The sequence below is a fragment of the Triticum aestivum genome, chromosome 4D (assembly GCF_018294505.1).
Source record: "Triticum aestivum cultivar Chinese Spring chromosome 4D, IWGSC CS RefSeq v2.1, whole genome shotgun sequence".
Lineage (NCBI taxonomy): Eukaryota > Viridiplantae > Streptophyta > Magnoliopsida > Poales > Poaceae > Triticum > Triticum aestivum.
Genome location: NC_057805.1, coordinates 475122500 through 475194588, shown reverse-complemented (window position 1 = coordinate 475194588; position 72089 = coordinate 475122500). Strand labels below are relative to the sequence as shown.

Sequence of the window (72089 nt, the reverse complement as noted above, 5' to 3'; positions counted from 1 at the left end):
CTGGTGGGTCCCAGCAGTCAGGGGGGAATCGTTTTGTTTTTTTGCCCGGACGCACTTCCTTGCGTGCGAAGGTGTAGCTGCTGGGTCCCAGCAGTCAGGGGGCGAATCGTTTTTTTTGCCCGGACGCACTTCCTTGCGTGCGAAGGTGTAGCTGGTGGGTCGCAGCAGTTGGGGGGCGAATCGTTTTTTTTCGGACGCACTTCCTTGCGTGCGAAGATGTAGCTGGTGGGTCCAAGCAGTCAGGGGGGCAAATTGTTTTTTTTCAGACGCACTTCCTTGCGTGCGAAGATGTAGCTCGTGGGTCCGAGCAGTCAGGGGGCGAATCATTTTTTTGCGAAATACGGTGGCTCGTCCGGTGGGTCCCCGCTGTCAGGTGGAGGAATAATTATTTTGCGCGTAATAAGGAGGCACTTCCTTGCGGCTGCCGTGGACCCAGCTGTCAGCCTCTCCACGTATAGTCCACGTTCGATGGAAGTCGTTCCTTGACCACGTTGACCATGCCGCGCCGAGAGCACCAGGGCGGTGGACGACGGTGAGGCCTAGGAAGGGGACGACACGGAGCCGGGGAAGACGCGGCAGTGGATGCACACGCAGAGAGGAGTACGAGGGTTCACTGGTTCGGCTGCGCTGTCGTCGCCGCAGAATAACAGGGTGTGTGGGTGAGTGGTGGGATGGCCTGGCCAGTGGTGGGAGTAGTAGGGGGCGGTGAGGCCTCCGCGGCAGCACAGCCGGCCACGGGAGGCAGGAGCAGGCGGCACGACTGGCGCTGCTTTGGGCGGTTGGAGCAAGAAGACCAGAGGTTGAAGAAGCACGATGGCCGTTGGATGGACATCGTACGGTCACTGCAGCTAGAATCGTTTATATTGACTAAGTTGACAAAGCCCTTGGTACGTCAACTTAGTAGGCCCACAGGTCAGCTTCCGAAACGGTGCGCCCCAGATGTCACGGGGAGGAATCATTTTTTGGGCGGGTGAAGCTAGAATATCCGAGATTGAAGAAGAAGCACGGCATCCGTTGGATGGACATCCAACGGCCACTGCTGCTAGAACCGTGTGTTGACTATAAGTTGACAAAGCCTTGCATACGCGTCAACTCTGTTTCTTAGGGGACGCGTCAACTTAGTAAGGCCAGAAGTGTGTGGCAGAGAACTTATAGCCCATTTGAGATTTGTAAGAATGTGTAGCCCATTTTTGAATTTAATGGAATTTACTACAACCCATTTACAGTTTGTTAAAAGTACAGCCCATTTCAACCAACCGTTCAAAACAGAATTCAATAAAATTTCCCACATTTTGATGGGATCCGAAATATTTTTATCCCGAAATTTCTAGTCAGATTAAATACAATTTCAATATAAATTTATATTACGTAAAAATCCAACGAAACATTGCGCTCGCAACAATTAATGAAATTAAAATTTTCAATATCCAAAAATAATATTTTATAAAGTAATCACGTGTTTGGTGCATTTTTTTTATAGTTACTGCCCAGTTTTTATAATTACATCCCATTTATTATTTCTTAAAGCCCATTTTCTTGTTAAGCCTAATGCATCCCTCCTAGGAAAGATTTGCAGCCCAGCGGGGCGGAGAATAACAACTTGACCTTGCCTGGGTATTCCTAAAAAAAAGTATAGTTGGGCTAGCCATTTTCAGCTTGAAAAAAATTAATATCTGGGCTGGATATCTGGCCTGGGCTAGACGGGCCACAGCCCGCCCAGTTAATACCTGCAGCGATGTTTTCGTTGTTGTTCAGAGGAGAAAAATTAATATCTGGGCTAAACATCGAAAGACTCTGCAGTGCTCACACCTCAAAAACACAAATACTGCTCGAGCTGCTTGGTCCCAGCTGTCGGCCGCTTCTTGTGCAATTCTCTCGTTTATTGACTACTACATAGGTTGACAATGGTGTGGGACCGTGATGTCAGGAAACCAGGAGGAAGCAAAATAAATTATAGTTATATATATATATATATATATATATATATATATATATATATATATAAAATAAGGAGGCACTTGCGTACGTGAGGCTATGGACCTGGTGGGTCCCCATTGTCATCCTCTCCAAGTAAAGTCATCTCCTCGCCCGCGCGCGCTTTCCGCCCGAAACAGTCAGCGCCGCCCGCCCCGCTTCCCAGTGCAGGCGATTGCTCCGCCTTCAAACGACACAAGTGCCGTCCGTCCGTCCATCTGCCGCCCACATTAATGATACGCGGTTGCCGAGGCGGCTACTCCGGCGCCACACGTCCGTCCCTCCGCCCGCCCACCATTGCTATATAAACTGCTGCGCCGGCCATAGCCGCAGTCATCCGCATTCGTTCCCTTTCTCCTGTCCACACCACTACTGCCCACCATGGCTTCCTCGCGCTCCAGCGCTCTTCGGGACGGGCGTACGACGGACCACAAGGAGATGGCAGCCATTGCTGCCGACCGGCTGGCCGGCAGGCAGCCGGAGGACGACGACGTCCCAATGGAGAACATGGTAGTCGACGATCCGGCGCCAACCCCCTCCTCCGCGCCATCCTCGCCGGTGCATTGCACCATGACCATAGGCGAGGCCCGTGCCCAATATATGGACAGGGTGAGGCAGATGCGTGAGGAGCAGTTCCGGGAGGTGCAGGCCGACGCCACCTACAACCACCATCTCCTCCAGGAGCACCTGCAGGCGGAGGAGCAGATCGCCGCGGAGCGGGCGGAGCAGGAGGCGCTGCTCGACTCGTACCACTCCGCCTGCAAGGGCCGCCTCGAGCGCTGGCGGTACCGCATGCGGGTGGCGGAGGCTGCGGCCGCCTACAAAGAGGCTAGCAAAGAAGGCGATGAAGCGGGCGAGGCGCTGTTTGGCGAGACCGAGGACGAGGCAGAGGACAATGCCGGCTCCGACGAGTCCCCGCTCCGCTGGCGTCGACGAGGCCCTGCTCCGCCGAGGCCCCGCGACGCCAACAACGAGGCAGAGGACACCGCCGGCTCCACTGAGGCCCCGCCCCGCCAACAACGAGGCAGAGGACATCGCCGGCTCAGCCGAGGCCCCACCCTACCGGCAACGTGGGGGAGGATTTCCAGCGCTCCTCTGAGGCGCCGCCCGCCGGCAACGAGACATAGGACATCGCCGGCTCCGCCGAGGCCCCGCCCCGCTGCCAACGAGGCCGCGCCACACAGAAAACGAGGAAGTGTAGAACACGGTAGGTCGCCGCCGCTCGGGTCCAAGTAAGGCCACCGCTGCTACCCTCCGGTTGAAGCCAAGCTAGGCGGGTTGACCATTGACGGCCGGTTAGCTTCTTGGCGGCGACGTGGAGTCGGAGAGCTGCGCTCGAGAAGAACGCTGCTTCTACTTAACTGCTGGTGCAGTTGGCTGACTGACACGTGGGCCCAACAGGCCACATGTCAGTTACGCAACTGCACCTGCAGTTAAGTCACTGAAGCTTCTGCTCGGCTCAGCGGGACACAGGTGGGTAGCTTCGGTTAATTAATTATACCTCCAGCGCACCCCTTTTTAGTTGAAGAATGTATGAAATGTAATGAAATCCGGCATGTTTATATGAAATCCGACCGTGTATGAATGAATTTATTTCGATTAGTTCGAATTCCTGTATCACTGGCATTGGATGAACATGCAAAACAATACGTACTAGCATTATTCCCAGGGTGATCACCTCGTTTGCAGCAGTTTCACATGTACTCCCTCCGGTCCTTTCTAGTCGTGCATACAAGTTTTGTCTGCAGTCAAAGTATCTCTACTTTGACCAATCTTATACAAAAAAGTATGCACTTTCACAATGTGCGAAGTAAAAAGGAATAGAAGGAGTACAAAGAGTTTGAGCAGCTTTTTAGCGTTTCTGTACATTGCAATCAAACACACAGGCCTGGCAATTCATAGAGAACATTCAAAACAATCGACGATTATGCATCTCAGCGACTCACATGTCAGAGGCAATATTTACTTCACAACTAAAGAATAAAGAAAAAATTGATCGACACTGCTGACAGCAAAGGGCGTCCCATTCGAAAATATCAAACGCATGTCTTGCTAAAATCAATGAGCAAAATTTGACAAGGTTGTCCCATTCCAAAATATCAAATGCCTACGATTGTGGAATGGGCAGGGTTTTCCATCAGTTCGAACATTGACATGGCACCTCGTGTTAAATAAACCAGCTGTTCTTTTTGTGCAGTTCCACCAAAATCAACCAAATTCGCGCGTAGCTTGTATGATTTCACCCTTATATGTTGCAACGCCTTGAACTTATCAGCACCTCCTTTCTTGTGGTGGAAATGAATGATTTGATGTATTCATGAACATTTTGTGTAGTTCCCATTGAAATCAAGCTGAGCACCCCTGTTTGCACAAATACAAAAAAATTGATTAGTATAAAGCAAACTGTACTATGAATTGAGAGTTTCAACAGGCACATACATGGTCCATGTAGAGCACACTTTTAGAAAAATGGAACTCACCAGAAAGAATCCTAGAACAACATTGTACTCGCGCATCGTAGCAAAAAAATGGAGATTTGTCAGTCCTTCTGAGCTGAAGTTAGTTTGGTCTTGTGGGGAGTAATGTAACCATCCTTCAACTACTCCTTCTGATGAGAAGATAGACAGGGCTTCTTCATCCTGGCATAATTGGAAATAGTCACTTCACGTACTCCATATTCTTCTTCAGAGGAAGATGATCCTGTTGTGCAAAGACAAGAGGACTACTAAATGCTAGCATCCCTGTTTGCTCGAAAAAAGGAAAGGAAATATTTAAAACAACACAGATGAAGCACTTCTCAAGGACAATACCACTTTTTCATGACAGTATCTAAACAGTAGCACAACACCAATAAAGATGACAAAGCTCAATCATATGGATGAAATCAGTGGGCGAGTACCAACCTTTGTCAGGAGGCTTATTGTGTAGAGCATACAAATGAAGCACTTCTCCGGAACCATCTGTTGCTATCTACGGTGGTGGCCATGCTTACTATATATTCCTCGATTAGTTTAATGTTTCCAACATCTTCTTGTGCAGTTCCACTAAAATATATGGTATCTTCAAAGAAGATCCCTGTTTGCACAAGTAGATATAATTACATATTACATTAAGAGGGGCATCAAATCAGTGGCAAAACAATTGCTCGTTCCAGCCATAGCAATAAATTAAGATGCAAAACTATATCATTACTTGTGTCATCACAGTTCTAGTGCTTCATTACAGCACCAGGAGTTGATTTTTGTTTTTCTTCCGCTTGTTCTTCCCCTTCATCACTTGGTTCAATAACAGACAAGCTTCGCCTTCAATGTAAGATTTGGCATGTCAATTAGGGAGCACAAGTATAGTACTAAACTTATTTTTCTGATGAAAGTGGAAAAATACAGGCCAGCAGTTGTGAAATATCCTTATCTTACCTCAATGGGATATTACGGTGCACATACAGATCGGAAGTCTTGTCTCCATTTGTGCAGTTCACTAAAATCAAGCAACATTATCGTACAAGTAGCACAACATATGAAAGCACACTGCAGAATCATGTGAAAGAAGGCTAGTACTGACCTCTCATGATGCGGAATTCAAACAACTCACAAGAAGAAGATCTGAACCAAATTCGCCTTAACGGATAGGAAGTAAGATCTCCTCTTGTGCAGTTCCACTAAGATCAAGCAATCAAGCAACGTTGTCGGTGTGACATTTTGGTTGAACTGCACAAAACAATAAAAGTGTTTTGTGCAGTGCAACAAAAGGTCACAATGGCAACGAGGTGAAGTAGATAACCCTGTTTACACAGAGGTGCAAAGGAAACAATTAGTGGTCAATAACGGTGGATGACACAGAAGCCAACAAAAAGAAGCATCTACCTTATCTAAATGGGAAAAAAGCAAGACAGTAGCATTTCTCAAACGGTGGCATTGATTACTATTAACATAGAGATTATATTAACAATAAAATTCGTTAAACATGTAATTTGCTTTTAATTGTGGCATTGCATCAATTTTCCAGCGGCATTATTAGAGGGTGTTTGTTTACATGGACATTTTGGTGTAGGGACTAAAGTGGCAGTCCCATCTAAACCAAGCAGGAGGGACTTTTAGGGACTAAAAGTGGGCATTTGGGACTAAAGAAAGAAGACCCCGAGGGAGTCTTTTTGGGACTTTTCCCAACAGTTGCCCCTGCCACGCATCACACCTTGTCTCTATTAGTTCATTACTAGGGGTAACATGGTCTTTTAGCATATCATTTAATAACCTCTAGTCCATGTTTAGTCCCTGGAACCAAGTAGCTAGGGACTAGGGAGTTTTTAACCAAACAGGGCCTTAGATTAACAACAGCTAATGAGTTGCACGGGACAGTGGACGCACCAGCACCTTGTGCATCTACCGATGTACTGTGGTCATGCACAGTCTGTTGCAACAAAGAACAAACAACCAAGGAGCATATTTGTGTTGGTCCCAGTTTTGTTATCTTTAGACACGTTTCCCTATGTGAGCGCAGCAAATCTAGTCCTGCTCAAACTCTACAGCCTTGTCCCTTCCTTTCCTTTTTGAACTAGTACTTTCGCCCCTTCCTTTCCTCTTTGAACCACATCCTAGATTTATGCGATACAACTTTCCCCACTACTTTCCCCCATTCCTTTCCTCTTTGAACCACGTCCTAGATTCATGCTATACAACTTTCCCCCTTCATTTCCTCTTTGAACCACGTCCTAGATTCATGCTATATACAACTTTTCCCACTACTTTTCCCCACTCCTTTCCTCTTTGAACCACGTCCTAGATTCATGGTATACATGCAGCTAGAGCAATGCATGTGGAGTAAGTAAATTATACCTTAAGGTTCTTGGGGCGTGGTTCGGTGGGCGACGGGACGGCGGCGAAGAAGAAGGGGTCGGAGGCCCTCCCGCGCCGCCGCTGGGTGGAAAGTGAACAGCTGCGCCGGTAGTCCCTCGCCGACGGCGACAGCGTTAAGCCTCCTTCCCTTCCCGGCGGACGGATCCTGCCGGCTCTTTGAGCAGCAGTGAGGGGAGAGAGAGGCCAACGAAGTCTTGTTTAGATCTGGAGAGGGCGAGAGAGTGTGAAGAGAGCAACTACAAGCGCTGAGGCTCCAGCGGGAGAGGGCGAGAGAGTGTGAAGAGAGCAACTACAAGCGCTGAGGCTCCAGCGTGTATATATATACTGGAGAGAGAGTGTGAAGCGTGCAAACCCTAGAAAACATTTTGACCAGTCAAAGAATCCTCCTGGCACAAATTATGCTCAAGTGTAGTTATCGAACCCGAGACCTCAAGTTTGATGAGCGAACAGGCTAACCAGCTACACAACCCTCCCGTTATGTTCAACGAGAGGGAAATAACCTTTTATACATTCCTGCATTCGTGTGACAAGCATGCCGTGTTTTTTTGTGTGTGTGGGAGTCATTGGGATTTCAATCATAATCGTGTCATGTGGCTTTGGTGGTAAGACTATCCACAGTGGTGCAGAAATAATGCAGCCTTAGTCACCTTACCTCTCTCCACGTAGTACGTTGGGTCCCACCAGTCAGAGGGTGAAACAAACAAATTAATAAGAAAAATTAAAAGCGCCAGCGGTGTATCTTACCTCACACATCTCGCTACTGCTCGGGAACACTGTCCAATTGATCCCTCTGTTCGCTCACGTACTATTTTAAGTGAATCCTTATTATAACATGCACACAAATTTTGGGCACTTGTATTCGACTTAAGTCAGTGTGCCACCGTATCTCGTATACTTACTACTCCCTCCGTCTAGGTGTAATAAGTCACGTTAGAAGGTGCAACGGGACCAAGGTGCGTGCGTGTGCGTGTGTGTGTGTGTGTTTAACAGCATGTGTGTGTTAGAGAGAGCGACAGATCGACCTACTCCTACAGAGAGATGTTGTGTAGTGTACGATTTTAGCCGCGAGAGTCGGTGCATCCTCTCGTTTCCGGGCGTGTCCGGTAGGGACATGCGGACAGCTGCCACGCCCGCTCCTGACCAGCCTGGCCCACCCAAAGCCCCTCCATCGCCCGCGCGCGCTTCCCGCCCGAAACGGTCAGCGCCGCTCCAAAGAATCGGTGCCGCATTCATGCCCGGGCAGAGCGGACGCGACCTCTCACTGGCGCAAGAGTGATGGTTGCTTCGTCCGTCCAACTTACTGCTGGGTCTATGTGATTTGACGGCTCATTGGTCTTTATTACTGAGGTGGTAGGACTGCTGGATGTCCCACGCTTTCGGCGAAAGGAGGTACTACTACTAGATTACAATTTTCTCCATTCTTACAGCGGAGGCGTGCAAGAGCAGTGAAAACACGCAGGCTCAGTGATTACATGGCCCACCTCACACTATCACCGTGCGACACCTAACTCTTTACATAGTACTCCCTCCGTTCCTAAATATTACTAGATGAGTCCCCGCGCGTTGCCGCGGAACAGCGGTATATCTCTCTGCGCAAAATTATCGATTTCATAGAACTAAAAAAACTCTATAACCGCATGACAAATGTGGTAGCCAAACTAAATAAACTCCCATCATCATTTAGATCATCCCACGTAAGGAAAAAAGATCAGCCAACTCCTACTGCATAATGGGATTATATTTTTCTTTTTGACATGTTAATGGGACTTAAAAGCTCACTTACATGCATGCTACCGGTGCATGCTTGCATGCAGACATGTTGATGTGATTTAAAACCCACTCACATGCATGTGCCACGGTATTTCTGCATGCTTGCATGTGGCTTAGTGCGGAGCCTCTCAACGTCTAGATCAGACGGCTATTATGGACTGATTTACTTCATCTAACGGCTACATCAATTTTGATGATGTGGCTCAAGGAGAGGATAGAGAATTCCTAGTAGTGGGGGCTAGCTATTACTAGTAGATAAGTCTTTGTAGAGATTCCACTACATACGGAACAAAATGAATGAATCTACACTTAAAATGCATCTATATACATCCGCATGTGGTTCATGGTGAAATCTCTACAAAGACTTATATTTAGGAACGGAGGAAGTACTAGTATAGTACGTACTGTAATTTATCAGCGAGATAAATTTGTACAATGCTATGAAGCTTCCAGCTTCTGTTACATGTATCTTGCGTCCAAGGTTGCCCGTTGCAACATTTCATCAAATACAAAGGAGACTAACATGCATGCTATTGCATCTCAATGATTGACAGATCATAGCAAATATGTACTCCCTCCGTTCCAAAATAAGTGTCTCAACTTTGTGCAAACTTTAGTACAAAGTTGTACTACTACTAAAGTTGACACTTATTTTGGAACAGAGGCAGCTAAAGAAAAAAACGATCCATGCAGTCCCTAGCCCTTGAACCGTGAACCCTGACCAGGCTTCAATTTGCTGGCAACGTTCGAGCTTCCTAATAAATGAAGTTTGCAACCTTTTGACCATCGGATCATTTTGTGCAGTTTCACCAAAATCGAGATGAGCATCCCTGTGGCAAAGAAATTGAAGAAGCGTGATTAGAATAAGATTACTGGGACTAGTTGATGAGACATAAACTCATCACAAATACAGTACGTAGAAGCCAGTAGAGGTATGTGCGGGGCAAAGAAGTAGAGAAATATCCACAGGGAGTGATGTGGGCAGCTGGAGCAGTGGTGCAAGCCGGCTGTAAAGGGAGTTGTACCTGAGGGACGTAGCTCAACCTTGAGGAGGGCGGCGGGAGGCGGCAACTGCCCACGTCGCGGCAGTGAGCAAGGGACGAAGGCAACCTCACCGGCTTTGTGAGAGAGAACGGCGGGGACCCCTGATCGGGACGTGCCGACAGTGGGTTTTCGCCGTCGGCGACGGCCACCGCATCTACACTAAGCATCCACCCCTTCCCCAAGCGGACGTGATCCGCCGGGATGTTAGAGATGTGGCCACAGTCGTTTTGTGCGAGAGAGTGTGAAGAGAGCAACCCCAGCAAGCAACCGTGTAGGCTGGCCCGTCCTGACTATGTATATAGTGGAGCGGTTTCCTTTTCTCTCCATATGAACCTATCATATTGCGTACGTGCCACTGAAGAAAAAAAACTTTATTTATAAATGACGCGGCACCTACTACTCGTTCTCCTATAACCTTGCGCTTGGCATCTCCAAAATATTAACCTTGCGATTGGCTCTTCGCCTCTTCGGGAAGTCGAGCAATAATGGTAGTGCAGTATATATCGTTCTGGCTATATGAGACCGAATGAATTGCTGCACGTCCACCACGTGGGCGAGGGTCGAGGGGCGAGGGAGAGTGCTACATACGGAGCAAAATGAGTGAATCTACACTCTAAAATACGTCTATATACATCAGTGTTTGGAGTATGTACTAGTAGTTCATATTGAAATCTACTAAAGGACATATATATTCCAAACAATATGATATAATCTCTATAACCAAGGTAGTAGGGACGAGGAGTAAACGGAGGGAGTAGTAAATTTTTCTCCTCGTCCTGCGAGCCACCGCGCGCATGGGCGAGGGAGCGGGCGTAAGGCGGAGCAAGCTTCACCTCATCCTGCGAGCCACCGCGCCCGTGGGCGGGGGAGACGGCGTACTAAGCAAGCTTCTCCTCGTTCTGCGAGTTGACGGGACACATCAAAAGTACTCCAGTGTATAGAGCCTTGCCTCTAAGGTAGGCCCCACATGGTTTGCCTCTTTTTTTAACATAACACGTCAAGTCGCAATTTGTTTGTTCACCCGTGGTAGACGATCCTCCCTCCACCAAGTGGACAACCAGTACACGTGCCAAATTACCACGTGGGCTGCCTTTTTCGTACAGAAATGAGCTCCACCGTGTACCCGCGCGGGTGTGGTTGGGAAAGAGACGGGAGTACGTGCGCCGTGCATGCACCTCTTCTCTTCGTGCACGTCCCCCACCTACGTGGGTGTGTGTGAGAGATACAAACCGCGTTCGTGAGTGTTTTTTGTTTTGGGGTGGGGGTGGGGTGGGGGTTGATTTCGTGAATTATTTGTGGGAATATGTGTCGATGACATCTCAAACAAAATTTTGCATGCAATGTGTGTGAAATGGAGGCCTATCCATATCATACATAGAGGGTCGGGCAATCCACGAGAAGAGAGGGAGCGGTCATAGCTATCGATAGAGTCGAAGAGAGGATCAAGTGGGTGGGTGCGAGATCGATGAAGAGAGCCATCGAAATTGTGTGTGTGTGCAAGTCAAAGATATAGGGCGACTGGCCTACCGGAACGTTAGAGGGCACATGTCAAGTTTGTGTGTGGCAGGGAGACATGACTAGAGCGCTCGATGTATCGGTGTGTGTGGGGGGGAGGGGGTGGGGGGAGGGGTAGGCAGAGGCCTAACTATAGAGGTAGAACGACTCGTATATGTGTTGAGAAGGAGAGACCCAGCTATGTCTTGAGGGAGATCGGTCGACATCCATACATAACTGAAGGACGGGAAATATGATGGGACAGAGAGAGAGAGAGAGAGAGAGGGAGAGGGAGGGAGAGGGGTAGAGTGCTGGATGGGTGATGGAGTTGCTTCTCGAAGATGGTGGGAGAGGCCTACTAGACAAACTGAGGGTGGAACTGCAATGTTATCAATAAGAGTGGGGATGTGTTTCTGTGTGTGCCTGTGCGTGATAGATCTGTCGGGACGCATCCATGGATGATGAAGGGGAACCATGTGTTTGGTAAGCAAACCTAACTAGATCGGTAGATCAATTGTTGTTTGTCGGAGGAAGGGAGAGACACAACTAATGAGGTAGATCGATTGACGTGTGGGTAAAAACGAGTTATAAGGACCTAGCTAGCTATATGTATAGCGAGAGATCGGTCGGTGTACGTCCATTTGTTAGAGGCAAATAAGGCCCAGCGAGACGGATAGACAGAGAGAATGGAGCTAGGAGGTGGTGCGAGAGGCCCAACTACTAGCTAGATAGGGGGAGGAGTGTGCGGTTGTGAGATCGATGAAAAGAGGGGCGAGAGTTTACACGTGTGTCTGACCGTATGAGAGACACGAGGCAAGGACACATAAAGGAGGAGATTGAAGGTGTGTGTGTATGTTGTAGGCAGGCATCGCTGGAGAGGTTTATCGATCGGTGTGTGTCGGAAAGGAGTTGTGGAGACTCTGGGAGAACGACCTAAAGAAAAAAATGAATGTGCCCGGTGGATAGAATGCCGAGGGAGGGGGAGGGCGAGGAGGGCGTGTGCATGCACGAGAGAAAGTTAGTGGTAGCTACAAAGGTTAGAGGATTGTGTGGGTGTAAGAGACTAACAAAGATCATAATTTGATATGAAAGCGGATTCATATATTTGAATAGGAGATCATAGTGTTTTAAACATTGCATGCATGAATATAGCGGTGATACACGTGCTGTGCACATGTTATACCATAATGTGATAATGCATGGCGTTTGCAACTCACAGCTAAATGCCGAACAATCTAAACCATACTATACATCAAACAATCTCACATTTTATTTGAATTTGTGATAATGTGTGGCGTTTGCAGCTTACAACTAAATATCGAACAATCTAAACAATACTATATATCGAACATTCTCACATTTTATTTGAATTTGTGGTAATGTGTGGTGTTTGCAACTCACATCTAAATACTTGTAGGCGTAGGGGGCGGGGCACCATACATAATGTGATAAACACATTATACATATGAGACATGGTTTAGATTATGAAGATCTAGCTAGAGCTAGAAATGTAATGTGATTTGAAATCAAAATAAAGTGGATTCAAAAAATCTAGTTCGAGTTCATATAGTACACATAGTTCATATGTAACTCGAGACTAATCATGTGGTGTGCTGTGAAGATAATACACAAACGATGGTTTAACTTGACAATAATGATGATTGTAGATCTTATTAAAACAGAGAAACGAATTCAAATGCTTTGACTTCACAACAATCATTACTGTAGATCTTATTCAAATAGAGAAACGAATTCAAATTTAGTTCATATTGAAGCGGTAGTATATACGTTTGGAATGCACTAAAACGTTCATTTGAGTAGTAGGTTGCATGCATTATACACGTAGCGAAATATTTTAATTGAACATAACATGAATTCAAAGTTTTGAATGACATTTGTAGTGCGCATTGATTTGGTACAGTACACGTTAGGCTTGTCCGGAAATTTCAACCCGCGCCTTGTTAGCCCGAAATATTTAAGATATATCTTTGTCTCGTTGTGCTCCGACAACTCCCTCCATCTCAACCCGCGCCTTGCTATTCCGAAATTACAACGCGCGCGAAAACTCCCACCTCCTGTGAAATCCCGACACGCGAAATGCCCGTGGTACCCCTGAACCGAAAGAACCGCCTCAAATCGGTGGGGGTACTTTCGTAACTTACCCCACATTTCGGACAAGCGCGTCTCTAAGCCATGGTTCCCCACTGCCATCCCATCCGCCCACCCATTCGTACACCGAGGCCGCGAAAACCCGCGACGAAACCCCACACCCTGCTCCGTCCGCCACCCAGCCGGAGCCTCTTCCCCGACGACGTCGTCCACAGCAACACCTCGACGTCCCTCATCCACCGTACCGGATGAGGATCCGTCGTCGATCTCATCGTCCCGCCGGTTCAGCCACCCCGTCCTCCACCTCCAAGGAGCTGCCCCGACGTTCCCCTCGTCTTTCGCGCCACCTCCATTCCCACACCGCCGTCTTCACCTGCACCACCGGAAGAGCATCATCATCACCGTTTCCTCGGATGAAGCTGCGGCCTAATCGGCGCCACCAAAGAGGTTGTACACTAATCGCCGCATTTTCTTCTTGATTCGATCTCACGGTGCTGCCGGCGCTCGGTCCCGAGCCGACACGGCGCGGCTCCATCCACGGCGGCGTCGCCGGCCACTTCCTCCACGGCGTCGCTCCCTCGGCGGCGACGTCCACATCAGTAGGAGCTGCTGCTGCTTTAGCTCTCGCTCGCGCTGCTGCTCTGCTCTTGCTCTCGGTCCCCTGCCTGGTCTGCTCTTGCTATTGCTCTTGCTCGCGCTGCTGCTCTCGCTCTTGCTCTTGCTTGCGATGCTGCTCCGATTTAGCTACACTTCAGTCGACTGAATCGACTTTTGGGTCAGTCGATTTTCAGGGGGTGGGGGGGCTCGCCGGGGTGAAGGAAGAACCAGCCGCAGCGGGGAGGGGGGCTCGCCGGAGAGGTACCCCACTATCTATCTTAGGGTTCAGGATGGGGGCGGTGGTCGCCGGCGGTGGCGGGGCGTTGGCGGGGCGGTGGCGTGGGGATCGCCGGAGAAAAAGCTCGGCACGGGGGGGCCTAGAGGGATGGCCGGGGCGGCGGCGGACCGGCGGTGGGGAGTGTTTTCGGGGCGGGCGGGGCGGCGCACCGCCGGCCGCGGGCGGCGGGGGGCTGCTGTTTGGCCGGTGGTGGCTGGCGGCTCAGGGGGTGGAGGTTGAAGATGAACCGCAGGCCCTTGATTTCGTATCCAACGGCTGCAAAATCGACTGACCAGAGATGAAAAAGTCAGTCGACCGACGTGTAGCCTCACCTTGCTAGTGCGTTCAGTTTCGACAGCAAAATTCAGTTTCGACAGCAAAATTCAGTTTCGACAGTTAAGTTCAGTTTCGACAGTTAAGTTCAGTTTCGACAGTTAAGTTCAGAGATGAGCGGCTGATGTATTTTACATCTAGCACTTTGTGGTTATGTATTTTACGTCATGTATTGGAGATGCTATTAGAATTCCACTCAGGTTAACGTTGTTCGTTGTCTCTCTTGTCCTGCTTCAGCCTCGGCGTCGTACAACTCACCGGAGCTGCTCCAACGACGAAACCCTCCATCACAGCGGAGCAGTACCTCGGGCTCCATCTCCAGACGCCTAAGATCTTCTTCCCCTCCTCCGACAGCAAAGTCAGCCGGAGCATCCTCACCGGCCAACCCAATCACGCTGAGATCGACATGGCTTCGCCAAAGAGGTTGTACACTTGTTGCATCTCTTTTTTACTCTACATGTTATATATATTGTCCACTGAGCACACGGATTTGTTCCTTTAGTGTCTCCTTGAAAGAAAAAACGTAGGAATTTTAATTTTCACTTGTCCTCCTTTTCAAATTCCTATTCATGAAGCACAAGACTAAGAGATAGTAGCATAATAGCATTATAACCGTACATTTTCTTGTGGTTTGACTTAATCTCACCATGCTTCTTTGCATCCTGTGATCTTCCAATTGTTGTGAATCAAACACCCAGATTGGCAGAAATCCTGTGTTTTTAAATTCTCTGTTTTGCACGTGCATTCCTATCCTATTCCTGTCTATTTCCTATCCCTGCATTGTTGGAATCCTCCAATTCAAACGAGCCCTTACAGAATTACTTCTCTTACAGATAGTTGTCAAAGAAAACCTTGCGTGGTTTGTCCCGCTCCTGCTGCGCCGTCGTCCACCCCAGCTCAGCTGCTCCAACGACAGAAGGGTCCAGCACAGCAGGGATCCGGCCTCCAGACTGTCTTTCGCCGCCTCAGATCTTCTTCCCCGCCGCTGGCAGCCATGAAAACTGCATTACCATCATCAACCGAGCAGATGACCTCGAGGACTACACGGGTCCGCAAGAGAGGTCGCACTCTTTCGTGTCTGCTTACGTTATGCATCGCTTAATATTACATGCTACTTTATCGTCCTGTTCACCGATTAGACTCTGAGTCAGCTCCAAACTAATGGTCAAACTTGAGTTTTTAAATGGTTGTGGGGTACATATCGGGGCCGCTATCAATAGTATCTATCTACTATCTGGTTAATCTCCGGTGTCTACTATGAGTTTCATGTTGGGTGGGAAACAAACAGTAAAGAAGCCATTATCTGTATTTTTTAACTGAAGCCATTATCTGCCTGCTATTATTGGTTTTGGGTCTATCCACAGGTTGCTACCATCACTCTGGATTTCTGCATGCACTCCTTACATAATCTCACTATGTTTTATTCCTATGCATGACAGTTATTGTAAACAATGGAACTGAACATGTAGAGCAAAAGAGACGAGCCTTGCGTGGCAATAAAATTTCATGCAGACGTCGCTCCATGGTAGGCGCAAAGGCAGCCCCCCTCCACGCATTTCGGATTGTAATCGAGAGGAAGATATCTGTTCTGAGGGGGATTCAGAAGGAGAAGACAACTCCTATTTACCCCCTGAGGTCTTCGCTCTAACTTGGCATGCTGATGTTGGTTATATCATGCATATGGTGTCTTGCATTGCTTACTTTATACATCAAATATGTCATCTGCTTAGTTTAGACATCCTTTGTGCGAATGCCATCTGTTTAGTTTATTCATCGTTTATGTGAATTATGCAACGCCATCTTGTTTAGCCAGGCATCATATATGTGAATTTTGCAATGCCATCCTGCTTAGCCAGTCATCTTATATGTAAATTATATCAGGCCATCCTTTTTTTCGTTACATATTACATTTGTCAACAATGTTAGTACATTCAACTGCTCTTCGTGTGCATCAGCCATTTGACACGGTGATGGCAAATTCTGGAGTGAAAACAAGGTCTTCAGAGCAGACTATGCTATCTGACGAAGCGCATATCTCGCTGGTTACGGATAGCTCCTCAGAGGAGGATTCAGAGACAGATGACCAGTCCTATTCCCCCCCCCCGAGGTGTATGCTCTAACTTGGCAGGGTTATGTTGCTCATATCGTGCGTATGGTGTCTCGCATTGCTATGTCATTTGATTAGTTTAGACATGCTTTGTGTGAATGCCACCTGTTCAGTGTCTAATTACCATATATGTGAATTATGCATTGCCATCTTGTTGCAAGACATTATATATGTGAATTATACAATGCTATCTTGTTGCAAAGGCATTATATATGTGAATTATGCAATGCCATGCTGTTTAGCCAATCATCATGTATGTGAATTATATCATGCTATCATTTTTTTGTATTACGTGTTCCATTTGTCGACAACGTTTGTATATTCAACTACTCTTCCTGTGCATCAGCCATTTGAAGCGGTGATGGAAGTATCTGGAGTGAAAACAAGGTATTCAGAGCAGACAATGCTACCTGCTGAAGCAGACATCTTGCTGGTTACAGAGAGCTCCTCAGAGGAGGATTCAGAGACTGATGACCAGTCCTATTTCCCCCCTGAGGTCTATGCTCAAACTTGGCAGGGTTATATTACCCATGTCATGCATGTTGTCTTGCATTGCTTAGTTTTTACATCATATATGGATTGCCATCTGCTTACTTGCTTACTATATAAATCATATATTTGAATTATATCATGCCATCATGTTTACATAGTACATACACATCATCTATCTGAATTATGGCATGGCAACCCATTTAATAAAGACATCATATAGTTATATCATCTCATCCTGTTTAGTGTTTACAGTCATCATATTTTGAATTATGGCATTCTATCCGTGAATGTATGTGAATTATGGCATGCCAACCTATTTAATAAACACATTATATAGTTATGTCATGTCATCCTGTTTACATAGTCTCATATTTTGAACTATGTCTTTCCATCTTTTTTAGTTAGCCATCATAATGTGAAATTGTGTCATGCTATCCTGTTTAGTTAGCCATCATATATGTGAAATTGTGTCATGCTATCCTGTTTGGTTAGACAACATAAATATGAATTATTTCATGCCCTCTTTTATTCCCCACTATCCATTGCACCTGTCTATCATACAATGTCTATACTTTCAATTACTTTTCTTGTTTATCAGCCATTTGAATTGGAGAGCGTGATGGCAGTATCTAAGGGAGTAACAACACGGTCTTCAGAAAAGATAGTGCTACCAGTTGATGCAGATAGAACCACGGTTGTACTTGCCCAAGGACCAGATCCACCACACATAACCCAGACTCTCGCAGATTGTACCCCTACCCAGTTGGACAGAGAACCAGCTACACCCCTTCTAACCCCAACCCCGGCAGATAGTAACCCAGTTCCAGTTGACACAGCACCGTCTCCACCACAGAGCACCCAAACACGAGCAGTTAGTAAGGGAACTGCAGTGCCCAAAGCACGAGGACCACCACTCCGAATCCCAACTCAACGCTTAAAGGAGAAGAAGATTTGTTCTCAGGTCAGGTTCTGTAGCTATGGTTCATACTCCTTTGCTCTTGCATTACTGTATTTACTCATACCAACTATTTTCAAATTTGAAGGATGGAATTGAAACTCCAATGGCGCAACAGGTATGTTTTAAACCTGTTTCTTTAACTGGTTTGCTGTTGTAACCTGCTCTATGTTGATTTCAGTTTCAATTGAATAAACAGTTATGTTCTCATGTCATGCACATTACAAGTGTTGTTATTGCTCTATAGTTACCCACACTTATATTCTGTCTATTCTGCTTTGTCTTGAACAAATATTATTTGAACTGTGTCTCTATCTTGATTTGGCAACAAAAACTAGAATGATATAGACCATAAAGTGACCATGGTACATAGATATATGTTTGTTTCATGCTGTTATCCTGTCCACTTTACTACTGAACTCATTTACCAAAATGAGTTTCATATACAACATGGTAAACATGTGATGTGTCTGCTTGTTTCTCTTTTAGAATGCGGACAAAATATTGGAGAACAGTACCGCGTTATCCAATGGTAAAGGAAGTAATGCAGATAAGGTTCAAGATAGTGAGACATCCCTGTTGGTCTCCAAGAAAGCTGATAAAAACTATCTTGACGACAGTGAGGGAACCCAAAAGTCCTGTCTTGATGTAGTGTTCGAGTTACTGGCCACTACTGCTGGCACAAGCTCTTCGAACTCGCTGCCTGAATCAGTTCGTCTTCTTGAGTCTCAACTTCAAGTTGAAAGACATCGATCAGATGTGCTGCGACAGGAAGCTGAAGGACTGAGGAAGTCCCTGCAGAATTCAGATGCATATTTTCTGGTGCAACAGCAAGCGCTGGAGGATTTAAGCGCCAAACAAGAGAAAGTTAATAAGCTTGCTAAGCATCTTGCCAGCATTATGGGTACCCAGGATATTGTTTCTTGAGATCTTCTGAAGTGGTTTCAGTTCTGGATTTGTTTTGCTGCGGCGTTTATTTGCGCTGGTCGCCAACTTTGACAACCAGTGTATATGATATGCTGCTTTGTTCCCTATATTTGCACTGGTGGCGAACTTTGATGCCCAGTGGATGTAATATGTGTAATAGCCGTGATAGCCTAGCGTTAGTTGCTTGCTTATTTATTTCCTTGTTGTCTTGTTTATTTGTTTGCTTGTAGTCATTGCAGTTCTTTTTCCGCGGTTAGCTAGTGGCTGCAATAACCTATTTTTTAAAACTAGGCCACAATAACCATGGGCTAATATTTACTGTAGTGACACTGGGCCTCCTACTGGCCGTAGAAACAGTGGGCCTTCTACGGGCCGTAGAAACAATGGGCCTTCTACGGGCCGTAGAAACAATGGGCCTTCTGCGGGCCGTATCATCAATGGGCCTTATACGGGCCGTATGATCGATTGGCCAAACATGGGCCAAACAGACCGCATTATGGCCGTAAACGGGCTAGAGTTGGAATCGTCCGTTCATGGGCCGACCATAACGGGCCATCGTTAATAGGCCGTATTTGGTGATGCTATGAAAATGGCCCAACAGACTAACGGTCCACAAACGGGCCGACTGTAACGACGGGCTGAATTTGGCCCACAAGCAGAAAATGACAGTAACGGGCCGTAAGTAACCGAATGCTGCAAATGAGCCCAAGAATAAATGGGCCCTCAGAAGGCCGAAAGTTAACTTGGGCTGGAAACGGCCCAACGGAATAACGGGCCGTTAATGGGTATAAAGTGATACACTGTTCATTACGGGCCAGTTTCACCACGGGCCGTTAATGGGTGTAAAGTAATACACTGTTCATTACGGGCCAGTTTCAGCACGGGCCGCTAATGGGCCAAGAGTTACAAAGGGCCTCATATGGGCCGAAAGACGTCATGGGCTATACATGGGCCAGAAGTGAAAACGGGCTGGAATCATATTGGATGGCCCAGATGACGCTACTGGGCCTAATTCGGATAGGGCGTAACGGGCCTTGGGTTAGCGGGCTGTAAATGGGTTATATGCGAACAGGCCGTTAACAGGCTTTCCATGGGCCGGCCCGCCAGCTTTTGACCAAGTCAAATGGGCCGGCCTTTTCACAGGAATGGGCCACTGTTGGGCCGTGCCACATGTCGACGTATCATAGGCGCCTTCTGTCCAGTGAGTGGATGACATTTGTCCCAACGATGAGCCGACACATGTTTCCTCTAGCCAATGATGATTTTACACGTGGAAAATCCCCATTGGTCGGGGTTGTTAACGGGTTATCGGATCCAAAACCTGACCCGATAGCTTAACGGCGTTCCGTTACGGTGGATGCCACGTGTCGGTCACCCTTGAGGAAAGCACTTCTGTGACGCGCGATTTATCGTCATGGAAGTGGACACTTCCATGATGATAATTTTGGTAATGTCATGGAACACTTCTACGACAGCACAGGGTATGACTATCTTGATTCTGTCAGAAATTTGTCATGGATGTACATGCATGACAAAAAACGCGACCTACTGTGACAAACACGTATCATCACGGAAGTGTATTTTTTTGTAGTGTTTGGCTTTTCCTCACTTGATGATTTTCGCTCAAAGTCCTCAGAGGATGGGATGCTCTCAAATGACAAGTGTCAGTTTCTCTCGGAGCAGCCAACCAGCTAGTGGTTGTAGGGGGCGGCTATTTATAGCCTAGGGAGCAGCCCGTCATGATAAGACATAAATGCCCTTCAATGATATGACCGTTAGGTGGGTAGATATTTTGGAACAGCTGGCGCATAGCACAGCAACGGTCGGAAATTTGAGTATCAAATTCCTCAGGGCTATCATGTTCCTCACTGTGTAGGCAATCCGCACTGGCGAATTCCTAACTCCTCAGTCAGAACAAATTCCTCAGAGACCAGAAGAACTTCGTCTCTGTCACTGAAGAATATGACTGAACTGTACGAGATTTCCAATGGCTTCACTCGAAGGGATTGGTAGGTGTAGGATTTTGAGTTGAGCATCACATGGAAATTTTTCCTTAGTATTTCCTCGACCCCTTTTTACAGTACGATGTTTCCTATGACTCAAGAAAGAGAAAATGAAACTACGAAAACAAAAGTCTTCACGCTTCATATTCCTCAAATGAATACCAAGTCTTCAAGGTCACACCAATTTCTTCACTTTCAAAGTCTTCAGAAATCTAAAGTCTTCAGTCGAAGAACTTCATTTTTAGGGGTCGACTTTCACTGTAAATATCAAACTCCACATAGACTTATAGACCTGTGTACACTTATAAACACATTAGTCCCTCAACCTATAAGTCTTCAATACACCAAAATCACTAAGGGGCACTAGATGCACTTACAGAGAAGGCGCTCGCCGCGCTGCTGGAGGAGGAAGCCGAAGCCGACGTCCAGGAAGAGGAGCATCTCATGGTCCTCGCCGCCCTCGCCGGCCTGCTCGAGAGCAATGAAAAGCCGCGGCGAGGTGGCTCGGCGCCGGGCGGGTGAAAGCAAAGAACCGGCATCGTCTGGAAGGCTACTGCATGCTCTACTTCGACTACTTCGCCGACGCTCCACTGCACGGCGACAAAGTATTTCGGCGCCATTATCGGATGAGCCGAAAGCTTTTCCTCAAGATTGTGAATTCCATCCGGGAGTTCGACAGCTGCTTCAACTGCAAGAAGGATTGCACCGGCAAACTTGGATTCACCTCAATCCAGAAGTGCACGAGAGCAATGAGGATGCTTGCATACGGAGCTCCCGGTGATTCACTTGACGACTATGGGCGCATGGACGAGTCCACGACCATTGAGTGTTTCTACAAGTTCTGCATGGCAGTGGTGGCAGTGTTTGGAGCGCAATACTTGCGAATACCCAATGCGGAAGACACTGCTCGGATCCTAGCACAGAATGCAACAAGAGGATTTCCTGGGATGCTTGGAAGCATCGACTGCATGCATTGGAAATGGAAGAACTACCCATTTGCTTGGCAGGGGATGTACAAAGGCGCCAAAGGCGGTTGCAATGTGGTACTTGAGGCGGTGGCCACACAGGACCTCTGGATTTGGCACTCCTTCTTTGGTATGCCAGGAACTCACAATGACATCAACGTGCTGCGGTGCTCCCTTGTCTTTGCCAAGCTTGTTGAAGGTCATTCTCCTCCGGTGAACTTCGAGGTCAATGGGCGGCACTACAACAATGGTATTGCCTAGCTGATGGCATCTATCCGAGATGGTCTACATTTGTGAAGACTATCTCAAACGCTGCGCCACGAGGCAAGAAGTCTCACTTTGCCAAGATGCAGGAGGCTTGCAGGAAGGATGTCGAGCGGGCATTTGGTGTGCTCCAATCTCGATTTGCTGTTTGTCCGGTACCCTGCTCAGACCTGGTCGAAAGATCAAATGTGGTAGATCATGACTTGTTGTGTCATCTTGCACAACATGATCATTGAGAGCGAGCAGGAAGAGCCAGTGTTTGACACCGAACCATACTACAGGCAGGGTCCTCTAACCGAAGTTGATCACCAGCTACCGGCAACCTGGATTGCCTACCTCAATATGCGTCAGGAGATCCGAGACACACAGGTGCATCAACAACTGCAACAGGATCTGGTGGAGCACCTATGGAGGATCAAGGGCGAGGCCTAGCTTGACGTATGATGAAATATGAGTTTTTATTTCTTGAACTATATAATTTATATTGAACTATTTGTTGTTATACTATTTGTTGAACTATTTTGATTTTTATTGATTTGCTGTGATGAATATGTGACACAAAAACCACGCCGAACCATGCCGAATATGGACCATTTTTCGCCGAAAGTGGGCCGAAAGGCAGCCAAGAATGGGCCGATATCGGCGCCTGGGGCGACAGCTGGATGCACAACCGCCCCCAGAGTCGATTCTACCGCCGACTCGCCCCCAGGCGGCAATTTTTATGCCTCCTCGAGGGCCAACGGCTGGAGATGCTCTTAACGTGCGAGTAGAGAATGCATCCCAACGTACTAACCGGAAGTGAATGTATAATTGTATTCATCTTTTAAATCCGTTGTTAAGTCAAACACAGGGTACATTTGTCCATATAAGAAAACAGGGTCCATGGCACATTGATCGTGACTTCGAGTAAGTCAAAAGACATGACATTATAGTAATAGAAAACGAAGTCAAATACCATGCCTGTTGGTAGCGGTAGCTGTGTTCGTGAGCGTATTATTGGGTGTGGACAAGACGTGTACATCCCCCGGCCAAAAAGAAGAAGACAAGTCGTGTACCTCTCCGCCACAATGGCCAAGTCGAGGCGATCAAACCGCTAGAGGAGCCGGGCGCACCGACGAACTTCGGAGGCGACGCCAAAATTCTAACTTGGATTCATCAGAGTGCGTTTGGTTATCTGCATCGTTTTTTGCCTTTTGTATATTTGTTTCAGTTGGGCCTAATTGAGCATATACACGTAAAAAAACAAAATCTGCATGTTAATTGGTTGTCTGCATGTCCTCTCCCTGCATCATAATGATGCCTCTACGCATCGTGTTTGGTTGTTCGCATTATGGTCAGATGAGTGCATGTTGTTTGGTTGCTTGCACGGAATATGATTAAGACTTAATAGCTACTCATAACACACAGTGTTACACTAGAGTGCCTCAGCGACAATGGAAGGCGGTGGTTGCGGCGCCGCGTCCGACACGACGTGCATGGAGTCACGGGCAAGCGACCTCATCGGCGACGCAGTGAACTATTTACTAGCGCCATCACCGCAGAGAAAGTCCCTGTGGAGTAATGAACATAAGGGCTTTGAGGCAGAGGATGATGACGAAAAAATGTAGTGTGTCCGCCATGGCGGCGTCAATGTAGTAGGACGGGGAGGAGGAGGCTGAAAAGAACGGCGATGATGATGGGGCCAGTGTAGTAGGACGCGGAGAAGGAGGCCGAGAAGAACGACGATGACGACGACGCCATTGTAGTAGGACGCAAGTGAGAAGGTCGAGAGGAACGACGTCAGTGATGGCTTCAGTGTAGCAGAACATGGGAGACGACACAGAGAGGAACGGCGATCGAGCGAGTGTAGTAGGACGTGGGAGAGGAGGTTGAGAGGGAACGACCCTGACGGTGGCGCTAATGCAACAACACGCGGGAGGAAACGACAATGGCGACGACACTAGGACGCGAGCGAGGAGGCCGAGAGGAACGACGCCGGTGATGGCTTCAGTGTAGCAGGACATGGGAGAGAATGCAGAGAGGAACGACGACCGCGCGGGTGTAGTAGGACATGGGAGAGGAGGTTGAGAGAAACGACGCCGGCGGTGGCAGTGTGAGGGCACGCGGGAGAGGAGGCCGAGAGGAGCGACGCCGGCGGTAACACCGGTGTAGCAGGACAGAGGAGAGGAGACCGAGCTTAAGGGGTGTCATTGACACAAATCACACATATGCGTATATACTTCATGAGGAAGAAGTTAGATTTAATCGTCTATGATCGTTGATACAGAAAATGTGCAACACGAAAGTTGTGTCAAACTGTAAGATGAAGCTACCGATCAAAGGAGAATTCAAACGGTCGATCGTGCGCAACGAATTTGACAAAATTCATCCAAAATAACTCCAAACATGAACACAAAATTAAACATTTACGGTCAACGAAACTACGAACCGATCATAAAAATGAAACCCCTAAAAAAGAAGATTTGAGAAGGAGCTTACTGGAGGTGGAAGAAGAAAGAACATACAAGGTGTATACCGCTCGCATCCTGTGGTGCCCACCATGTGCGCTCGAAGATGACTCTCCTCAGCTTGGCAGGTAGAAACCACCGATTTAAGCGTTCCTTCAGATGCAGCCTGAGCGGTGCTTTGAGTTCCGTGCGGATCAACTTTTTCATGCGACCAAGGTAACCAAACAGCCCGAAAACATCTTGCGCGGGTCTGACCGGGCCTAATACAGACTACCAAACGCGTCCCAGATCTGAGAAAGAAGACACAGCACAGGCCGTACGTACGCAACGCATGGCAAATTTCAGTTTCAGAAAGCGTGTTCGGTGGGAAAAGGGAGAGATTTGGCAGCACAAGCCGCACGCATAAACAATACTGTACGTGTGGGACGGTTCTTCTTCTATGCCAAAAAAAACAATCTGGGACAGCAGGGCAGGTGCTTTCCCTGCCACGGCCAAAACGTGCGCGTGCCGGCGACGATCGTCGGTAGCCGGTCAAATGAGCGGTGCGCACTGTGCAGCAGGCGGTGACGTGCCGGCCGCCGCGCCGACGCCACCGGCTGTACTGCTGACACCCGCCGTGCTCTCCCGCGGCGCGCCTCAGCCCGTCAGCGGATCCGAAGAGAAAACAAGGACAGACAAGGTAATTTTCCTGAATCTGCCGACGACGCCTGTTTTGTTTTCCCTGAATCTGCCCCCGCGGCAGCGAGTGCTCGACAAGGGTCGGGTCGGGTCTCCATCGATCTTGCCCGGCGCATATCCCGGCCCGTTGGTCCTGCTCGCTGTCGCTGGGCAGGGCAGCATCACGACGGAATAGTATACTCGATGGATCCCGCTGGGCTCTGCTCATGCACAGGGACGACGCAGTAAATTAACTGCGGCTGCCTGCAACTTTAGAGGAGCCCACGACCCTTTTCTTTTCTTGTTGGTACCCAGGACTCCTTGGTGAAGGCAGTTTAACCAAAGACGCAGCACAGGACACGAAAGCAGGAAGGTTAAACAAAGGGAACGCAAGCTCGATCAAATTAAGGCCCTGATGATTGATCAGGACATGCACTACGAGATCTTGTTAATTCCCCATCATTCCCACACCTCCCGGCCGGTCGGGCCCCGCGTCTCAAGTACTACCCCAAAGCACCATCATCATTTCCCATATCGTACTCCTACTACTACTAGGTACGTGGCCCGGGCGTCATGACCACGGAGTGGGTCTCACGAACGCTGCACTGATCTGTCTCCATGCATATGCATGTGTAATTGTAAACAGAAGTCTCCGGGCGGACGGACGCACGACGGAGGAGCCGCCACACGTCGGCCGCGTAAACAAAGCTCCAAGCGGCGAGCAAACAAAATCATTGGGACTCTCTGCTAATGCGACGTTTGTTGGGCCCACGATCACCGGCGTGCATATGGCCGCCCCTGCCGCTCGCTGCTGTCCTGTCTCTCTCTATCTCTCTATCTCTCTCTGACTGACCGACGATGGCTTAGAAAAGTCCCGCGCCTCTTCCGGAGAAGTGCAGAGCTGGACGCAGTGCATCCACGGCTGCTACTGCTTCGCGATTTGGATCAGCTGCATGTGCTCCTTGGCGTATATAGCGGCGAGACCGGGCGTTCTGCTTCGTATTTGCTGTATTTGATGTACCGGGCACTGACAGACGTCTGGCGCACCTGTGGAGCACTGTGCACGCGCAGAATGAAGTACGCAATATTATCGTTGCGACGAACACTGTATAACGTAAACACTTTACCACATATGCACGTATCTAAGGCCCATGCACCAGTCGTTGTCGCAGTACCGATCTTTACCAAATATATAGCTGATACGTTCCATATATCTGGCATACGACGAGCCAATCAACACAAGCTCCCTCGCAATTCGTGTGAATTACTTAGCCACAATGAAACAAAAATCATCATGCTTGCAAGTATAAGCAAGCGCCTGGTCTTCTTGTTGGGGCTAACCAGGCCTTCTGGAAGGCACTCAGGCTTCCACACGTCGGGGCAGACTCCCAGTGTTCCCCGCCATCGTGAGTACAGCGCGAAGGAGCTTCTTCTTCAGAGCAACCGAAGCAGCCTGCACACACATAAATATGAATGAGTGAAACTTCATACGTAAACATTCATAATCCAGCCATATGGTAAATTGAAGACACACACCTCAGTCAAGTTCAGCGGGTGTTACCCAGGCACAAAGTTGATGATGTGGTGGACTACCTGCATCGCCGTGTCCGTGCTGCGACAAATAGAGGTTACCCGACATTAGCATACAAAGCAGAACTGAAATTCATTCTTTTCTGATGCAAGCAAAACGCACCTCTCATAGGCACCTGTAGCATGGAAACAATAAGACCACCCATTATGTGGCACCTTCCCTTGCCCCCAGAAAATGTCACCACACTTCACGAATGCATCAAGTAGCTCACCCACATTCTGCAAGTGTTTTGCTTTCATCCTGCTTTTCCCAGGCTTGGAGATGTTCGGATCAATGATATGGAGAACTCTACACAGGATGTCAAAGACGTACAAACTCCACCCCTGGTCCAGGTACACCACAACCAGCCCCTGTTTTTCATTCCAGTTAGACATACAGCCAGCATTGTACCTTTTTCATACACTATAGTACTGATGTAACACATATGAGAATTTGGTAGATGATAAACAGATCACTAACCAGAACTAATGGCACACCAAGCGGTAGCTGATTAAACATTGAGCGGACATCTTCCCTCAGCCAGTATGAGTCTGTGTATGCAACTTTGAACTGCAAAATTGTAAAAGACACACCATATCAGGACCAGTGATTCTCGGCGGTGCAAACCAAACATGTAAAACTATACTACAACCAAACTTACCGCCCAGTCAGGTCCAATGATGAGTCTCCCTGATCCCCTGGGGCAGAGCCCCAAACGCAGGATTGATTCCAGTCCTTGCTGAGCAAGATGATTTTCTATGCGGAATTCTTCCACCACTTCTTCACCAGTCATCTGCATAAGGTACGGCCGCCCATGCTTGAACCACGGCCTGCACACGGTCAAATAGGCAAAGTGCATGGTAAGTGAGGAATCTAGCAGTCCCACATAAACAGCTGACCAACATGATCGGAGAGAGCTAGCGGTCACGAGTCCACAAACCTATATAAATCATTGAATGATGAATCCATGGCCCTGGCTAGAAACGATCGTCTCTTCTCCTGCCCTCCATCTCAGAGACAGCCACTCCAATCGGGTTTGCAATTGAATAGTCAGTTGTCATCCTTGTGCGCTTACTTGGGGGGGGGAGGGGGGCTACTGCAAACCACCCAAGCAAGTTGCTTTGCGATAGTGCTGGGCACACCAAAAGCGGACATAAAGAGGTGATATCAACATAGAGAGTCAGGAAAACAATTCAATGGGTTCCAACAGTCCACCCAGCATGAAAACACTATGCAGAACTACATTGATAGATACATAGTGGAGGGGGGCATGTACGGCGGGAACGCAAATCAGCAGTAGGTGATCTGGCAGGCGAGGGACCAATCGTCAAGTTCGTGTCCACCCCGACAGGGTTCATTGGCCCAACAAACGGTGTCCCATCTATGAAATTCCGAACATCATTTGTCATATTCAGATCAAGACGCCTAGCCACATTACCTACAAATAAACAGAGACCATGATGCATAAACCGAATTGTTTTCCAACAACAGGCATTTGCACGATCGCCCCACACACAACCTCACAAAACTTTGCCCATAGAAAGATTACCATTTCCGTTGCTTGTGGAACAAGCCTCCCTCAAAGAGATGCGGCGATTCAAGTCAAGGCTATCTGGGCTGGGGAACGGCCCAAAAAGCGTTCTTGCATTAGGAATCACACCAATTTGATCGCCGGACCCAAAACCACCAACACCAGTCTGCACGAAAGCTACAACACACACCAAATAATTAGTTCATCTTCCAACTGAACACTTCTCACTCCAATGGAGTAGTCAAGTACTGAGGCAAGAAATAAGCCACCAACCTGAGCCAGCCCCAAAGGAAGTCATTACATCCGTGCCAAGCCGCTTCCTTATACTTGGGTTCACCATCCTAGAAGTTGATGGCCCTGTGAGAAGGAACAAAACAGTTTTTTTAGACGCCTTTCAAGGAAGTTACACAGTTACCCAATACACCAAGTTACAAGCCAAACATGTACACACCTGCTGCTTGAGGTACTGTGACGCCCTGATAATTAAGCTACAGTAACCCTCTCCTAATGATGCCATGTCACCGCTGTCACTGTAGTTAATCTCGCGATGGTTGAAAAAACGATTCAAATTCAAATTTAAAATAAAGACAAACAACAAAAGTTTTCAAATATTAAAACTAAAATGTTCGGTTGGTGGAAAATAATGCATAGGTAATTATTGTCGAGAAACCACACTTTTATAAAATGTTTAAGTAAACTAAAATGAATAAAACAGTAGCTAAAACAATTAAATAAATGCCTTTTGAATTTTATAAAATATTAAACTATTTTGTTCAGGCGTAAAACTTTTTAAGAGAGTAGTTGGAATTGTAACTCCATTTTAGGTGTGGGTTTTATTTTTGTAAAACTATAAAGTATTAAAGAAATAAAAGCAAACAGAAAAGACAAAAGGAAAAATAAAACAGAAATAAAAAGAAAACCTCCCCTGGCCTATAACCCCCTGGGGGCACCGAACCCTAGCCCGATCCCCATTTCCCCCTTGCACTCCTCTCTCTCCCTCCTCTGCCCGATCTGGATCGGGGCAAAACCCCACGATCCCATCGGCCCGACGCCGCAATCGATCCCCGCGGCCACTACGCCGGGGCCCCCTCGTCGGGACGCCCTCCCGCGTGCGAATGCCCCCGACGCCGCGGAGTTTCGTCACCAACCCGCCGGAAGCCGCGGCCTCGACCCGTCGCCGATCCACGCCGCCCCGCAGCTGCACCACCGCCTCGACCTCGCCGTCGTCCCCGTCCTCCTCGAGCACGCTGCCATAATCCCTACCCCCGTCGTGAGCTCCGACCTCCCCTCCTCTCTCTGTCGCGTCGCATCTCCTCGTCCTGTGCTGACCTCCCCTCTCCCCTTTGTCCCCGCGCGGGCATCACCGCGCCGGCTCGCCCGTCGCCTTGCCGCTGCACGCGCCAACCGCGCCGTGGCCGCGACCTGCGCCCCGCACCGCACGCGCACGGGCTTGGCCCCGCACAGGTGCGCCCGCAACCGCGCCATGGCGCCTCACCATGGCCTCGCATGGCCCACGCCTTGCCCCGCCAGGCACGCCGCCCCTGCTCGCCCCCTCGAGCGGCCTCCCTCGCCCAACCGGGTCCTAGCGCCCGTTCGGGCTGGCGCCCGTCGCGCCCGCGACCTCCCGTGGCCGCGCCCGGAGTTCTGCTCCCCTGCGCCTGCTCCACTCCCTCCGCCGCCCTGCACCACTCTGGCCGGTCGTGCCTCGCCGGCGCCGAACGCAACCCCCACCCCGTGTTGGCCTGGGCCAGTGCCCAGTCGGGCTAGCGCCCGCGCGCCCGTGCCCGCTATGGCCAGGGCCACTTACCACTGGGCCAGTGCCCCCCTTGCCCTATGACATATGGGGCCCACCCCTAGAACGTTAAAAAAACAGAGTTAAAAATAATATTAATAAAATAAATAAATAAATAAATAATAATTAAAATAATTAATTAAGTTAATTAATCCTATTTAATTAATCTAATTAACTAGTTAGTTTAATTAAATAGTAATTAGATTAGTTAAACCCTAATTAGACTAAACAGTCAATGACGAACGGGACCCACACGTCAGTTGACCAGTCAACTCCCCTGATTGACTGCTGATGTCATGCTGACATCAGCGCGCACTATTCTGGATAATGTTGGATTTAAATAAATAATTAAAATCAGAAAATGAACAAATCTTTAGAAAATCATATAAAATAATCCGTAACTCGGATGAAAATATTTTGTATATGAAAGTTGCTCAGAACGACGAGACGAATTCGGATACGCAGCCCGTTCGTCTGCCACACATCCCTAGCATAGCAAACACGCAAATTCCCCCCTCCAGTTCAACTGTCCGAAAATGCGAAACACCGGGGATATTTTCCCGGATGTTTCCCCCCTTCACCGGTATCACCTCATATCGCGTTAGAACACGTCTAGCTCTGCTTGTTGTCCTGTTATGCACTTGCTTTCTATGTATTTACTGTTTCTTCCCCCTCTTCTCTTCGGTAGACCCCGTGACGATGTTGACGCCCCTGTGGTCGACTACGTCACCGACGACCCCTCCTTGTCTGAGCAACCAGGCAAGCCCTCTGATCACCAGATATCGCCTATTCCTTCTCAATACTGCTTGCATTAGAGTAGTGTAGCATGTTACTGCTTTCGGTTAATCCTATACTGATGCATAGCCTGTCATTGTTGCTACAGTTGTTACCCTTACCTGCTATCCTACTGCTTAGTATAGGATGCTAGTGTTCCATCAGTGGCCCTACACTCTTGTCCGTCTACCATGCTATACTACTGGGCCGTGATCACTTCGGGAGGTGATCACGGGTATATACTATATACTTTATATACATGACACATGTGGTGACTAAAGTCGGGTCGGCTCGTTGAGTACCCGCAAGTGATTCTGATGAGGGGGCTGAAAGGATAGGTGGCTCCATCCTGGTAGAGGTGGGCCTGGGTTCCTGACGGTCCCCGACTGTTACTTTATGGCGGAGCGACAGGGCAGGTTGAGACCACCTAGGAGGGAGGTGGGCCTGGCCCTGGTCGGCGTTCGAGGATACTTAACACGCTTAACGAGATCTTGGTATTTGATCTGAGTCTGGCCATTTGGTCTATACGCACTAACCAACTACGCGGGAACAGTTATGGGCACTCGACGTCGTGGTATCAGCCGAAGCTCTTCTTGACGTCAGCGACGGAGCGGCGCGCGCCGGATTGGACTGGAACGCCTGCTAGGCTAGGTCTACTTCCGGCCACGTACGCAACGTGCAGGTGTGCAATGGGCGATGGGCCCAGACCCCTGCGCGCATAGGATTTAGACCGGCGTGTTGACCTCTCTGTTGAGCCTAGGTGGGGCTGCGACGTGTTGATCTTCCGCGGCCGGGCATGACCCAGAAAAGTGTGTCCGGCCAAATGGGATCGAGCGTGTTGGGTTATGTGGTGCACCCCTGCAGGGAAGATTATCTATTCGAATAGCCGTGTCCCTCGGTAAAAGGACGACCCGGAGTTGTACCTTGACCTTATGACAACTAGAACCGGATACTTAATAAAACACACCCTTCCAAGTGCCAGATATAACCCGGTGATCACTCTCTAACAGGCGACGAGGAGGGGATCGCCGGGTAGGATTATGCTATACGATGCTACTTGGTGAACTTACCATCTACTCTCTTCTACATGCTGCAAGATGGAGGCTGCCAGAAGCGTAGTCTTCGATAGGACTAGCTATCCCCCTCTTATTCTGGCATTCTGCAGTTCAGTCCACCGATATAGCCCCTTTACACAGATACCCATGCATATGTAGTGTAGATCCTTGCTTGCGAGTACTTTGGATGAGTACTCACGGTTACTTTTCTCCCTCTTTTCCCCCTTTCCATTCTACCTGGTTGTCGCAACCAGATGCTGGAGCCCAGGAGCCAGACGCCACCGTCGACGACGACTCTTACTACACTAGAGGTGCCTACTACTACGTGCAGGCCGCTGACGACGACCAGGAGTAGTTTAGGAGGATCCCAGGCAGGAGGCCTGCGCCTCTTTCGATCTGTATCCCAATTTGTGCTAGCCTTCTTAAGGCAAAATTGTTTAACTCATGTCTGTACTCAGATATTGTTGCTTCCGCTGACCCGTCTATGATCGAGCACTTGTATTCGAGCCCTCGAGGCCCATGGCTTGTATTATGATGCTTGTATGACTTATTTATGTTGTAGAGTTGTCTCAGGTACGTTGGCTTTCCCTTTAACATCATGTGGAACACCAAGGTGTGCTTCTGAAATGAAATCGTTAGACAAGCCACTTCTTCAATAGGAAAGATATCAAATGCTCATAGTTTTAATTTTTCTTGTATCTCAAAACTCACCATTAGTATTAAGGAAGCAAACCTCACCACCAACCACTTTCTGCCGGAAATCACCAACTTTTGAAATCGCACAGCCAAGCATCTCATTCACCGAGTTGACATTGCTGTCATTACGACTGTCTATCATCGCGAGCACACTGGTCATGCAAGACTCAAGATGGTTCCTCAAATTCATATTTTCCTCACAAACAGAGGACATGTGTGCATGCATGACGGTGCTCAAATACTCAACCACCTACATGGAAATTGCACCCCCAGGAACACGTCACCACACTAGGGGGAACGGAAATGAAAAATGACAGAATCTTAGACGAGCTTCCACACAGTTACAATACCTCTGCCTGCCACCCGGGAACACTTGACAACAAAACTATTTTCTCCCTCGGACCGGCGCCTGGGTCAGGGACAGCTTCTGTAGCAGAAGGCATGTCCATGGCCGCTAAGTTGCCAGCAGCATCCCGCGCACCGTCAGGCCTAATCTGCAAAGAGGAAACCAAAACGGGCATGAGTATAACTATTACAATATATAAAGCACCGCAATAACAATGAATAGGTTATATGCATTTCATACAGAAGGAAGCCCTCAGCACCCCGTTAAACTTCAATTACCTTAGCTCTGCCGTACATCATGTGCCCTCCATTGCTTATAAGATCAGAGTCAAGAGCAGCAAGCAGGCGGAAGTCCTCAACGTCATACACCGTCATCCGGTGACGCCCAGGTTGCAAACCCCGCCCAGCAACCATCGCATCAAATGCAATCACCTGGGACAATTTAGGAGACAAAGCAACATATCAGAACTGGCAGAGTTGGTTAACTAATAACCCAATAGCGACCACGACACACCACCGTTTATGAACGGAAGGAACCAAATCAGAATGGATTGGGTACCTGAGGCACCATCAGGAACCCTTGCAAGTGCACCATAGTTGCACCGGCTTCCAGATCTTCTCGCATTTTGCTCACACCAGTCATTATTACAACTTTTATGTACCCACACCAGTCAAACTCAAACATCTTTGATGGATAACGCACAGCAACAAACACCTCAGGGCTTATTGGATCCTCCCTCCGGTTTGCTTTAGGGTTGAACAAACAAGCAGTACAGAGAAGAGCGAACGCAGCACACTGCCTGTTGGCCTCAGATTCAACACTTAGATCGCCTGGGGAAGCAAGCACCGACTCTAGCATTCTCAATGTGATCCTATCTACCGATGCATCTAGACCCAGACCGGCACACACATCCCTCAAGACATCACGATCGACACAGCCAGGCTCATGCGGGAAGGGGATCTCCCTGTCGCCCGTACCCAGACCGACCACATCCCTTATAGCATTAGCCGCCACTGGCCGGGAACTGCCATCGCACATACGAACGGTTCTACTAATTGGATCTATCCTAGTTGCGTTCCAGAAAATGTACTGACGGTCTATATTTAGCAGCCCCGGAAGGGACAACATGGCGCCAAAGTCCTTCTCAGCGAAAAGCCTCTTTTGCGAATCAGTGAGACGAGCAACGACCGCATTGACTAGCTTAGGGGATAGATAGTTCATAACCCGGACCTTGCCGCAGTCTGCATCAAATTCGCCGCTCGCATTCTCATCTCCGGCCACCGTGGGTTGGTTGGGGCGCCGAAGTGTTCGCACTTGGGACCGCGCTCGAGCTGCTGCCCATCGCGGCCCCATTCGACCGCGTCCCAAGACGCCCCATCATACGCAAGCACTGCAAGTTGAACCGAGTGGGGTTTTAGAATCGCGCAAAGCTCACTGAAAGCGAACAAGAAACCTCCAAGAGAATAACGAGCTGACGAAGAAACCAAAATACAGGTGGTGGGAGGCGAACGATACCTTGCATTGCTGGGCTTGCGCAGATGGGATGAAGCAAGAACTCGCCGCCTGCTAGGTGAGGGTGAGGGGGAGAGCGCTGCAGAGGAAGAGTGATTTTTGCGAGTGACTGAGCTGCAGCGCGGAGAGGCGGTGTTTTAATCGCTCGCCCTGCTCTGCACAGGAAGCGATTTCCTTGTCTCATTGCAGCAACCGCGCATTAATCCAGCTGCCCCAACCACACCAATGTGACATTATTCTCTATATTTACCTTTTTTTTCACGGACATAAATGCAATTCCAACTAATACACGAGGGTAGAGGTGTGCAGGCTTCTAAAGCTCAAGCCAACACACACCACTGGCAAGCCGCCGCTACACCCCACGCACACAAAATCACGACGAAGGGCGAGGTCCATACGAGAGCACGCACAACAGCTGATCCCACTTTACTTCGCTTGTGGAGGCGCATCTGCACGCAAGGACCTAGCCTGGCCCATAACGTCCAATCAGCACTAGGGGCCGCGCAGCACGCGACGTAGCTGTGGTGTAGCTGCTGCAGGGAGCAGAATAGATGCCGTAAAGTGTGATCATCGCGCGCATTGATCGGCCCTGTACCGCACCCCCGACACAGAGTGATTTTTGGTTAATGCACACAGATACACGTGCGGAGACCATGGCCGTCTCCCATCCATTTAAGCATAACGTTGACACAATTTTTTTTATTCCATACGAGAAGATAAATACATTGAGCGCCAAACAAACCCACGAACGATATAACACACCACACCCACATACGCAAACAATCATATTGTTGGCATATGTTTATTGAGCTTTCCTCGGCTCGCGCACTCCATTACTAAATGTGAGCATTCAAGCAAGAGCTTCTCGCCTCGCCCGAATCTTGTTCAATGGCAGCGAATACATCGTACGTGCTGGAGGCAGCGTCCCCGTCATGAGAGCACGGCGCACGCACCGAGCCGCCAGTGTTGACCAGCGGGTCGTGTTCCCCAACCTGCTCGCACACAAACCCAGTCACCGTGACCTGGCGACACGGAAATTTTCGGTTAGTAGGGAAAAGAAAATTTACACGCAACAGGAGCAAATGTTCGGAAAAAAGCCCAACATAATGGACACGGGCAAAAAGTTCGATCAAATGCATTTTTTAGAGGAAACGAAAGAATTATCAACCTTGGAGAGCGACAGGCTGGCCGCCGCTGACGCGTTCCTACGTTGGCGCTTGACCAAACAACGGGTTCTCACAGCCGTCGCCCTCCTTTGGAACCGGACGTGCGAGCGCAGCAGGCAGCCGAAACCAAGCAGAGAGGAGAAAGCTGCAGGGGGCGCCATGCAGGGCTGGACTGGGGACGATGAGCAAACTAGAGGGAGAGGAAGACCAGCGTGCTGCGTCTCAGTGTGCTGCTTACAAGCATCAGCAAGCAAGTGTTTAAATAGAACATGGGCGACTTACACCAACCCCCCGTAGTCCCCACAGCAAATTCAAATGTTCAAAAAACGGAGGGCCACTCCAATCCAATCTCGCAGTACACAGAGCTGCACCTCATCGACTCATCAATTCCTGATAGCACCCGTACTACAGGACGACCTGCTACCATCGCCACTTGCTCAGGAAAGTAGGCACGTATCATGATTTGCATTGACAGAAAAAGATTCCACAAATAGGAAAGGAAATGGTACAACACCGAGCAAGCATATCAACTCGTTTTCAAAATCACAAGGCGGCTGGTCGAAGCCGGAAAACTAAACTTAACGGGATTACATCACTTTTGACAGCCCCACCACAATTATGACATAACTTATTGGAAAATCAATATCACACGGCCAACCTAGGTCTATCAGCATGAAAATCCAATTACATTCCTTACAGCGCCACACAACACTCATTGGAAAAACAAATCACATTCACAATTTATGCCTAACCGCGGGAAATCAAACTACTCAAATTATGGGTAACTGCAACAGATCACAACATCAGTTTGGCCGATCGGGTTTAAGTTTCAACCACCTGCACCAGATGTTGATCCGAACATCACTCAACTGGCCCGTCGCGAGGCCTTTTCACGAATGGCAATACTGCATTGAAACAACTTGTTTTCTTGTGCCCAGCTACACCGCAATTGCCGCAGGTAGGTATTTTGCAAGGTTTCTTCGGAAGATCACCCCTGCGGGGGCACGTCGTGCTTTTGTGCCCTATCTCCCTACAGACCGTACAAAACCTCGACCGCGCGTCCTTGACCTCATATCCAGGCTTGTTCCTAGTTGTGGTTGGCCTACCCTTCTGCTTCTTCCTATCGGGCGGCAGCAACGTTGACAGTGAGAGGCTTGAGCCAGCTTCCCCTGAAACAGAATTAAGTCCACACTCGGTTGAGATGAACATCTGAGAACACATGTCGTCTGGGTGTGAGTAACCTGCTCCCATATCCTGAGTTGGATTGGCTGAATCCCCAATTTGAGTTTGGTCCACCAAACTTTTGCCGTCCTTGATCGCTGCCAAAACAGTCAATTCCGCCTTGCCTGCGATCAATATGTCCATTGCTCTGTCGAATGCATCCACGTTGCTATCCCCCAGCTGCACAAACTCGAGAGCGGTCAGGTGTAGTGCTGTATGCCTGTAGGAGGATAACCGCGGAGGCCCTTGATCCTTTTGGTAATGCAGGAGGTGGAGTGGCAAATTGTCGCGGGCATCTACTGTCCACCTCTTGAGGACATGGAAACTGGGTATTTTTCGCACCCCAAGATGAATTAGGACCTACTACAATGCATGGGGGGAAATAACATTAGGTCCAGAAGACAGAAGTCTGGATAAATCATTGTGAAGAAACTGTTTTTAGTGAGGTCTCTCTAACATGAAGGGGGCCGGTAGTAATTACCTTGATAGCATGGCAACAAAGCATCCCCATGTGCTCGAAGAGCCCACATTCGCACGAAAAACTAGCGCCGCCATCATGGACACGGACAACATGCATTTCGCGGCACCACTTCTCTCGCTTCTCAGCTTCGAGGTGCCGAACGTTGTAGCTGATGCCTCACTCAACTTCTTCAACATCATACCGACCAGACCGATACAAAGCCTGGCCGAACATTTCGTACATCATCCGTGTATATACCTGGCTTGCATGCTCCTCCAAAGGGTAGTTGTATCGGAGAACTATCCCGCCCTATTAAAATACAGAAACAAAAAAATGTCAGCAGGAATGGAAATCAGGAAAATATGATGTATCTGGTTGTAGGTTGCACAAAGTTTAGCTTAGCACCCACCAGCCTCGTTCTTTTCTCTTGGAAACCTTCTTCGGCTTCTCGGTCGAACTGCGGTTTGCTATATTGCTTCACAAAAAGGTTCATGGGGCATGCAGGCGGGATGTAGCCCTTCAACAAATGGTTTGCACTCTCGCTTCTTTGCGTACTGGTTTGCTTCGCACAGAATTTCCCACTAAAATAAGGCTTCGCCCACTTGTGGCGAACCTCGAAAATCTGGATCAGGAACGTGTTGTTGTGGAGCTTGTATTTGTCTAGCAGCTCAGCCCAAGCTGCTTCAAACTCGTCCACAGTGAGCATCTCATTGACAACCTTGTGCAGCGCAGCCCTGAAATCACTGCTTTTCGTGTAATGCGGCCCAAGGTGCTCCTTCGCCTTCCTTAGCACATGCCACTTGCACCAGCGATGTGTAGTATCCGGCATCGTTTGTTGTATAGCCACCTCCATCGCGCGCGCTTGATCTGCAAGCAGAAAAAAATGGTCAGGTGTGTAACATATAATGAAAAAAAGGATTACCAACTACACACACAGCCATGGTGCTATGTTTTTTAGGGCAGCAAACAAACCTGTTAGTATCGTTTTCGGAGGTTTGCCACCCACCAGCCTGATGAATTCGATGAATACCCATTTGAAACTCTCGATCGTTTCCTCTCTCATCATTACCCCACCCATGATGATACTCTGGCAGTGATTGTTCACCCCCACGAACAGCCCAAAAGGCATGTCGTATAGATTTGTCTTGTATGTAGTATCGAACGTTATGACATCCCCGAAATTGTGGTACTGCATCTTACTTCTATCATTGGTCCACAACAGGGTTTTTATCTTGCTTTCCTTATCAACCTCAACAACATATGAAAACTCCAGATCATTTGACCCCAGCTCAGAGAATGCATCCATGGTCTTCCGCACATCATCATCCTCCTGCTCCTTGCTAAGCTTCCCACAGAAAGTCCTAAGGCACCTCTTTGTGAACGGGACGTTCTCCATCCGCCCAAACAGGCTCCCAATGATGGTGTATACCTTCCCCAGATTTACATTGTTCTGGCGCAACTGTTTCACAAGATCTCTTGTGTATGTGTCAATGTGCCGGTATGATGGCCAATGCAGCTTCTCAGCACAAGTCCGTAGCATTTCATGGTTGTGGGAGGCGCGATTTTCAGATACATACCACCCACCATCATCTGTCCGGTGCAACCGAAGCATGGCGGCGCAATTGCTCCTCATTGACGAGCTGTTCTCCCTTTCTGGTTTGCCCTGAGATTCTTTTTCAAAGCAGTCAACAGCCAAAGATGCGTCAGATCATATTTGCATAGAACAAGGCACGCACGCACACGAAACACAATTAAGAAGCAAAGCAGGGGGCTTACAGCGTAGCCGCACACAATCTCTTGCATACACTTCGTCCCATTGACATTTTGACTGCTCTTGCCGTAGCGAATCCCAAAGCCAACCTCCCATGAATATAGATTGTAGAATTCATACGCCTCTGCCAGCGAATCAAAAATAGTGCCAAGCACCGGGTTCACGACCACCTCAGTCCCCCTATCTGCGAACCCTCGAATAGCAGCTTCCAGTGGCGGCACACGATCAGCTACTACAGCCCTCTCGTCTGGAGCACTAGGACCTCTTGGCCTGCATTTTGAAAAGCACAACCAAATTAGTTACGAAAACTAATTACGACGAAAAGCACGATTTAAAAGAGCCCAAACTGCTGCAACACGATTTCATAATTACAAAATCGATTCTAGGACCCTTTTCCGGCAGGATTGATTCAGACTTTTTTCTCCCCCATATCATACATTCAGACTGGTGAAAGAAAAAGTCAGCAAACTTCTACGGATTGGATTGCACTAAGCACACCATCCCACTTGCATTTGTTTGAACACTAAATAATGACAGCATGCCAATGGATAGTGAGCTTACGGACTGAAAATTATGGACAAAGTAACCTAACCATACAAGTCAACTAGTCCCCAGCAGCAACAATTCAATCATTCTATGTCGACGGGACGTAAACCGGGTTTTGGATCAGCTGCATGTGCTACTTGGCGTATATAGCGGCGAGAGCGGGCGTTCTGGTTCGTTTTTGCTGTATTTGATGTACCGGGCACTGACAGACGTCTGGCGCACACCTGCGGAGCACTGTGCACGCGCAGAATGAAGTACACAATATTACTGTTGCGACGAACACTGTATAACGTAAACACTTTACCACATATGCACGTATTTAATGCCCATGCACCAGTCGTTGTCGCAGTACCGATCTTTTTGGGCTTTCTCGTTCGAACTAGCCTACAAGCACAGCTAGCGCCGCCGGGGCGCGATGCCCCAGAACTCATCTTCTGCGCGTCGTCTCCGCGCCCCCCCGCCATCGCTGCCATTGATCCTGTGCCCGCGGTGCGCCGGGACAAGGACGAGATGGTTTGTCTCCGCGACAGACCGGAACCCCGGCGTCTGTTTCTACAAGTACCATTGACATTGACATTTTGAAAAGCACAACCAAACTAGTTACGATCAGACTTTTTTCTCCCCCATACCATACATTCAGACTGGTGAAAGAAAAAGTCAGCAAACTTCTACGGATTGGATTGCACTAAGCACACCATCCCACTTGCATTTGTTTGAACACTAAATAATGACAGCATGCCAATGGATAGTGAGCTTACAGACTGAAAATTTTGGACAAAGTAACCTAACCATACAAGTCAACTAGTCCCCAGCAGCAGCAATTCAATCATTCTATGTCGACGGGACATAAACTGGTTTTTTTTGCAGTGGCAACGATAATTTTCACCAAAATCGAACGAACGGGTAGGGATTAAGGGAAAGCAGTAAGAACTTTTCAGCAAGGGATGATCGACCACCATTTTTTTATACCCAATTCGCCTAAACTAATGAAACTTCCTCTCATCAGCTCGTATGAATGCTATCAAGGAAATACACATTTGCCCCAGGCGACAGCAAAATTGGTATGTACCTGCGCTTCCAGCCTACGCGGATGGTGGTGTTCGCCGAAGCTGGGCCGCTGTGACGTGCGGACTGCACGGCGCAGCTCGAGACGACGTCCGGCGTCCCGTCGCCGACCCATGCCGACGTCAGGACCATGCCTCCAGAACTGAATGTCGTGCATGAATCCGCCGCGCCATTGCTGCCGCTGGACTGGACGGAGTTGTGCGAGACGACGGCTGGAGTCGCCAATCCCGACGGCTGGACCACGCCCCCTGAACTAAATGTCATGCACGAATCCGTCGGGCCACTGCAGCCGCTGGACTGGACGGAGTTGTGCGAGACACCGGCTGGAGTCGCTAATCCCGACGCCACATCCCCGCCTCCAGAGCTGAAGGTCTTGCAGGATTCCCCAGAAAATTTGCCATCAGCCAAGCCCACCCCTTGATCCAACTTAGGCACGTCCGGCGAGACCGGGCCGACGGCCGGATCCGACGAGCCAATGGCCGAATTGGGCACAACATCGGCGCCGCCGCCCATAACGCACGGCGCGTCGTGCGCACCTGCACCCCTAGCAGCCAAGATAGATCTGCAGCACCGGGGACCGGGGCGAGCTCGTTAGATCTATATTTTGACCAATAACAACTAGATATGGAGGGATTCACTAATCCAGAGGCCAACGCCGCCGAGGTAGTCGCTCCGGGGAACGGCATGAGCAGATCCAGGGGGAGGAGGAAGCACACCGGCTGCTGTCGCGGCTCACCTTGTTCGTCTCCCAGCAATGAACGGGAAATGGACTCGTGCGAGAAGAAGCACATGCACCTAATCCTTGTCGCCACCAGTCCAGTAGTCCGGGTCGCCGGCCCCGCGGTACAGGAAACCAACGCCCCCACATGGTACGTCCTGCACAGCACGCCCACTTTTCTCTGACGGATGAGTACCACGGCCCGACCCCACGACACCGACGTGCGGCAGGGTATTGCATGTATCACGCGTTGTATCTCCACTTTACCCATTTTGTTAATCAGACATCACGCATCACCACGCCGTGCGCGACCGGCCGGATAGCTGCGTGCAGCTGCCGCTGCGTCCAGTTCGTCCTCTCTCGCCTCTCCCGTCCCATGTTAGCCTGTCGAGGCTCGGCACGGCCACGTCCAGGTCCCTATCTTAGTGCTACTGTACTTACATGGGAAGATAGGGCCGATATATAGAGGAAATACACTTTGGCTTCTGGTTGTATATGCACCCTATATGAGTCTTTTTTAATATTTTAATAAGAAGTCAAAATAGGTAAGAACTATTTTGACAAAACACTTGACTTACTTTTGCACTGATATATAAATGTCGACGAAAAAAAAAACAAAAGTTGACCTCACAGCGAAAAAGACAAAATTTATTTGCTATTATAGGTCACTATTCACACTATTTTAGCCAAAAATTTATCTTTTTTGAAAAAAAAGTCAGAAGGATATTTTTTGTGGATTTTATTTCTCACGAGTACAATAGAAGGTCAAGTTTATTTCAAAAATATTTTCAGGAATTTTTGACTTTTTGTTGAATTACTAATTTTTTGGGCCATTTGCATTTATATCCCTAACTTGAACCACCTAATCAGATTTGCCCCTAATTTCAAAGCCTGCTCAAATTTGCCCCTCCGCCATTAGGTGCTCTTACAGAAATGCCCTTCTGCGCCGTTACCGTCCGGTCAACAGACTTTGACCGTCCTGAAAAAAATAGCAAAAAAAATCTAAAAAATCTAAAATTTTGTGGGATCGAAGATACTCATGTGCGCAAGGCGCGTGCAAATTTTCTTCCTATTTGGACATTCCATGAGCTCGTGGCGAGGAAAAGCAGTTAATCTGTATACTTGTGAACAGTAAATTTGAAATAAAATAGCAAGAAAATTCAAAAAAATATGAATTTTTTTGGCATCACAGAGGCTTAGGTGCACAAGGTGCTTGCAAGTTTTTGTGATCAAATGACATACGAGGAGCTCTAGCAAACAAAAACAAAATTGTCATTTTTTCCAAAGTTTTTTCCCGAACCAAATTTTGTTTTTTCTCCATGAGCTCCTACAGTGTCCAAACACAACAAAAAATTGCACGCACCTTGCGGACCCGAGCCTCTTTGATGCCAAAAATTTTCATTCTTTTTTGAATTTTGTTGCTATTTTTTTGAATTTACTATTCACGGGCATACATATTTACTATTTTTTCTTTGCCACAAGCTCCTGGAATGTCCAAATAGCACGAAAATTTGTATGCATCTTGCGAACCTGAGTATCTTTGATACCACAAAAATTTAGATTTTTTTGCTATTTTTTTCAGGATGGTCAAAGCCCTTTGACTGACTTTGACCGGACGGTAACAGCACAGAAGGGCATTTATATAAGTGCACATAATAGTAGAGGGGCAAATTTGAGCAGGCTTTGAAATTAGGGGTAAATCTGAGAGTGGGCGCAAATTAGGGGCATAAATTTAAATGTCCCATTTTTTTCCCATATAGGATGCATATGTCCCTATAGACCAAAAGTTCCCTCCTGATATATAGTGAAGTTATACTGCTCCTGGTACGGATGTATGTTAATTCTTGTGAAGCGTGAACAATGAGTCTACATGTGGCCGGGAAGATCCTCTTGCTTGACACTCTGACACCGCACCCCCAAGCACAGTACAATTGGGCGGCTTGTTGGTGCATACACGTGGTGACGAAGAAATGATGAGAAGATGCGAACCCTATATGCTCCAGCCTCCAGGGTAAAGTAACAACTCTTCTCCCCAAGAAAAGTCTCCCAAGCAGCTAGGTTTCCTCTCATCGTCGACGCTGGTCTGCCCGCATCTAATTAATGGCTTCCACGTCCGAACTCCGTCCTGATGATGCGTCTAGCGTTGTTAAAAAACATGTGAAGGTGTGTCTCCGTCGAATCTTCCGAGTTAAGGTTCATGCTAGTCTTGGTGGATATGTTTAGATCTAGTTTTCGTGTGCCTTCTCTCATGTGTTTACATATTTGATCCTCCAATCTACGACTCTCTTTATCGGCGATCGTTACTACTCTGGTGCAGTGGTCCTACGTATGAGGTCTTAGCACGATCATTTTCGATTGTCTACTACAATAAGATTGGCTCATCTCTTTCGCAGACACGTCCCCGCATCGCTCCCAGGGAGCGGCCCGGGCGTAACCCTATCTCGCCAAGACAACCGCCGCCGACACCTTTTCTCCTCCTCGGTCGCCGCCAAGGTGCGTCACCGGGTAAAGCCCGTGCGACGCTGGCGGCGGCGGGGCCACACTACTTGGGGCGGCGCCTTGGCATGGCGGCACATCTATCCATGGTCTCGCGTTGTGGTTTGGAGCGCGAAGATATGCGGCGTCGGCCAGGTGGCGCGGGTTTGGCGCGGAGGTGCCTTGGCGCCATGGGCGCGGATACGCAGTGCCACTGCCGCGGCGTACTTCAAGCCAGATTTGGTGTTGTGCATGACTGTTGGCTTCTCCATGCCTGGCTTGGTACGAAGCCGTCCATGGGCGTGCTGGGCCTGCGAGGCGGTGGAAGTGGACCGCGGCGCCGAGATGCTAGGCCTTCGCGCTTGTGGTGGCCGGTCGGCGGCGCTAAAGTCCATGGCTTGGTGGTGGTGATATAGATCCGATCTGTTGGATGGTGGTAACTGCAGACTGTACTGCAGCGACTTCCTATGACTCCATGACGGCGGTGGTCATTGAAAGGTCTTTGATAGGGCTCATCTCTCCAGATCTGCTGGTTGACTTCGGCGGTGAGATATAAATTACGAACGATGGTTTGATGTGGAGGGATGATTGTGCAGTGGTGGCGCTTGCATAACATGTAGCTGCTGGGCTCACGGATAAGTGGTGGCGACAACACATGACTCACTTCGCTGATGGTGCTACTCGAGCACCCGGTCTCGAGCTCCGGCGTGAAAGACTAGGTCAGACCTGAGTTGGTTTTTCCTAGCAATGGTCATATTTTTAAGTTGTTACCTTCTTGAAGGCATCATTCGAATATGCTCGGACTGATTTCTTCAGCGCGACTTAAATTCTGGCCTTATTGGTTGGATTTGGTGATGGCGGTGCTTGAGTGCCGCCCACTTTCTGAAACCGTTGCTATTGAAGAACTTCGTCGTACATGTGGTGTCATGAGATGGTTGATGCGGATATGGTCATTGTTATACTTTGGCAATCGCGGATATGATTACTTCGAGGTTTCTTCTTTTTACTCGCCTACGCATCCTCTGCTCTTATATGATTTTGCTATTTGTTGGCATGTTTTGCGTGTGTGTTGGTGTTGGATGTGTACTCATTACATTTGTATTCTCTTGATGTTTCATTTTTAAGCAAATAAAATGCATCCTTTGTCAAAAACTGCAACAAGGTTTGCCCGGCTCCGGTGAGGAAGGGGCGAAGATGGCGGCGCGCCTTCGGCTCGTTCCAAATTCCAATACTTGTAGTCGTCACTAGGTGGTCCATGGACTTAGTTGTAATTTCTATTACCTCTGATGTTCTCTATAATATGATGATTGATTATGAATAATTAGAAGTTTCTTCTGCAAAAAAGAAAAGAAAATAGTATTTCCTCTCTTCCATAGTGTAGTGTCTATAGTTTTTTTTTCAAATGTCAAACTTAGCGAGTATAAATAATTATAATCTCCAAAATATCACATATGATATGAAAATATGCCTCATCATGTATCTAATGATATGTATTGGTATTTTAAATATTGACATTTTTTTTGTAATAATTCTTGTAGTACTCAAATAAATTAAGAATTACAATCTCGTCCATGACGCCTTCTTGTGCATAACCAACCCACACAACAGTCTGGCATTGGGTTCTACAAAATTTTGCCAATAATGACTAGCATATTTAGCACTACGACGGATGTGAGTAACACAAGAACTACATTCCTTCATCTTCTCCTTGACGTTTTCAAGCAAGAAAGCATATTTGGCCTAGTTGTTGATACGGCTGTTAACCATGCTACTGCTCCCATAATGTCTGACTTTTTTTTGAAAAATCACCGGGGGGGGGGGGAGCTCCCCCACCTGAATATATTTCTCAGTTTTGTAACCCAACGTTTGTCTGATTACAAAGGTGAATTACATAAGCACGTGTAATCGTGATAAAAAATAGGAACGCCATGAGGAGGCGACCTGTTTATGCGCCGGCTTCTTCATCCGGTGCGTACATAACATAAGATCGTCGATGATTCGCTTGAGTGTGAAGATGTTGTGGTGGTTCTGTTGCTTGAAAGTCATGGCATTTCTGGAGTCCCACATCTTCCATAGGATAATGAGGAGGATGGAGTGCCATATTAGCGCGTCTACCTGGCTGGGGAGGCGGCAGTCCCAATGGTTGTCGATGGAGTTGGGTGGTGATAGTCCGATCCGCTGCCATATTCTCTGGGCGAGCGGGCAGTCAATGAAGATGTGCGAGCTGGTCTCTCCGTCAAACCCACATCGGGGACATAGCGAGTCTGCCACGATGTTCTTGCAGAGTAGGTTGCTTTTGGAGTTGAGTCTTCCACGAAACAGAAGCCATGCAAAGATTTTGACATGGTTTGGAATGCATGAAGATCAGATGGCAACGGCATGTGCGTCGTCATCACTGTCGGCAATGACCAGCTGATAGGCGGCCCGTGTAGAAAAACGGAGGCCACCGTTTAGGTAGCACTCGTCCGGTCCCGTCGACACCTGGAAATCCTGCAGGAGAGACAACAAAGAGCACAACTCGGAAAGCAGCATTAGATGTTAGGCGGTTCCTTAGGATTGATTCTAAACCGTGGTTCAAAACAGCAGCCACACGAGCGAGGGGGGGGGGGTAGTGGTATGCGAGTAGAGGCAGGGAAACAGAGTAGCGAGTGATTGTTGGTGTAGCCAAATATCTAGCCAAAAATAGTTGTTGGTTCCAGAATTTGTGATGACAAAGGAGATGGTGTGTAAAGCTGGTAGTTGGTGGTTTATGGTTTGGCAGAGGAAAGAGTGGTTGTTTTGTGGAGCGATGAGAGCATTTGGGTGTTGTAGGTCAATCCAATCTAGCCACGAAGTTTGATCCGGTAGCAGAGCTTCGACAGCAAATTTCATTAGGAGACAATTATTCTGCACACGAAGATTTTTTAGACCTAGACCACCAAACTTTTTTGGCTTACAAATATTTTTCCAGGCAACTAAGCATTGAGCACCGGTGCAAGTTTCCTCTGCGGCCTAGAAGAAGGCTCGACGGATAGAGTCTAGGGTTTTTAGCACGCTTTTGGTAATGAGGAAGACTGACATAAAGTAGACTAGGATGGAGTCGAGGACAACAGACAGTAGGATGAGCCTATCACCCTTGGAGAGGATTTTAGCTCGCCAACCTGTCAAAAAAATTCGGCATCGTTCGATAATGGGTAGAAAGGCGTTTGGAGGTAAACGGGTAGGTACTAGGGGTAGGCCTAGGTAGATTTGTGGAAAGGTTGAGGTTGTACACTGCATGGTGGTGGCAATGGAGTCTGTCATAAAAGGGCAGACATGCATAGGCACGAATGTAGTTTTTGTGTAGTTTATCGTGAGGCCTGTAGCCATGGAATTTTTTTGAAGAATGTGTTTTAGTTGCATCACTGCATCATTGGATGACTGGGCGATGATGAGGGTGTCATCGGCACATTGAAGAACGATCGGTGGCAGGTGTGAGAACAAGGGGTGTGTGAGGTGCCGGAGGTCGCAGTCTTGTGTGATCATTTGTTGAAGGAGGTCAGCAACGATGATGAATAGGTAGGGTGATATGGGGTCTCCTTGTCTGAGGCCGTTCTTGCAGTTTATCCAGTTTCCTGCGATCCCGTTCAACATGACAGCCGGTTTTCCTGTTGAGAGGACATCCTGGATCTAGGCCGAGAATTTTGGCGGGAAGCCGCGGCAGTGAAGGATGGCGGTGAGAGATTCCCAAGAGAGAGTGTCGAAGGCTTTGCTGAAGTCTAGTTTTATGACCATGGTTGGGGCTTTGCGAGAATGGCAGGAGCCGATAAGATCCGCAGCATAGACAAAATTTTCCGCGATGCAACGGCCTGAGATGAAACCAGTCTGGTTTCCGTGAACAAGCAAAGGGATTAGCGGTTTTAGTCTGTTGGTGAGGACCTTTGCGACGGCTTTGACGGGGCAATTTTGGAGAGGTATCAGGCGGTAGGAGTCCAGTGTACTTGCTTCTTCGTTTTTTGGCAGCAGAATTAGGTGGGCTTGGTTTAACCATTCAGATTGGATAGAGAGTTCTTGGAAATCTGTCATGAACGAGAAGATGTGGTTTTTAACGAGATTCCAGTATTTTCTATAGAAAAGGGGGCCAAAACCGTCCGGTCCAGGGCTAGCTAGGGGGTTCATTTGCATGAATGCCACTTTTATTTCGTGATGAGTAAAGGCATAATCCAGATTAAGGAGTTGGGGTAGCGGTTGGGGGTAGTATTGGTGTGGCTGGAACGACCAGGAGGTAGACGGTGAGCAGCCGATAATGGATGTGAAGTGATGTTGTAGAATGGCTACTTTTTGGGCATGGGAGTGGAACTCTGTCCCATTTTGTAGGAGAGAAGTTATAGTGTTCTTGCGAAGCCTCTGGGAGGCGGCGGCATGGAAGTATTATGTGTTCTCCTCACCGTGAATAGCAGCGCGCACTTTCCCTCGTTGTTTCCAGAAGGCCATTTTTTCGGAAATAGCTGTGTGCAGGGCATTGGAGACAACAAGTCTCAACCTGTGCTCGGCTTTTGAGAGCGGTCGGGCTTCTTCTTTTAGGTCAATGATATTTATGACTTGTTTTGAAGCTGCTTCGCGGAGGTGTGCTGGTGATCATTTGGATGCCCATTGTTTGAGAGAGGAACGTGTTGTTTTTAGGGCTTTGGACAGGGCGGCTGCTGAGTTTGTTCGTTGGGCCGTGCGACGGTTGGTGGCCCAGCATTGTGAAATGGAACACCTATATTGTTAATATTTTTCTCTATAAATTTGATCAAAGTTCACAAAGTTTGGCTTTTGAAAGTTTTCATATGCGCTGCATTGTGAAATGGAAGGCCTATATATAACAGTAAAACTGAGTAAAAGGAAATGCTCGAGATCATCAAGCTTGCACAATGAGCACACCCTGATCCTTTGATCAACTCAACTCACGGCTCCTCAACGCAGTCTCCGTGTCGATCACATATTAGAAGCTTGTTCGGATTCCCTCCCTTCCACAACTCCGCTCCCGGAGCTGGTGGAGCAGCAGTTCAACATCGCGGAGTGGGGAAGATGGTGCTCCACAGATCATGAGGTTTCACGGAGCGGGAGGATTGCCGAACAGCCCCTAGGATGCCATACGCCATGCCGAATTCAGTGGGCTGGATGGGCAGTTGCAGACTGATTAAGACGAGCGCCTCTACTGTGGACTCGAGCGAGGCCATCGGGTAGATTTTGTACTCCTCGTGATAGTACGATAAATCGTGCTCGTCGCAGTCAGTGGTCAACTCTTAGCATAGATCTTTTGGGACTGCATGGCTAGCGGCATGACGCCGTGACGCACGGTCTTTTTTTTTCATTTGGAGGGACCATGATGCAAGAACTTTAGTGGCACTTCTTTTGGGTGTAGAAAGACGAGAGATTCATCGTCAAAGCATCTCCAATAAAAGATGTAGATGCAAAAATAACTACCTTTTGCATCTCCGAGGCCCCAAAACACCTCTCCAACAGATGGTGTAGATGCAAAAAAATACATCTTCCAATTGGCATAATCAAGCAGCTTGAGAGAATTCAAAGGCAATGTCTTTGGAGAAAATTTGGAAATGACCATGCTCCTTCCTTAGCAGCATGGGATTTAGTGTGCAGGCCAAAGAACAAAGGGGGTTTGGGAGTCCTGAACCTGAGAATTCATAATGAAGCACCATTGTTGAAGTTTGTTAGCAAATTTTACAATAAGGTTGATATTCCTTGGGTTAGCCTGGTTTGGGACACTTATTACCATGACAGGGTACCTCATGCTACTGTCTTGTGTGGCTCCTTTTGGTGGAGAGATTTATGCAAGTTAATGGATAAGTTCAGAATGGTTTCAAAAGTTCAGGTCTTGGCTGGGGACACTGCTATGTTTTGGGGTGATGATTGGAATCTTACCCCTTCTGCTGGTCCTTTGGATCAGGTGTTTCAGAGGTTGTTCTCCTTTGTTAAGGATCCTCTCCTTTCTGTCAAGGAGGTTTTTGCAACTCTGGATATCACTACTCTATTTCACCTTCCTCTCTCTGAGAGGGCCCATTCTGAGTTGCTGTCTCTGCAGCAGCTAATGTCTGATTTCTCTCCTCACATTAGTAAGACTGATGTTTGGACGTGGAGAGAAGATGGCAAGCCTTATACAACTAAAAAATACTACTCTTTCCTGCATATGCATATCAACCCCAATATCCTTTGCTGTCATGGGTCTGGTCTAGCTGTTGTACTATGAGAATCAAATTCTTTGCTTGGATGCTCATCATGGATCGACTTAATACCCAGGATATGTTGGAGAGATGGCATTGGAATGTCTCTGATTGTAATCATTGTGTGTTGTGCCCCACTCAGACTAACGAGGACAGAGATCACCTCTTCTTCTCATGTAACTTCAGGTGCAGGGTATGGACTTATCTACAAGTGTACTGGCCGCATGGTGATAATATGTCTGCCATTGCTTATGCTGCAAGAAGGGACTTTCAGAAGCCTTTCTTTGCTGAAGTGGTATTCCTTGCTTGTTGGAATATCTGTTCTGTGAGGAATGATAGAGTCTTCAGGAACATAACCCCTTCCTTTAGAAGGTGGAGAGCATGTTTTATTCATGACATTTCTCTACTTGCCCATAGGATTAAAGCTAAGTATAAGGATGATCTTCTTAGATGGGTTGCTTTTTTGCCACCTTGAGGTGAGCTTTGTATCTTCTTAGCTTTAGATCTTTTCTTTTTTTGATGTACATACCTTGTATCTTTGTACAGTTAATAAAATTGCAATAGCTGTGGGGTGTTTTACCCTACAGTACTAGGTCAAAAAAATACATCTCCACCTCCCGTAGATGTAAACTACAACACCTCGCGGTGTAAATTTGCATCTCCACCTACAGGAGATGTAAAAACGTTGGTCGCGCGCCAACTGCCAACCATCGTTCCTTTCCCTTCCACGCGACCAGCCGCCACCCGCCCGACTCCACCGCCGGCCAAATCCGCACCAAATTGCCGCCGTCGCCGCCGCCCGCTCGACGGCCTCCTGGCCTGCCGCAACTTCGCCCCCTCCCCCCCGGTCCCCCGCCTCCTGCCTTGTCAGCCCGCCACCTGCCCGATCCCCTTTCCGCCGCCGCCATCGTCGGCTGATTACGGGCAGCTTCGGTACTGCCCCGTGTTGCCGCTAACCGGTTTGGCTTCCACTCGACCTCCCCTACCCATTCCTCTCTGCCGCCGGCCGATTCCGGCCATCCCCGCCGGCCCCGGGGAGCTGCAACGGGAGTGCGACCCGACCTGCAGTGGGAACACATGAGCTTCTGTTCGGCAGCGCTTGATCTGTGCTTCTTCTCCGCCACACCGTTCAACTCACGGCCGCGCTTGAGCCTCGAAGGAGTCGGATCGGCCAGCCACGACGCGACGGCCTCGTTCAGCAAGCTGATGAAGATGGGGCGGCGGCTGGGCTTGAACCGAAGCTCACGCTGCAGCTGCAGATCCTGAAGAAGGCGGCCAGAGGGCTGGGCACGCATCTTCAGCCACAGCCATGAGCTCGAGCGGCAGCACCAGGCCACTTGGTCGCCGACCAAATCTCTGAACTTGCTGTTGTCCGGTTTCGATAGTTTTGACAGTAGGTTCAGTGCACTACTTTTACATCTTCAAATACATCATCTTTTGGAGTTGGAGTTTTACATCACAAATATACATCATTTGTTGAAGTTGGCTCTTTTTTGGAGATGTAAAAAGCATTTTTTGGTGACGTAAATTATACAACACCTAGTTTTACATCTCCAAATTTACATCATCTATTGGAGATGCTCTTATGCAACTGGTGCTGGACGGGGACTAGTACAACAAAAATCGTACAATTATGGACAAATTGCACGAAATCCTACATATGAACTCCTCTTTTCCCTAATCTACTAGAAACCGAAGAAAAGGCCCCCCGAGTCACTCTCCTGAGGGGCGGCTCGAGTGGAAACCCTACCTGCCGCTGCCCCCCTTTTTTTCTCCATTGTCTCCTCTGCTGCTGCCGTAGGACGCTGGCGGGCAAAGCCCCTTGGATGACGGCGGTGGCAGGGCTGCCTTCTCACATGGCGGTTTCTTCCCCGCGGCGAGCTCTTCGGTCGTGTCGGCGCATCGCCCCGGATGGCACGGTGATGGCGACGAAGATTGGGAACCGGGGCAGCGGCCCCGGGACTTGGTGGTGGTCCTTCCAGGGCGGATGACAGTGCGGGCAGCGTTTGCCGGTGGGACACGACGCTAGGCGAGGTGCGTGACGACGTGGTCTGCGGTGGTGGCGTGGTCGCGCGGCCCTGCATCGACAACGTGCTGGTGGCCTCACATCCGGCGTGCTCGAGGTCATTGCTGTCATTGACGTGGGCTTTGAGCGGCGCGGGTCGTCTTCTTCTCTGCCGGCCTAGCCTACAGGCTGCCGGTGGAGGATCGGACGACCGGTCCAAGAGGGAGCCGGTTGGCAGCGTGGGGGCTCCTAGCTTGGACAAAATAATGGTGCTTTGGCCCTAGCGCTTCTTGCGCCAACTCACCGTTCTACACGATGCTGGCCTCCTCGATCTGAGTGCTAATGTATTCTGTTCTTCTCCATCAGAGATCTACGCGGATTGTGCATGGTGCTCCTAGATATCTAGATCGGAAAGGATCCGATCGTGCACGCCCATATTATCGGCCACTGTGGATTCAAGCGGGCGCGGTGCGAAGCTTCGCTTTTTTTGTCGGTGCCATGGGACATGTCTAAGTCAAGATTCCCAAGGCTTTGATAGAGGTGGAGAAAGTCATGGCGACTGTGATTGGAGGTCTTGAAACTTTGCTGGAAGGGTGTATTGGATGCGACGAAGATTGTGTGACGGGTGTTTGCTGACTTGCAATAGCGGCCTCGGCAAGCGGGGGGCAGCACTGGAGGACTGCATTTTTGGTGGTGCTTCTCGAGTACCGAGTCTCGACTCTCAGGGTGAAAACCTTAGGTCTGGCCTATATTGGTTGTACCTAGTAATGGCCTTGTTGAAGGCATTGTTTTTTAGGTGAACTCATACTTTCTCCAGGGTGAAAACCATGATCTTCGATCGGGCAAAGACAATGCTTGTGCATTGTTTCCTTCTTGGAGATGTTGCTTTTGGAGAACCTTTTTGTAATCTGGGTGTTGTCTTCGGTGGTAGTTAGAGTGATGCTGATGCTAGTGATTGATCACTGTGGCGGGATCTTTATTTCTTCTATTCTTCTTATTTTCTTTTTTGGCTGTGTGTATCCTAGATGCCTTTGGATATCTTACTGGTACAGATGTCGGGTGTAATCGGTATCTTCACGATATTAATATATTTCTTTTATCAAAAAACTAGAAACCAAAAAAGACAAACAAAGAAAGCCCTCCACCCCACGAATTTCGTTGTGGGACTCACCTCCTCCAATCAATTGTTGCCACCTCATTATGTAACTTCGTAGGTGTAAAAGAAAAGCAGCGCCGTTCATTCATACAACTCACGGGCTTCAGACCAAAAATAACAAAGCTCAGCTTGAGACTCTCATGGGTCATGTAGCTTCAACCGAAACTAGAGGGGTTGTGCACGCTTTGCTGCGCTGTTGATGTTGTTGGGTATCTTAAAAGAATACCCACTCTGTTCCAAAATACAAGGTGTATTACTTTTTTGAAAAGTCAAACCCTTTTAAGTGTGATCAAATTTATAGATAAATATATCAAAATTCATAATAACAAATTGATATAATTAGATTCATCTGGAAATGAATTTCCATATTATTTTGTTTAATATTGTGGATGTCGATATTTTGGCTCTAAACTTGGTCAAAGTTAAAGGAATTTAACTTTTCAAAAACTAATACCCCCTATATTTTCGAATTGATGGAATATTTAGTTCGGTGGGGCAGGGAAACGATGGAGTGCTTTTTTCTATGACACGGTTATTTGGTGGGCCTTTCGTGGTGTAATTCTGTGTTATCCGCTAATAAACCCATATTAATGTGGGGAAATTTCTGCATCGGTAGCTGCATGTACTATATTGGTGTTGCAGTATCAGATGGTGGCGTTTCTTTTTCTAGGTGGTGGGAGGGTGCACGAGATTGATTCTTGGCCCGATCAAAATAGTAAGCCAAATCTAAAGTTGAATAGCTCAATCGAATGAAAGAGCTTCAAAATTAGGGAACATAGTGAATTAAAATAATTGAATGGCAGAGCTCCTTGGGAGATTGTTGACTCGGTCAAAATTGGGTGACCCAATTCTAAATTGAAGACATCAATTAACTGTGGTGCCTGATATGTCTCCAACGTATCTATAATTTTTTATTGTTCCATGCTATTATATTATCAATCCTGGATGTTTTATATGCTATTTTATATCATTTTCTGGGACTAGCCTATTAACCTAGTGCCCAGTGCCAGTTGCTGTTTTTTCCTAGTTTTTGTTTTTACAAAAATAATACCAAACGGAGTCCAAATGGGACAAAACTTTTTGACGATTTTTCTTGGACCACAAGATACCCTGGAAGCTTCGGGAGGAGGCTAGATGGGCCACGAGGTAGCGACAAGCTTAGGGGGCGCCCCCAAGCTTGTGGGCCCCCCGTGGCTCCCCTAAATCTAATTCTTCGTCTATAAATTTCCAAATATTCCCCGAAGACCAGAGGGCAACCCAAAAATACTTTTCCACCACCGCAAGTTTCTGTCTTCGTGAGATCCCATCTGGGGACCTTTTCCGGTACTGTACCGGAGGGGATTCGATCACGGACGGCTTCTACATCAACTTTGTTGCCCTTCCTATGACGTGTGAGTAGTTTACCACAAACCTACGGGTCCATAGCTAGTATCTAGATGGCTTCTTCTCTCTCTTTGACCTTCATTATAATGTTCTCCTCGATGTTCTTTGATCTTCTTCTTTTGCGGTGTGTTTGTTCAGATCCGATGAATTGTGGGTTTATGATCAGATTATCTATGAATATTATTTGAGTCTTCACTTAACTCTTTTATGCATGATTTATATAGATTTGTATTTCTCTCCGGTATATTGATTTGGTTTGGCCAACTAGATTGATTTTTTCGTGCAATGCGAGAGGTGCTTTGTAATGGGTTCAATCTTGCGGTGCTCAATCCTAGCGACAGAAAGGGACATGACACGTATTCGTAATGTTGCCATTAAGGACAAAAAGATGGGGTTTGTTCATATTGATTGGATATATCCCTCTACATCATGTCATCTTGCTTAAGGCGTTACTCCGTTCTTGTTAACTTAATACACTAGATGCATGTGGATAGCGGTCGATGTGTGGAGTAATAGTAGTAGATGTAGGCAGGAGTCGATCCACTTGTCTCGGACGTGCTGCCTATATACATGATCATTGCCTTGGATATCGTCATAACTATACGCTTTTCTATCAATTGCTCAACAGTAATTTGTTTACCCACCGTTTGCTTTCTTTCAAGAGAGAAGCCTCTAGTGAAAACTATGGCCCCCGGGTCTATCTTTTATTATATTATTTTCAGATCAACGAAATAAAAAACACAAAAATACCTTGCTGCAATTTATTTACTTTTATTCTATTTCACACTTTTACTTATCTTTTATATCTATCACTATCATATCTCATCCTTGCAAGCAACCGTGAAGGGATTGACAACCCCTTTATCGCGTTGGGTGCAAGTATTTGTTTGTTTGTGCAGGTACAACTATTGGAGACTTGTGTGTTCCTCCTACTGGATTGATACCTTGGTTCTTAACTGAGGTAAATACTTATCTCTACTTTGTCGCATCACCCTTTCCTCTTCAAGGGAATAACCAACGCAAGCTCAAGAAGTAGCAGGAAGAATTTCTGGCACCGTTGTCGGGGAGGATCAACATCAAGCCTACCAAGTACCTATCATAAACTCTCATCTCTTGCATTTACATGATTTGCCATTTGCCTCTCATTTTCCTCTCCCCCACTTATAAAACATTTTCAGAAAAATACAAAAATAATTGCCTTTTTATTTGCCTTCTTTCCGTTCGCCTTTTCTTTTTTGCTTGTTTGTTTGGTTGCTTGTTTTGCCTTCATGACTCAAAAGCAGAAAAGAAACAAGAAAAATAAAGATAACTATGGATCCACCTAAAGTTTTCTACTTGGATCATCTTCAATCCATTTGAGCTTGTGCTGAAACCCCAACTAGTTTAGTTGAGGGAAAATCATTAGATGAGCATGCTCATTTTGTGCGTCATTGTTTGTCCCAAAAGGGGAGACTCTTATGGAATCAAATAAATACTTGTTGCTTGTTGGGAGGCAACCCAATTTTATTTTTGTTTCTTGCTTTTTGGTTCTGTTTAGGAATAAATAATCCATCTAGCTTCTGGTTAGATGTGTCTTTGTGCTTTATTTAGTGTTTGTGCCAAGTAGAACCTTTGGGAAGACTTGGGTGAAGTCTTTTTGAACTTGCTGTAAAAACATAAACTTTAGCGCTCACGAGATTAGCTACTACTTTTTACTGGAGAGTGCTATTTAGTTGATTATTTTTGCAGATGATTAATAGATAAATTCCTCACGTCCAGAAATTTATTTTAGAATTTTTGGAGTTCCAGAAGTTTGCGTTAGGTACAGATTACTACAGACTGTTCTGTTTTTGACAGATTCTGTTTTTCGTGTGTTGTTTGCTTATTTTGATGAATCTATGGCTACTAATGGAGTTTATGAACCATAGAGAAGTTGGAATACAGTAGGTTTAACACCAATATAAATAAGGAATGAGTTCATTACAGTACCTTGAAGTGGTGTTTTGTTTTCTTTCGCTAACGGAGCTCACGAGATTTTCTGTTAAGTTTTGTGTTGTGAAGTTTTCAAGTTTTGGGTAAAGATTTGATGGATTATGGAACAAGGAGTGGCAAGAGCCTAAGCTTGGGGATACCCAAGGCACCCCAAGGTAAAATCTAAGGACAATACAAAATCCTAAGATTGGGGATGCCCCGGAAGGCATCCCCTCTTTTGTCTTCGTCCATCGGTAACTTTACTTGGAGCTATATTTTTATTCACCACATGATATGTGTTTTGCTTGGAGCATCTTGTATGATTTGAGTCTTTGCCTTTTAGTTCACCACAATCATCCTTGCTGTACACACCTTTTGAGAGAGACACACATTACTCGGAATTTATTAGAATACTCTTTGTGCTTCACTTATATCTTTTGAGCTAAGCAATTTTGCTCTGGCGCTTCACTTATATCTTTTAGAGCACGGTGGTGGTTATATTTTATAGAAATTATTGATCTCTCATGCTTCACTTATATTATTTTGAGAGTATTTTAGAACAGCATGGTAATTTGCTTTGGTTATAAATTTAGTACTAATATGATTGGCGTCCAAGATAAAAACTATTAAGTGCATTGAATACTAAGAGAAGTTAGATACTTGATAATTGTTTTGAGATAGGAAGATGGTGATATTAGAGTCATGCTAGTTGAGTAGTTGTGAATTTGAGAAATACTTGTTCTAAAGTTTGTGATTCCCGTAGCATGCACGTATGGTGAACCGTTATGTGATGAAGTCGGAGCATGATTTATTTATTGATTGTCTTCCTTATGAGTGGCGGTCGGGGACGAGCGATGGTATTTTCCTACCAATCTATCCCCCTAGGAGCATGCGCGTAGTACTTCGTTTCGATTACTAATAGATTTTTGCAATAAGTATGTGAGTTCTTTATGACTAATGTTGAGTCCATGGATCATACGCACTCTCACCCTTCCACCATTGCTAGCCTCTCTAATACGGCGCACCTTTCGCCAGTATCATACACCCACCATATACCTTTCTCAAAACAGCCACCATACCTACCTATTATGGCATTTCCATAGCCATTCCGAGATATATTGCCATGCAACTTACCACCGTTCCATTTATTATGACACGCTTCATCATTGTCATATTGCTTTGCATGATCATGTAGTTGACATCGTATTTGTGGCAAAGCCACCTTTATAATTCTTGCATACATGTCACTCTTGATTCATTGCATATTCCAGTACACCGCCGGAGGCATTCACATAGAGTCATATTCTGTTCTAAGTATCGAGTTGTAATTCTTGAGTTGTAAGTAAATAAAAGTGTGATGATCATCATTATTAGAGCATTGTCCCGTGTGAGGAAAGGATGATGGAGACTATGATTCCCCCATAAGTCGGGATGAGACTCCGGACGAAAAAAAGAGGCCAAAAAAGGGGAGAAGGCCCAAATATAAAAATGATGAGAGAAAAAGAGAGAAGGGACAATGTTACTATCCTTTTTCCACACTTGTGCTTCAAAGTAGCACCATGATCTTCATGATAGAGAGTCTCTTATTTTGTTACTTTCATATACTAGTGGGAACTTTACATTATAGAACTTGGCTTGTATATTCCAATGATGGGCTTCCTCAAAATGCCCTAGGTCCTCGTGAGCAAGCGAGTTGGATGCACACCCACTTAGTTCCTTTTGTTGAGCTTTCATACACTTATAGCTCTAGTGCATCCGTTGCATGGCAATCCCTACTCACTCACATTGATATCTATTGATGGGCATCTCCATAGCCCATTGATACACCTAGTTGATGTGAGACTATCTTCTCCTTTTTGCCTTCTCCACAACCACCATTCTATTTCACCTATAGTGATATATCCATGGCTCACGCTCACGTATTGCGTGAAGATTGAAAAAGTTTGAGAACATCAAAAGTATGAAACAATTGCTTGGCTTGTCATCGGGGTTGTGCATGATTTAAATACTTTGTGTGGCGAAGATAGAGCATATCCAGACTATATGATTTTGTAGGGATAACTTTATTTGGCCATGTTATTTTGAGAAGACATGATTGCTTTGTTAGTATGCTTGAAGTATTATTATTTTCATGTCAATATTAAATGTTTATCTTGAATCTTTCGGATATGAACATTCATGCCACAATAAAGAGAAATACATTGAAGAATATGCTAAGTAGCATTCCACATCAAAAATTCTATTTTTATCATTTACCTACTCGAGGACGAGCAGGAATTAAGCTTGGGGATGCTTGATACGTCTCCAACGTATCTATAATTTTTATTGCTCCATGCTATTATATATTCTGTTTTGGATGTTTAATGGGCTTATTTATACACTTTTATATTATTTTTGGGACTAACCTATTAACCCAAGGCCCAGTGCAAATTTTTGTTTTTTTGCCTATTTCAGTGTTTCGCAGAAAAGGAACATCAAACGGAGTCCAAACGGAATGAAACCTTCGGGAGAGTTATTTTTGGAACAAACGTGATCCAGAGGACTTGGAGTGGACGTCAAGTAATCAATGAGGAGGCCACGAGGCAGGGGGCGCGCCTACCCCCTAGGCGCGCCCTCCACCCTCGTGGGCCCCTCGTGGCTCCACCGACCTACTTCTTCCTCCTATATATACCTACGTACCCCGAAACCATCAAGGAGCACCATGAAAACCTAATTCCACCGCCGCAACCTTCTGTACCCGTGAGATCCCATTTTAGGGCCTTTTTCGGCGCTCTGCTGGGGGGGAATCGATCACGGAGGGCTTCTACATCAACACGATAGCCTCTCCGATGATGTGTGAGTTGTTTACCACAGACCTTCGGGTCCATAGTTATTATCTAGATGGCTTCTTCTCTCTCTTTGGATCTCAATACAAAGTTCTCCTCGATCTTCTTAGAGATCTATTCGATGTAACTCTTTTTGCGGTGTGTTTGTCGAGATCCGATGAATTGTGGGTTTATGATCAAGATTATCTATGAACAATATTTGAATCTTCTCTGAATTCTTTTATGTATGATTGGTTATCTTTGCAAGTCTCTTCGAATTATCAGTTTGGTTTGGCCTACTAGATTGATCTTTCTTGCAATGGGAGAAGTGCTTAGCTTTGGGTTCAATCATGCGGTGCTCGATCCCAGTGACAGTAGGGGAAATGACATGTATTGTATTGTTGTCATCGAGGATAAAAAGATGGGGTTTATATCATATTGCTTGAGTTTATCCCTCATCATGTCATCTTACCTAATGTGTTACTCTGTTCTTATGAACTTAATACTCTAGATGCATGCTGGATAGCGATCGATGTGTGGAGTAATAGTAGTAGATGCAGGCAGGAGTCGGTCTACTTGTTGCGGACGTGATGCCTATATACATGATCATGCCTAGATATTCTCATAATTATGCACTTTTCTATCAATTGCTCGATAGTAATTTGTTCACCCACCGTAATACTTATGCTATCTTGAGAGAAGCCACTAGTGAAACCTATGGCCCGCGGGTCTATTTTCCATCATATTAATCTCCCGCCAACATGCTATTTCTGTCGCCGTTTATTTTGCAATCTTTACTTTTAATCTTTATCATAAAAATACCAAAAATATTATCTTATCATCTCTATCAGATCTCACTTTTGCAAGTGGCCATGAAGGGATTGACGACCCCTTTATCGCGTTGGTTGCAAGGTTCTTATTTGTTTGTGTAGGTACGAGGGACTTGCGTGTGGCCTCCTACTGGATTGATACCTTGGTTCTCAAAAACAGAGGGAAATACTTACGCTACTTTGCTGCATCACCCTTTCCTCTTCAAGGGAAAACCAACACATGCTCAAGAGGTAGCAGGGCTACTGGGCTTCGCACTTATTATTTGCAAATATTAAAGGGGCACATCGATCCCTTGATCTGACGTTGCCACCCGACCAGTGTCTCGGGGGCTACTGCATTGCCTATTCAATGCAGAAAATTCAAAGTGCTTAATGTTCGGCTTGACCGAACTATGGGCAAACGCGTCCTCGGACAATAATAGGTACCATCTGGAACTTATCCAGCATCAAGCTAATATGTTACGGCGACTTCTCAAAACCCTCTCTCAAGGGCCCGTCCGCCGATCACTATCTCCTCTAATGTGCATCTCGGATTTTAGGTCGACACACACCTTGAGGGCTACTGGCTATATATCTCGGCAGAGAATAAATGGCACCAATCGAAAATATTCACAAAAAATCAGCCTGCAGTCAGGGTGGTGCACCTCCTCGAAAGTAGTCCGGCATAAAGCTCGGGCGCCAGTGGCTGGCTCCATAGAGGGCATTTCTGGCATTAAGCTCGGCCGAATTCGTCAAATCTTTTAAAGACCAAGGTAGTTTATGACACCTCGGACGCCGACCATCGTCGGAGCTCGGCTGTAAAAAGATGCCTCAGATTTAGTTCGGCGTTGGAGCTCGGACGGAAGAGGATACCTTGAATGTCGAATAGTGCTGGAGCTCGGCTGCAAAAAGATAGCTCAGTTACAGTCCGGCGTTGGAGCTCGGATACACCGCCGCACGGGAAGCACTTCAAACTCGAGGAGTGGCGTAAAAATAACAAGGCATTGATAAAGGCCAAAGATTTAAGGGGCTCCTCGGATACCCGACGTGTAAACTCTTCGGACTCACTTCGGCGATCCTCAAGATTGAAGATGGGAAGATTTGTTGAACCAGTTTTCAAGACCGACGACCGAAGATGAAGAGCAGTTCGGAAGAATCGAGGAGCATCCCCAACTTGAAGACCGGTTCAGGGGGCTACTGACGGTGTCTTGGACCAGGGGGTACTCACCACGTCGTCTCCCGACCAGGTGGATCGGGCCGAGGACCCCCATGGCGGTTTACTCATGGACCACTTTGGGCAGCCCATGCCGCATACAAGGAATATTCCACAAGACATGATGATCAAGACAAGGACTCCTATCCACCGACCTATTCGACTAGAACTCTTGTTATCCTAGGCCTCCGGTACATTATATAAGCCGAGGCCAGGCTAGTCGATAGATTATTATGACATTATTCATCATACCCTCAGGTTTTAGACCACAACATATGATCTCGAGGTAGATCAACTCTGTACGTGATACTCCATCAATATAAACAAGAGCAGGACGTATGGTTTTACCTCCATCAAGAGGGCCCGAACCTGGGTAAAACATTGTCTCCTTCGTTCCTGTTACCATTGATCCGAGAATCCATAGCTCGGGACCCCCTACCCCGAGATCTGCCGGTTTTGACATCGACAGTGGGTTACCTGACTGGATCCGAGCAGAACGTAGATGTGGTTGAAGCTGTGGTTGCAGCAGCGGCGGTTTGAGATACCGGTAGGGGGAGGCGCGAGGGGGGGGGTGATGCTGAGGGTGGGGATGATGTTGGAGGAATAAATTCTGAAATCGCGCGCCTAATGATAATTTCGCTGTGAAACTTGAAACTTGGGTGGGGGAAACACACAACACAGACGAAGCGCGTAAAATACTCGTGTGCGAGAAAAAGGAAAGTTGGCAGATCCCGTCCTCAAAAAATTGTACACGTGTACTTGATTTTTTTAGTCAATGGTACACCTGGTTTATTAGGAAACATTGCACAAGTAACTGACTTATGGGCCATTAACGCAAAAAAACATAGACGGGTATGGCATAGAAACAGTGTGTTTTGTGATCTTCTAATGATTAACGCAAAAAACGCACACGGGCACACATGCTAATCAACGCTCAAAGCCCTCAAAGGATGCTCTTACCGACATTGTACGTTAATACTACAAACTTAAAGTACTACTGGTAATTTGCTCTAATACTACAAACTTAAACTACTTCACACATGCTGCCATCGGGGCATGCTGGCCAGAAGCCGGTGTTCTCCTTCCCCGCCTTGTAGGCGGCAGCCCACCGTGCTTCGATCTCCGCCAAGCTCTCCTCACCACGGCGTGCGACCTCTTTTTTCTTGCAGCCGCGGGACTCTCTTTTCTTAACTGCTTTCTGCCTTTTCCGCTCCTTCTTTGCGGCTTTGGCCGCCTCTAGATCCACCACCCATTCAGCCATGGCAGCCTCAAAGTCCGCCCATGTAACAATCTGGCCGCCGGCAGCGATGAACTCGGCGCGGCGAGATGTCATCGCTTCCTTACCATGTGTGCGGTCGCGGGCGGCGAGGAACGCGGCGCGGCGGGATGCCATTGCTTCCTTACCAGTTAATGTGCGCCGCGGTGCCATGGACGATGCCTGGAGAGAGCTCTGAGATGGAGGGGCCGGGCAGCCGTACAGTGCGGTGGTATTCAAAAGCTCAATGACAAACGACAACAGAAATTTGGCTTCCCTTACAATTTTGCTCGTTCATTATCGCACACGGTTCATCTCCGTCGCTTCCGGAAACAGTGTGCACTGAGGCTATTGTGTGTTGTGTTATGATTGGCTGGAACCCCAGCCACGCGGATCGCGCGTGTGCACCGTAGGATGCGCCACGATCGAACGGCAATCCACGTCCCTCACATCACACCTGTGCACCTGTAGCTGGATTGGATTTGTATGCACTAAATGCCTAGAAAATGCACATAATCCCCTAAATATGGTAAATGAGCCCCAAAAAATGCCAAATTTGAACACAGTGATTTGCAGGGTGTATGTTCATCGTAGAAAAAAACTCCAGGGCAAAGAACGAAGAAAATTTGGATTCCCCTTCAATCTTGGGGATTTCCCTCTCGAAAGCGTGGAACTTCCTCAGTGATTGTTCGATTTATGAAGGGCGTGCATGACGACATAAGACAAACCTTCTCAAATTTTTACCAGGGCATGGTGAGGTCATACCATGGCACCATGCCAGGTGTCATGTTTTTTAAGCATTTATTCCATTTTTTATAGTTGAAAACCCAACAAACAAACATTTGTGGTTGACTATTGCCACACATTTCATCGAAATATCTGTCCATTCCTTGTAAAAGGCACGAGAATTTACTAAATGGCACGAGCATGGTTTTCCAGGCCGTTCTTGTGGACCCTTTCATGCACCGATTGTTTGAACTTGAATTATGTGCATTAATGCCTAGGAAATGCACATAATCCCCTAAATATGGCCAATGAACCTGGAAAAGTGCCAAATTTGAACGTGGTGATTTGCAGGATGTATGTTCATCATAGAAAAAAACTCGTGGACAAAGGACAAAGGAAATTTGGACCACCCTTCAATCTTGGTGATTCCCCCCTCGAAACCATGAAACTTCCTCGGTGATGATTCGGTTTTATGAAAGGCGTGCATCACATCATAAGGAAAATATTCTCCAATTTTTACCAGGGCATGGTGAGGCCATACCATGGCACCACGCCAGGCGTCATGCTTTCCAACCATGTGTTTCATTTTTTGTATAGTTGTTATCCCAGTAAATGACGCGTTTATGGTTGACTATTATATATTGCCACACATTTCCTTGAAATATCTGCCTGTTCCTTGTAAAAGGCATGAGAATGTACTAAATAACACGAGCATGGTTTTCCAGACCGTTCTTGTGCACCTTTTCATGCATCGATTGTTAGAATTTGAATTATGTCCATTGATGCTTAGAAAATGCACATAATCCCCTAAATATGGTAAATGAGCCCGGGAAAATGTCAAATTTGAACATGTTGTATTTGTGGCGGTATGTCGATCGTTGGAAAAAAAACCGAATGACAATCTAGGATGGAAATTTGGATTCCCCTTCAATCTTGGGGATTTCCCTCTCGAAAGCATGGAACTTCCTCGGTGATGGTTCGATTTATGAAGGGCGTGCGTGACGACACAAGCCAAACCTTCTCAAATTTTTACCAGGGCATGGTGACGTCATAACATGGCAGCATGCCACGCGTTATGTTTGTAAGCATTTATTTCATTTTTTCTATAGTTGAAAACCCAACAAACAAACATTTGTGGTTGACTATTATGCCACACATTTCATCAAAATATCTGTCCATTCCTTGTAAAAGGCATGAGAATTTACTAAATGGCACGAGCATGGTTTTCCAGGCCGTTCTTGTGCACCCTTTCATGCAATAATTGTTTGAACTTGAATTATGTGCATTAATGCCTAGGAAATGCACATAATCCCCTAAATATGGCAAATGAACCCGGAAAAGTGCCAAATTTGAACACGGTGATTTGTAGGTTGTATGTTCATCATAGAAAAAAACTTGTGGACAAAGGACAAAGGAAATTTGTGTTGGGGAACGTAGTAATAATTCATAATTTTCCTACGTGCCAACAAGATCAATCTAGGAGATGCTAGCAACGAGAGAGAGAGGGAGTGCATCTTCATACCCTTGAAGATCGCTAAGCGAAAGCATTAGAAGAACGCGGTTGATGGAGTCGTACTCGCGGCGATTCAAATCGCTGAAGATCCGATCAAGCGCCGAACGGATGGCGCCTCTGCGTTCAACACATGTACAACCCGGGGAACATCTCCATGTAGATCGTATCTACTATACAACTCATGTTCGACCTTTCGGTCTCTCGTGTTCCGAGGCCATGTCTGTACATGCTAGGCTCGTCAAGTCAATCTAAGTGTTTTGCATGTGTAAATCTGGCTTACACCCGTTGTATTCGACGTTAGAATCTATCACACCCGATCATCACGTGGTGCTTCGAAACAACGAACCTTCGCAACAGTGCACAGTTAGGGGAACACTTTCTTGAAATTTTAGAGAGGGATCATCTTATTTATGCTACCGTCATTCTAAGCAAATAAGATGTAAACATGACAAACATCACATGCAAATCACAAAGTGACATGACATGGCCAATATCATCTTGCGCCTTTGATCTCCATCTTCGTGGCGCGGCATGATCACCTTCGTCACCGGCATGACACCATGATCTCCATCATCATGTCTTCATGAAGTCGTCTCGCCAACTATTACTTCTACTACTATGGCTAACGGTTAGCAATAAAGTAAAGTAATTACATGGCGTTTTCAATGACACACAGGTCATACAATAAATTAAGACAACTCCTATGGCTCCTGCCGGTTGTCATACTCATCGACATGCAAGTCATGATTCCTATTACAATAACATGATCAATCTCATACATCACATATATCATTCATCACATCCTTTTGGCCATATCACATCACATAGCATACCCTGCAAAAACAAGTTAGACGTCCTCTATTTGTTGTTTGCATGTTTTACGTGGCTGCTATGGGTTTCTAGCAAGAACGTTTCTTACCTACTCAAAAGCCACAACGCTGATATGCCAATTGCTATTTACCCTTCATAAGGACCCTCTTCATCGAATCCGATTCGACTAAAGTGGGAGAGACACACACCCGCTAGCCACCTTATGCAACAAGTGCATGTCAGTCGGTGGAACCTGTCTCACGTAAGCGTACGTGTAAGGTTGGTCCGAGCCGCTTCATCCCACAATGCCGTCGAATCAAGATAAGACTAGTAACAGTAAGCAAATTGAACAAATCATCGCCCACAACTACTTGTGTTCTACTCGTGCATAGAATCTACGCATAGACCTAGCTCTGATACCACTGTTGGGGAACGTAGTAACAATTCAAAATTTTCCTACGTGCCACCAAGATCAATCTAGGAGATGCTAGCAACGAGAGAGAGAGAGGGAGTGCATCTTCATACCCTTGAAGATCGCTAAGCGGAAGCGTTACAAGAACGCGGTTGATGGAGTCGTACTCGCGGTGATTCAAATCGCGGAAGATCCAATCAAGCGCCGAACGGAGAGGGGGAGGGCTGCGCCAGGGGAAGGGTGCGGCTGCCCTCCCACCCCCTCAATATATATAGGGGCAAGGGAGAGGTGGGCCGGCCCCTTCAGATCCCATCTAGGGGAGGGGCGGCGGCCAGGGAGGGGAAACTTGCCCCCCAAGCCAAGGGGGGCGCCCCCTTTAGGGTTTCCCCTCAACTCGAGGCGCATGGGCCCTAGGGGGGATGGCGCCCAGCCCACTTAGGGGCTGGTTCCCCTCTACATACAGCCCATAGGGCCCTCCGGGGCAGGTGGACCCTCCCGGTGGACCCCCGGAACCCTTTCGGTGGTCCCGGTACAATACCGGCATACCCCCGAACACTTCCGGTGACCGTATGAGGAATTCCCATATATAAATCTTTACCTCCGGACCATTCCGGAACTCCTCGTGACGTCCGAGATCTCATCCGGGACTCGGAACAACCTACGGGAACCACATACTATTTCCCATAACAACTCTAGCGTCACCGAACCTTAAGTGTGTAGACCCTACTGGTTCGGGAACCATGCAGACATGACCGAGACATCGCTCCGGCCAATAACCAACAACGGGATCTGGATACCCATGTTGGCTCCCACATGTTCCACGATGATCTCATTGGATGAACCACGATGTCAGGGATTCAATCAATCCCGTCTACAATTCCCTTTGTCCATCGGTATGTTACTTGCCCGAGATTCGATCGTTGGTATCCCCATACCTCGTTCAATGTCGTTACCGGCAAGTCTCTTTACTCGTTCCATAATGCATGATCCCGTGGCTAACTCCTTAGTCACATTGAGCTCATTATGATGATGCATTACCGAGTGGGCTCAGAGATACCTCTCCGTCATACGGAGTGACAAATCCCAGTCTCGATTCGTGCCAACCCAACAGACACTTTCGGAGATACCTGTAGTGCACCTTTATAGCCACCCAGTTACGTTGTGACGTTTGGCACACCCAAAGCATTCCTACGGTATCCGGGAGTTGCACAATCTCATGGTCTAAGGAAATGATACTTGACATTAGAAAAGCTTTAGCAAACGAACTACACGATCTTGTGCTATGCTTAAGATTGGGTCTTGTCCATCACATTATTCTCCTAATGATGTGATCCCGTTATCAACGACATCCAATGTCCATGGTCAGGAAACCATGACCATCTATTGATCAACGAGCTAGTCAACTAGAGGCTTACTAGGGGCATATTATGATCTATGTATTCACACATGTATTACGGTTTCCGGTTAATACAATTATAGCATGAACAATAGACATTTATCATGAACACGGAAATATAATAATAACACTTTATTATTGCCTCTAGGGCATATTTCCAATAGTCTCCCACTTGCACTAGAGTCAATAATTTAGTTACATTGTGATGAATCGAACACCCATAGAGTTCTAGTGTTGATCATGTTTTGCTCGCGGAAGAGGTTTAGTCAACGGATCTGCGACATTCAGATCCGTATGCACTTTACAAATATCTATGTCTCCATCTTTAATGTATTCACGAATGGAGTTGAAGCGACGCTTGATATGCCTGGTCTTCTTGTGAAACCTGGGCTCCTTGGCAAGGGCAATAGCTCCAGTGTTGTCACAGAAGAGAGTCATCGGGCCCGATGCATTGGGAATAACTCCTAGGTCGGTGATGAACTCCTTCATCCAGACTACTTCCTGTGCTGCCTCCGAGGCTGCTATGTACTCCGCTTCACATGTAGATCCCACCATGATGCTTTGCTTGCAACTGCACCAGCTGATTGCCCCACCATTCAAAATATACACGTAACCGGTTTGTGACTTGGAGTCATCCAGATCTGTGTCGAAGCTAGCATCAACGTAACCCTTTACGATGAGCTCTTCGTCACCTCCATAAACGAGAAACATATCCTTAGTCCTTTTTAGGTACTTTAGGATATTCTTGACCGTTGTCCAGTGTTCCATGCCGGGATTACTTTGGTACCTTCCTACCAAACTTACGGCAAGGTTCACATCAGGCCTAGTACACAACATGGCATACATAATAGACCCTATGGCCGAGGCATAGGGGATGACACTCATCTTTTCTCTATCTTCTGCCGTGGTCGGGCATTGAGCCGTGCTCAATCTCACACCTTGCAATACAGGCAAGAACCCTTTCTTGGACTGATCCATATTGAACTTCTTCAATATCTTGTCAAGGTATGTGCTTTGCGAAAGACCAATGAGGCGTCTTGATCTATCTCTATAGATCTTGATGCCTAATATGTAAGCAGCTTCTCCAAGGTCCTCCATTGAAAAACACTTATTCAAGTAGGCCTTTAGGCTTTCCAAAAATTCTATATTATTTCCCATCAATAGTATGTCATCCACATATAATATGAGAAATGCTACAGAGCTCTCACACACTTTCTTGTAAACACAGGCTTCTCCACAAGTCTGTGTAAACCCAAACGCTTTGATCATCTCATCAAAGCAAATGTTCCAACTCCGAGATGCTTGCACTAGCCCATAGATTGAGCACTGGAGCTTGCATACCTTGTCAGCATTCTTAGGATCGACAAAACCTTCTGGCTGCATCATATACAACTCTTCCTTAAGGAAACCATTAAGGAATGTTGTTTTGACGTCCATTTGCCATATCTCCTAATCATAGAATGCGGCAATTGCTAACATGATTCGGACGGACTTCAGCTTCGCTATGGGTGAGAAGGTCTCATCGCAGTCAACCCCTTGAACTTGTCGATAACCCTTAGCGACAAGCCGACCCTTATAGATGGTCACATTACCATCCACGTCAGTCTTCTTCTTAAAGATCCATTTATTTTCTATGGCTTGTCGATCATCGGGCAAGTCTGTCAAAGTCCATACTTCATTTTCGTAGATGGATCCTATCTCGGATTTCATGGCTTCAAGCCATTTGTTGGAATCCGGGCCTGCCATCACTTCTTCATAGTTCGAAGGTTCACCATTGTCTAACAACATGATTTCCAGGACAGGGTTGCCGTACCACTCTGGTGCGGAACGTGTCCTTGTGGACCTACGAAGTTCAGTAGCAACTTGATCCGAAGATTCATGATCATCATCATTAACTTCCTCTCTAGTCGGTGTAGGCACCACAGAAACATCTTCCTGAGCTGCGCTACTCTCCGGTTCAAGAGGCAGTACCTTATCAAGTTCTACATTCCTCCCACTTACTTCTTTCGAGGGAAACTCTTTCTCTAGAAAGGATCCATTCTTGGCAACAAAGATCTTGCCTTCGGATCTGAGGTAGAAGGTATACCCAATAGTTTCCTTAGGGTATCCTATGAAGACACATTTTTTCCAACTTGGGTTCGAGCTTCTCAGGTTGAAGTTTCTTGACATAAGCATCGCATCCCCAAATTTTCAGAAACGACAGCTTAGGTTTCTTTCCAAACCATAATTCATACGGTGTCGTCTCAACGGATTTCGAGGGAGCCCTATTTAAAGTGAATGCGGCAGTCTCTAAAGCATAACCCTAAAATGATAGCGTAGATCGGTAAGAGACATCATAGATCGCACCATATCCAATAAAGTGCGATTACGACGTTCGGACACACTATTTCGCGGAGGTGTTCCAGGCGGCGTGAGTTGTGAAACAATTCCACATTTCCTTAGGTGCGTGCCAAACTCGTGACTCAAGTATTCTCCCCCACGATCTGATCGTAAGAACTTTATTTTCCTGTCACATTGATTTTCTACCTCACTCTGAAATTCCTTGAACTTTTCAAAGGTCTCAGACTTGTGCTTCATTAAGTAGACATACCCATATCTACTTAAGTCGTCAGTGAGGGTGAGAACATAACGATAGCCACGGTGAGCCTCAACGCTCATTGGACCGCACACATCAGTATGTATGATTTCCAATAAGTTGGTTGCTCGCTCCATTGTTTCGGTGAACGGAGTCTTGGTCATTTTGCCCATGAGGCATGGTTCGCACGTGTCAAATGATTCATAATCAAGAGACTCCAAAAGTCCATCTGCATGGAGTTTCTTCGTGCGTTTGACACCAATGTGACCAAGGCGGCAGTGCCACAAGTATGTGGACTATCATTATCAACCTTACATCTTTTGGCATTCACGCTATGAATATGTGTAATATCACGTTCGAGATTCAATAAGAATAAACCATTGACCAGCGGGGCATGACCATAAAACATATCTCTCATATAAATAGAACAACCATTATTCTCAGATTTAAATGAGTAGCCATCTCGCATTAAACGAGATCCAGATACAATGTTCATGCTCAAAGCTGGCACTAAATAACAATTATTGAGGTTTAAAACTAATCCCGTAGGTAAATGTAGAGGTAGCGTGACGACGGCGATCACATCAACCTTGGAACCATTCCCGACGCACATTGTCACCTCGTCCTTCGCCAGTCTACGCTTATTCCGCAGCTTCTGTTTTGAGTTACAAATATGAGCAACCGCACCGGTATCAAATACCCAGGAGCTACTACGAGTGCTGGTAAGGTACACATTAATAACATGTATATCATATATACCTTTGGTACTGCCGGCCTTCTTATCCGCTAAGTACTTGGGGCAGTTCCGCTTCCAGTGACCATTTCCCTTGCAATAAAAGCACCGAGTCTCGGGCTTTGGTCCATTCTTTGGCTTCTTCCCGGCAACTGATTTACCGGGCGCGGCAACTCCCTTGCCGTCCTTCTTGAAGTTCTTCTTACCCTTGCCTTTCTTGAAACTAGTGGTCTTATTCACCATCAACACTTGATGTTCCTTTTTTGATCTCCACCTCCGCTGATTTCAACATTGAATATAACGCAGGAATGGACTTCTCCATCCCTTGCATATTGTAGTTCATCACAAAGCTCTTGTAGCTAGGTGGAAGCGACTGGAGGATCCTGTCAATGACCGAGTCATCCGGGAGATTAACTCCCAGCTGAGACAAGCGGTTGTGCAACCTAGACATTTTGAGTATATGCTCGCTGATAGAACTATTTTCCTCCATCTTACAACTGTAGAACTTGTCGGATACTTCATATCTCTCGACCCGGGCATGAGCTTGGAAAACCATTTTCAGGTCTTGGAACATCTCATATGCTCCGTGCAGCTCAAAACGCTTTTGGAGCCCCAGTTCTAAGCTGTAAAGCATGCCGCACTGAACCATGGAGTAATCATCACTACGCGACTGCCAAGCATTCATAACGTCTTGAGTTGCTGGAAAAATGGGTGCGTCACCTAGCGGTGCTTCAAGGACATATGCTTTCTTGGCAGCTATGAGGATGATCCTCAAGTTACGGACCCAATCCTTATAGTTGCTACCATAGTCTTTCAGCTTGGTTTTCTCTAGGAACGCGTTGAAGTTGAGAGCAACATTAGCGTGGGCCATTTCATCTACAAGACATATTGTAAAGACATTTTAGACTAAGTTCAAGATAATTAAGTTCATCTAATCAAATTATTTAATGAACTCCCACACAGATAGACATCCCTCTAGTCATCTAAGTGATACATGATCCAAATCGACTAGGCCGTGTCCGATCATCACGTGAGACGGACTAGTCATCAACGGTGAACATCTCCATGTTGATCGTATCTACTATACGACTCATGTTCGACCTTTCGGTCTCTCGTGTTCCAAGGCCATGTCTGTACATGCTAGGCTCGTCAAGTCAACCTAAGTGTTTTGCATGTGTAAATCTGGCTTACACCCGTT

General features: G+C 47.1%; 2 protein-coding genes and 1 pseudogene across 6 annotated transcripts; all 3 read right to left on the bottom strand.

The window, feature by feature from the left end:
* Positions 1 to 26375: 26375 nt before the first annotated feature.
* On the bottom strand, positions 26376 to 34922 carry LOC123098755 (uncharacterized). Of its 5 annotated transcripts, none has more exons than XR_006447963.1 (15): positions 34548 to 34918; positions 33591 to 34422; positions 33311 to 33463; positions 33037 to 33180; positions 32702 to 32936; positions 28821 to 28899; positions 28643 to 28726; positions 28388 to 28546; positions 28115 to 28276; positions 27779 to 27970; positions 27500 to 27668; positions 27319 to 27408; positions 26962 to 27209; positions 26805 to 26880; positions 26376 to 26721 (listed from the first exon to the last, which is right to left on the bottom strand). XR_006447963.1 is itself a non-coding variant. In XM_044520826.1 (11 exons), exons 6-10 carry the CDS (start codon positions 27805 to 27807, stop codon positions 26826 to 26828), a joined length of 591 nt encoding a protein of 196 aa, XP_044376761.1. In that variant the 5' UTR covers positions 27808 to 27970; positions 28115 to 28276; positions 28388 to 28546; positions 28643 to 28726; positions 28821 to 28899; positions 32702 to 32759; the 3' UTR covers positions 26383 to 26721; positions 26805 to 26825. The 5 variants fall into 5 exon arrangements, 3 of the variants coding, with proteins under 3 accessions (XP_044376761.1, XP_044376760.1, XP_044376758.1); XR_006447964.1 differs by having other exon boundaries at positions 28115 to 28219; XM_044520826.1 differs by lacking the exons at positions 33037 to 33180; positions 33311 to 33463; positions 33591 to 34422; positions 34548 to 34918 and having other exon boundaries at positions 26383 to 26721; positions 32702 to 32759.
* A 293-nt stretch (positions 34923 to 35215) lies between these two features.
* Positions 35216 to 35952, bottom strand: LOC123100395 (uncharacterized). The gene is made up of 2 exons (XM_044522332.1): positions 35713 to 35952; positions 35216 to 35566 (listed from the first exon to the last, which is right to left on the bottom strand). The coding sequence occupies exons 1-2, from the start codon at positions 35869 to 35871 to the stop codon at positions 35381 to 35383; spliced, it is 345 nt and encodes a 114-aa protein (XP_044378267.1). The 5' UTR covers positions 35872 to 35952; the 3' UTR covers positions 35216 to 35380.
* Positions 35953 to 36253: 301 nt separating this feature from the next.
* Positions 36254 to 41593, bottom strand: LOC123098754 (protein FAR1-RELATED SEQUENCE 5-like; annotated as a pseudogene).
* Positions 41594 to 72089: the final 30496 nt, after the last annotated feature.

Bases quoted from the DNA above. Each gene is read 5' to 3' on its own strand.
- LOC123100395 (XM_044522332.1), bottom strand. From the start codon at position 35,871: ATGGCGCCCCCTGCAGCTTTCTCCTCTCTGCTTGGTTTCGGCTGCCTG. The intron at 35,567-35,712 runs GTTGATAATTCT...CCGTGTCGCCAG, and splicing joins CCAGCCTGTCGCTCTCCAAG to GTCACGGTGACTGGGTTTGT.
- LOC123098755 (XM_044520823.1), bottom strand. From the start codon at position 34,385: ATGGGGCCGCGATGGGCAGCAGCTCGAGCGCGGTCCCAAGTGCGAACA. The intron at 32,937-33,036 runs GTATTGTAACTG...ATTTCCATGTAG, and splicing joins TTCCCGGGTGGCAGGCAGAG to GTGGTTGAGTATTTGAGCAC. The intron at 32,612-32,701 runs GTGAGTTTTGAG...ATTTCATTTCAG, and splicing joins TTGCTTCCTTAATACTAATG to AAGCACACCTTGGTGTTCCA.